Here is a 72089-nt window from a genome sequence, read left to right as displayed (position 1 = left end):
AAATAAAGTTCAATTGAGGAACATACCACATAGCATTTACTTTGCATTTGCCTTTAGCTTACGATTGCTTTCAAATACTAAAGTTGTGCATTTGGTGATATTACTTAATGTATCTTCTCCAACTTAAGTAGCACAGTCGGAAAATTGGTTGCAGACTGTTCTAAATCATAAGGGAAGTAAACTGAAAAGTTTTACATGACGTTAGCAGATAGCACATTTTGAGCATAATTGAAAGGTGCACTCTTTTTGGCCGAGTTCGTTACTTCATGTTCTGAGCAATCTGTGTTAAGGATATGTACACCACAATTTAGGCTGAAGTGCAAATGTATAGAAATTACATGAATACTTCTGAGAACTATGTAATTCTCTAAATAAAGTTGAATTCAGGAACCTACCACATAGCATTTACATTGCAACTGCCTTTAGCTGTCTTCTCCTTTCAAACACTAAAGTTTTATAAGTGGATCTGGTGATATTGAAGTAACTTCTCCAACTTTAACAGCACCCTCATAAATTTCGTTGCAGACAGTTGTAAATGGAATGTGCACTCTTTTTGAATGAGTACGTTACTTCATGTTCTGAGCATTCTGTGTTAAGTATATGTACACCACTACTGAGAACCATGGAGAACTCAAAATTAAGTTCAATTCAGGAACCTAGCACACTCATAAAATTGGTTGCAGACTGTTCTAAAACATCAGGAAAGAAAAGTTGAAAGTTTTCCATGAAGTTAGCAGAAAGTACATTTTGAGTAGATTTGAAAGCTGCATCTTTTTGGCGGAGTACGTTACTTCATGTTCTGAGCAATCTGTGTTAAGTATATGTACACCACAATCCAGGCTGAAGTTGAAATGTATAGAAATTAAATGAAAACTTCTGAGAACTATGTAATACTCTAAATAAATTTCAATTCAGGAACCTACCACATATCATTTACTTTGCATTTGCAATTAGCTTACGATTGCTTTCAAATACTGCAGTTGTGCAATTGGTGATATTAATTAATGTATCTTCTCCAACTTAAGTAGCACAGTCGGAAAATTGGTTGCAGACTGTTCTAAATCATAAGGGAAGTAAACTGAAAAGTTTTACATGACGTTAACAGATAGCGCATTTTGAGCATAATTGAAAGGTGCACTCTTTTTGGCTGTGTACGTTACTTCATGTTCTGTGCAATCTGTGTTAAGGATATGTACACCACAATTTAGGCTGAAGTGCAAATGTATAGAAATTACATGAATACTTCTGAGAACTATGTAATTCTCTAAATAAAGTTGAATTCAGGAACCTACCACATAGCATTTACATTGCAACTGCCTTTAGCTGTCCTCTCCTTTCAAAAACTAAAGTTCTATAAGTGGATCTGGTGATATTGAAGTAACTTCTCCAACTTTAACAGCACCCTCATAAATTTCGTTGCAGACAGTTGTAAATGGAATGTGCACTCTTTTTGGATGAGTACGTTACTTCATGTTCTGAGCATTCTGTGTTAAGTATATGTACACCACTACTGAGAACCATGGAGAACTCAAAATTAAGTTCAATTCAGGAACCCAGCACACTCATAAAATTGGTTGCAGACTGTTCTAAAACATCAGGAAAGAAAAGTTGAAAGTTTTACATGAAGTTAGCAGAAAGTACATTTTGAGTAGATTTGAAAGCTGCATCTTTTTGGCGGAGTACGTTACTTCATGTTGTGAGCAATCTCTGTTAAGTATATGTACACCTCAATCCAGGCTGAAGTTGAAATGTATAGCAATTAAATGAATACCTCTGAGAACTATGTAATACTCTAAATAAGGTTCAATTCAGGAACCTACCACATATCATTTACTTTGCATTTGCCTTTAGCTTAAGATTGCTTTCAAATACTGAAGTTGTGTAATTTGTGATATTTCTTAGTGTATCTACTCCAACCTTAGTAGCACACTCGGAAAACCGGTAGCAGACTGTTCTAAATCATAACGGAAGAAAACTTAAAAGTTTTACATGACGTTAGCAGATAGTACATTTTGAGCATAATTGAAAGGTGCACTCTTTCTGGCTGAGTACGTTATTTCATGTCCTGAGCAATCTGTGTTAAGTATATGTAATCCGCAATTCAGGCTGTAGTTGAAATGTATAGCAATTAAATGAATACCTCTGAGAACTATGTAATACTCTAAATAAGGTTCAATTCAGGAAACTACCACATATCATTTACTTTGCATTTGCCTTTAGCTTAAGATTGTTTTCAAATACTGAAGTTGTGTAATTTGTGATATTTCTTAGTGTATCTACTCCAACCTTAGTAGCACACTCGGAAAACCGGTAGCAGACTGTTCTAAATCATAACGGAAGAAAACTTAAAAGTTTTACATGACGTTAGCAGATAGTACATTTTGAGCATAATTGAAAGGTGCACTCTTTTTGGCTGAGTACGTTATTTCATGTCCTGAGCAATCTGTGTTAAGTATATGTAATCCGCAATTCAGGCTGAAGTGCAAATGTTTAGAAATTACATCAATACTTCTGAGAACTAAGTAATACTCGAAATAAAGTTCAATTCAGGAACATACCACATAGCATTTACTTTGCATTTGCAATTAGCTTACGATTGCTTTCAAATACTGAAGTTGTGTAATTGGTGATATTACTTAATGTATCTACTCCAACCTTAGTAGCACACTCGGAAAAGCGGTTGCAGACTGTTCTAAATCATAAGGGAAGTAAACTGAAAAGTTTTACATGACGTTAGCAGATAGCACATTTTGAGCATAATTGAAAGGTGCACTCTTTTTGGCTGAGTACGTTACTTCATGTTCTGTGCAATCTGTGTTAAGGATATGTACACCCCAATTTAGGCTGAAGTGCAAATGTATAGAAATTACATGAATACTTCTGAGAACTATGTAATTCTCTAAATAAAGTTGAATTCAGGAACCTACCACATAGCATTTACATTGCAACTGCCTTTAGCTGTCCTCTCCTTTCAAAAACTAAAGTTCTATAATTGGATCTGGTGATATTGAAGTAACTTCTCCAACTTTAACAGCACCCTCATAAATTTCGTTGCAGACAGTTGTAAATGGAATGTGCACTCTTTTTGGATGAGTACGTTACTTCATGTTCTGAGCATTCTGTGTTAAGTATATGTACACCACTACTGAGAACCATGGAGAACTCAAAATTAAGTTCAATTCAGGAACCCAGCACACTCATAAAATTGGTTGCAGACTGTTCTAAAACATCAGGAAAGAAAAGTTGAAAGTTTTACATGAAGTTAGCAGAAAGTACATTTTGAGTAGATTTGAAAGCTGCATCTTTTTGGCGGAGTACGTTACTTCATGTTCTGAGCAATCTGTGTTAAGTATATGTACACCACAATCCAGGCTGAAGTTGAAATGTATAGAAATTAAATGAAAACTTCTGAGAACTATGTAATACTCTAAATAAAGTTCAATTCAGGAACCTACCACATATCATTTACTTTGCATTTGCAATTAGCTTACGATTGCTTTCAAATACTGCAGTTGTGCAATTGGTGATATTAATTAATGTATCTTCTCCAACTTAAGTAGCACAGTCGGAAAATTGGTTGCAGACTGTTCTAAATCATAAGGGAAGTAAACTGAAAAGTTTTACATGACGTTAGCAGATAGCGCATTTTGAGCATAATTGAAAGGTGCACTCTTTTTGGCTGAGTACGTTACTTCATGTTCTGTGCAATCTGTGTTAAGGATATGTACACCACAATTTAGGCTGAAGTGCAAATGTATAGAAATTACATGAATACTTCTGAGAACTATGTAATTCTCTAAATAAAGTTGAATTCAGGAACCTACCACATAGCATTTACATTGCAACTGCCTTTAGCTGTCCTCTCCTTTCAAAAACTAAAGTTCTATAAGTGGATCTGGTGATATTGAAGTAACTTCTCCAACTTTAACAGCACCCTCATAAATTTCGTTGCAGACAGTTGTAAATGGAATGTGCACTCTTTTTGGATGAGTACGTTACTTCATGTTCTGAGCATTCTGTGTTAAGTATATGTACACCACTACTGAGAACCATGGAGAACTCAAAATTAAGTTCAATTCAGGAACCCAGCACACTCATAAAATTGGTTGCAGACTGTTCTAAAACATCAGGAAAGAAAAGTTGAAAGTTTTACATGAAGTTAGCAGAAAGTACATTTTGAGTAGATTTGAAAGCTGCATCTTTTTGGCGGAGTACGTTACTTCATGTTCTGAGCAATCTGTGTTAAGTATATGTACACCACAATCCAGGCTGAAGTTGAAATGTATAGAAATTAAATGAAAACTTCTGAGAACTATGTAATACTCTAAATAAAGTTCAATTCAGGAAACTACCACATATCATTTACTTTGCATTTGCAATTAGCTTACGATTGCTTTCAAATACTGCAGTTGTGCAATTGGTGATATTAATTAATGTATCTTCTCCAACTTAAGTAGCACAGTCGGAAAATTGGTTGCAGACTGTTCTAAATCATAAGGGAAGTAAACTGAAAAGTTTTACATGACGTTAGCAGATAGCGCATTTTGAGCATAATTGAAAGGTGCACTCTTTTTGGCTGAGTACGTTACTTCATGTTCTGTGCAATCTGTGTTAAGGATATGTACACCACAATTTAGGCTGAAGTGCAAATGTATAGAAATTACATGAATACTTCTGAGAACTATGTAATTCTCTAAATAAAGTTGAATTCAGGAACCTACCACATAGCATTTACATTGCAACTGCCTTTAGCTGTCCTCTCCTTTCAAAAACTAAAGTTCTATAAGTGGATCTGGTGATATTGAAGTAACTTCTCCAACTTTAACAGCACCCTCATAAATTTCGTTGCAGACAGTTGTAAATGGAATGTGCACTCTTTTTGGATGAGTACGTTACTTCATGTTCTGAGCATTCTGTGTTAAGTATATGTACACCACTACTGAGAACCATGGAGAACTCAAAATTAAGTTCAATTCAGGAACCCAGCACACTCATAAAATTGGTTGCAGACTGTTCTAAAACATCAGGAAAGAAAAGTTGAAAGTTTTACATGAAGTTAGCAGAAAGTACATTTTGAGTAGATTTGAAAGCTGCATCTTTTTGGCGGAGTACGTTACTTCATGTTGTGAGCAATCTCTGTTAAGTATATGTACACCTCAATCCAGGCTGAAGTTGAAATGTATAGCAATTAAATGAATACCTCTGAGAACTATGTAATACTCTAAATAAGGTTCAATTCAGGAACCTACCACATATCATTTACTTTGCATTTGCCTTTAGCTTAAGATTGCTTTCAAATACTGAAGTTGTGTAATTTGTGATATTTCTTAGTGTATCTACTCCAACCTTAGTAGCACACTCGGAAAACCGGTAGCAGACTGTTCTAAATCATAACGGAAGAAAACTTAAAAGTTTTACATGACGTTAGCAGATAGTACATTTTGAGCATAATTGAAAGGTGCACTCTTTCTGGCTGAGTACGTTATTTCATGTCCTGAGCAATCTGTGTTAAGTATATGTAATCCGCAATTCAGGCTGAAGTGCAAATGTTTAGAAATTACATCAATACTTCTGAGAACTAAGTAATACTCGAAATAAAGTTCAATTGAGGAACATACCACATAGCATTTACTTTGCATTTGCCTTTAGCTTACGATTGCTTTCAAATACTAAAGTTGTGCATTTGGTGATATTACTTAATGTATCTTCTCCAACTTAAGTAGCACAGTCGGAAAATTGGTTGCAGACTGTTCTAAATCATAAGGGAAGTAAACTGAAAAGTTTTACATGACGTTAGCAGATAGCACATTTTGAGCATAATTGAAAGGTGCACTCTTTTTGGCCGAGTTCGTTACTTCATGTTCTGAGCAATCTGTGTTAAGGATATGTACACCACAATTTAGGCTGAAGTGCAAATGTATAGAAATTACATGAATACTTCTGAGAACTATGTAATTCTCTAAATAAAGTTGAATTCAGGAACCTACCACATAGCATTTACATTGCAACTGCCTTTAGCTGTCTTCTCCTTTCAAACACTAAAGTTTTATAAGTGGATCTGGTGATATTGAAGTAACTTCTCCAACTTTAACAGCACCCTCATAAATTTCGTTGCAGACAGTTGTAAATGGAATGTGCACTCTTTTTGGATGAGTACGTTACTTCATGTTCTGAGCATTCTGTGTTAAGTATATGTACACCACTACTGAGAACCATGGAGAACTCAAAATTAAGTTCAATTCAGGAACCTAGCACACTCATAAAATTGGTTGCAGACTGTTCTAAAACATCAGGAAAGAAAAGTTGAAAGTTTTCCATGAAGTTAGCAGAAAGTACATTTTGAGTAGATTTGAAAGCTGCATCTTTTTGGCGGAGTACGTTACTTCATGTTCTGAGCAATCTGTGTTAAGTATATGTACACCACAATCCAGGCTGAAGTTGAAATGTATAGAAATTAAATGAAAACTTCTGAGAACTATGTAATACTCTAAATAAAGTTCAATTCAGGAACCTACCACATATCATTTACTTTGCATTTGCAATTAGCTTACGATTGCTTTCAAATACTGCAGTTGTGCAATTGGTGATATTAATTAATGTATCTTCTCCAACTTAAGTAGCACAGTCGGACAATTGGTTGCAGACTGTTCTAAATCATAAGGGAAGTAAACTGAAAAGTTTTACATGACGTTAACAGATAGCGCATTTTGAGCATAATTGAAAGGTGCACTCTTTTTGGCTGAGTACGTTACTTCATGTTCTGTGCAATCTGTGTTAAGGATATGTACACCACAATTTAGGCTGAAGTGCAAATGTATAGAAATTACATGAATACTTCTGAGAACTATGTAATTCTCTAAATAAAGTTGAATTCAGGAACCTACCACATAGCATTTACATTGCAACTGCCTTTAGCTGTCCTCTCCTTTCAAAAACTAAAGTTCTATAAGTGGATCTGGTGATATTGAAGTAACTTCTCCAACTTTAACAGCACCCTCATAAATTTCGTTGCAGACAGTTGTAAATGGAATGTGCACTCTTTTTGGATGAGTACGTTACTTCATGTTCTGAGCATTCTGTGTTAAGTATATGTACACCACTACTGAGAACCATGGAGAACTCAAAATTAAGTTCAATTCAGGAACCCAGCACACTCATAAAATTGGTTGCAGACTGTTCTAAAACATCAGGAAAGAAAAGTTGAAAGTTTTACATGAAGTTAGCAGAAAGTACATTTTGAGTAGATTTGAAAGCTGCATCTTTTTGTCGGAGTACGTTACTTCATGTTGTGTGCAATCTCTGTTAAGTATATGTACACCTCAATCCAGGCTGAAGTTGAAATGTATAGCAATTAAATGAATACCTCTGAGAACTATGTAATACTCTAAATAAGGTTCAATTCAGGAACCTACCACATATCATTTACTTTGCATTTGCCTTTAGCTTAAGATTGCTTTCAAATACTGAAGTTGTGTAATTTGTGATATTTCTTAGTGTATCTACTCCAACCTTAGTAGCACACTCGGAAAACCGGTAGCAGACTGTTCTAAATCATAACGGAAGAAAACTTAAAAGTTTTACATGACGTTAGCAGATAGTACATTTTGAGCATAATTGAAAGGTGCACTCTTTTTGGCTGAGTACGTTATTTCATGTCCTGAGCAATCTGTGTTAAGTATATGTAATCCGCAATTCAGGCTGAAGTGCAAATGTTTAGAAATTACATCAATACTTCTGAGAACTAAGTAATACTCGAAATAAAGTTCAATTCAGGAACATACCACATAGCATTTACTTTGCATTTGCCTTTAGCTTACGATTGCTTTCAAATACTAAAGTTGTGTATTTGGTGATATTACTTAATGTATCTTCTCCAACTTAAGTAGCACAGTCGGAAAATTGGTTGCAGACTGTTCTAAATCATAAGGGAAGTAAACTGAAAAGTTTTACATGACGTTAGCAGATAGCACATTTTGAGCATAATTGAAAGGTGCACTCTTTTTGGCCGAGTTCGTTACTTCATGTTCTGAGCAATCTGTGTTAAGGATATGTACACCACAATTTAGGCTGAAGTGCAAATGTATAGAAATTACATGAATACTTCTGAGAACTATGTAATTCTCTAAATAAAGTTGAATTCAGGAACCTACCACATAGCATTTACATTGCAACTGCCTTTAGCTGTCTTCTCCTTTCAAACACTAAAGTTTTATAAGTGGATCTGGTGATATTGAAGTAACTTCTCCAACTTTAACAGCACCCTCATAAATTTCGTTGCAGACAGTTGTAAATGGAATGTGCACTCTTTTTGGATGAGTACGTTACTTCATGTTCTGAGCATTCTGTGTTAAGTATATGTACACCACTACTGAGAACCATGGAGAACTCAAAATTAAGTTCAATTCAGGAACCTAGCACACTCATAAAATTGGTTGCAGACTGTTCTAAAACATCAGGAAAGAAAAGTTGAAAGTTTTCCATGAAGTTAGCAGAAAGTACATTTTGAGTAGATTTGAAAGCTGCATCTTTTTGGCGGAGTACGTTACTTCATGTTCTGAGCAATCTGTGTTAAGTATATGTACACCACAATCCAGGCTGAAGTTGAAATGTATAGAAATTAAATGAAAACTTCTGAGAACTATGTAATACTCTAAATAAATTTCAATTCAGGAACCTACCACATATCATTTACTTTGCATTTGCAATTAGCTTACGATTGCTTTCAAATACTGCAGTTGTGCAATTGGTGATATTAATTAATGTATCTTCTCCAACTTAAGTAGCACAGTCGGAAAATTGGTTGCAGACTGTTCTAAATCATAAGGGAAGTAAACTGAAAAGTTTTACATGACGTTAACAGATAGCGCATTTTGAGCATAATTGAAAGGTGCACTCTTTTTGGCTGAGTACGTTACTTCATGTTCTGTGCAATCTGTGTTAAGGATATGTACACCACAATTTAGGCTGAAGTGCAAATGTATAGAAATTACATGAATACTTCTGAGAACTATGTAATTCTCTAAATAAAGTTGAATTCAGGAACCTACCACATAGCATTTACATTGCAACTGCCTTTAGCTGTCCTCTCCTTTCAAAAACTAAAGTTCTATAAGTGGATCTGGTGATATTGAAGTAACTTCTCCAACTTTAACAGCACCCTCATAAATTTCGTTGCAGACAGTTGTAAATGGAATGTGCACTCTTTTTGGATGAGTACGTTACTTCATGTTCTGAGCATTCTGTGTTAAGTATATGTACACCACTACTGAGAACCATGGAGAACTCAAAATTAAGTTCAATTCAGGAACCCAGCACACTCATAAAATTGGTTGCAGACTGTTCTAAAACATCAGGAAAGAAAAGTTGAAAGTTTTACATGAAGTTAGCAGAAAGTACATTTTGAGTAGATTTGAAAGCTGCATCTTTTTGGCGGAGTACGTTACTTCATGTTGTGAGCAATCTCTGTTAAGTATATGTACACCTCAATCCAGGCTGAAGTTGAAATGTATAGCAATTAAATGAATACCTCTGAGAACTATGTAATACTCTAAATAAGGTTCAATTCAGGAACCTACCACATATCATTTACTTTGCATTTGCCTTTAGCTTAAGATTGCTTTCAAATACTGAAGTTGTGTAATTTGTGATATTTCTTAGTGTATCTACTCCAACCTTAGTAGCACACTCGGAAAACCGGTAGCAGACTGTTCTAAATCATAACGGAAGAAAACTTAAAAGTTTTACATGACGTTAGCAGATAGTACATTTTGAGCATAATTGAAAGGTGCACTCTTTCTGGCTGAGTACGTTATTTCATGTCCTGAGCAATCTGTGTTAAGTATATGTAATCCGCAATTCAGGCTGTAGTTGAAATGTATAGCAATTAAATGAATACCTCTGAGAACTATGTAATACTCTAAATAAGGTTCAATTCAGGAACCTACCACATATCATTTACTTTGCATTTGCCTTTAGCTTAAGATTGCTTTCAAATACTGAAGTTGTGTAATTTGTGATATTTCTTAGTGTATCTACTCCAACCTTAGTAGCACACTCGGAAAACCGGTAGCAGACTGTTCTAAATCATAACGGAAGAAAACTTAAAAGTTTTACATGACGTTAGCAGATAGTACATTTTGAGCATAATTGAAAGGTGCACTCTTTTTGGCTGAGTACTTTATTTCATGTCCTGAGCAATCTGTGTTAAGTATATGTAATCCGCAATTCAGGCTGAAGTGCAAATGTTTAGAAATTACATCAATACTTCTGAGAACTAAGTAATACTCGAAATAAAGTTCAATTGAGGAACATACCACATAGCATTTACTTTGCATTTGCCTTTAGCTTACGATTGCTTTCAAATACTAAAGTTGTGCATTTGGTGATATTACTTAATGTATCTTCTCCAACTTAAGTAGCACAGTCGGAAAATTGGTTGCAGACTGTTCTAAATCATAAGGGAAGTAAACTGAAAAGTTTTACATGACGTTAGCAGATAGCACATTTTGAGCATAATTGAAAGGTGCACTCTTTTTGGCCGAGTTCGTTACTTCATGTTCTGAGCAATCTGTGTTAAGGATATGTACACCACAATTTAGGCTGAAGTGCAAATGTATAGAAATTACATGAATACTTCTGAGAACTATGTAATTCTCTAAATAAAGTTGAATTCAGGAACCTACCACATAGCATTTACATTGCAACTGCCTTTAGCTGTCTTCTCCTTTCAAACACTAAAGTTTTATAAGTGGATCTGGTGATATTGAAGTAACTTCTCCAACTTTAACAGCACCCTCATAAATTTCGTTGCAGACAGTTGTAAATGGAATGTGCACTCTTTTTGGATGAGTACGTTACTTCATGTTCTGAGCATTCTGTGTTAAGTATATGTACACCACTACTGAGAACCATGGAGAACTCAAAATTAAGTTCAATTCAGGAACCTAGCACACTCATAAAATTGGTTGCAGACTGTTCTAAAACATCAGGAAAGAAAAGTTGAAAGTTTTCCATGAAGTTAGCAGAAAGTACATTTTGAGTAGATTTGAAAGCTGCATCTTTTTGGCGGAGTACGTTACTTCATGTTCTGAGCAATCTGTGTTAAGTATATGTACACCACAATCCAGGCTGAAGTTGAAATGTATAGAAATTAAATGAAAACTTCTGAGAACTATGTAATACTCTAAATAAATTTCAATTCAGGAACCTACCACATATCATTTACTTTGCATTTGCAATTAGCTTACGATTGCTTTCAAATACTGCAGTTGTGCAATTGGTGATATTAATTAATGTATCTTCTCCAACTTAAGTAGCACAGTCGGAAAATTGGTTGCAGACTGTTCTAAATCATAAGGGAAGTAAACTGAAAAGTTTTACATGACGTTAACAGATAGCGCATTTTGAGCATAATGGAAAGGTGCACTCTTTTTGGCTGTGTACGTTACTTCATGTTCTGTGCAATCTGTGTTAAGGATATGTACACCACAATTTAGGCTGAAGTGCAAATGTATAGAAATTACATGAATACTTCTGAGAACTATGTAATTCTCTAAATAAAGTTGAATTCAGGAACCTACCACATAGCATTTACATTGCAACTGCCTTTAGCTGTCCTCTCCTTTCAAAAACTAAAGTTCTATAAGTGGATCTGGTGATATTGAAGTAACTTCTCCAACTTTAACAGCACCCTCATAAATTTCGTTGCAGACAGTTGTAAATGGAATGTGCACTCTTTTTGGATGAGTACGTTACTTCATGTTCTGAGCATTCTGTGTTAAGTATATGTACACCACTACTGAGAACCATGGAGAACTCAAAATTAAGTTCAATTCAGGAACCCAGCACACTCATAAAATTGGTTGCAGACTGTTCTAAAACATCAGGAAAGAAAAGTTGAAAGTTTTACATGAAGTTAGCAGAAAGTACATTTTGAGTAGATTTGAAAGCTGCATCTTTTTGGCGGAGTACGTTACTTCATGTTGTGAGCAATCTCTGTTAAGTATATGTACACCTCAATCCAGGCTGAAGTTGAAATGTATAGCAATTAAATGAATACCTCTGAGAACTATGTAATACTCTAAATAAGGTTCAATTCAGGAACCTACCACATATCATTTACTTTGCATTTGCCTTTAGCTTAAGATTGCTTTCAAATACTGAAGTTGTGTAATTTGTGATATTTCTTAGTGTATCTACTCCAACCTTAGTAGCACACTCGGAAAACCGGTAGCAGACTGTTCTAAATCATAACGGAAGAAAACTTAAAAGTTTTACATGACGTTAGCAGATAGTACATTTTGAGCATAATTGAAAGGTGCACTCTTTCTGGCTGAGTACGTTATTTCATGTCCTGAGCAATCTGTGTTAAGTATATGTAATCCGCAATTCAGGCTGTAGTTGAAATGTATAGCAATTAAATGAATACCTCTGAGAACTATGTAATACTCTAAATAAGGTTCAATTCAGGAAACTACCACATATCATTTACTTTGCATTTGCCTTTAGCTTAAGATTGTTTTCAAATACTGAAGTTGTGTAATTTGTGATATTTCTTAGTGTATCTACTCCAACCTTAGTAGCACACTCGGAAAACCGGTAGCAGACTGTTCTAAATCATAACGGAAGAAAACTTAAAAGTTTTACATGACGTTAGCAGATAGTACATTTTGAGCATAATTGAAAGGTGCACTCTTTTTGGCTGAGTACGTTATTTCATGTCCTGAGCAATCTGTGTTAAGTATATGTAATCCGCAATTCAGGCTGAAGTGCAAATGTTTAGAAATTACATCAATACTTCTGAGAACTAAGTAATACTCGAAATAAAGTTCAATTCAGGAACATACCACATAGCATTTACTTTGCATTTGCAATTAGCTTACGATTGCTTTCAAATACTGAAGTTGTGTAATTGGTGATATTACTTAATGTATCTACTCCAACCTTAGTAGCACACTCGGAAAAGCGGTTGCAGACTGTTCTAAATCATAAGGGAAGTAAACTGAAAAGTTTTACATGACGTTAGCAGATAGCACATTTTGAGCATAATTGAAAGGTGCACTCTTTTTGGCTGAGTACGTTACTTCATGTTCTGTGCAATCTGTGTTAAGGATATGTACACCCCAATTTAGGCTGAAGTGCAAATGTATAGAAATTACATGAATACTTCTGAGAACTATGTAATTCTCTAAATAAAGTTGAATTCAGGAACCTACCACATAGCATTTACATTGCAACTGCCTTTAGCTGTCCTCTCCTTTCAAAAACTAAAGTTCTATAATTGGATCTGGTGATATTGAAGTAACTTCTCCAACTTTAACAGCACCCTCATAAATTTCGTTGCAGACAGTTGTAAATGGAATGTGCACTCTTTTTGGATGAGTACGTTACTTCATGTTCTGAGCATTCTGTGTTAAGTATATGTACACCACTACTGAGAACCATGGAGAACTCAAAATTAAGTTCAATTCAGGAACCCAGCACACTCATAAAATTGGTTGCAGACTGTTCTAAAACATCAGGAAAGAAAAGTTGAAAGTTTTACATGAAGTTAGCAGAAAGTACATTTTGAGTAGATTTGAAAGCTGCATCTTTTTGGCGGAGTACGTTACTTCATGTTCTGAGCAATCTGTGTTAAGTATATGTACACCACAATCCAGGCTGAAGTTGAAATGTATAGAAATTAAATGAAAACTTCTGAGAACTATGTAATACTCTAAATAAAGTTCAATTCAGGAACCTACCACATATCATTTACTTTGCATTTGCAATTAGCTTACGATTGCTTTCAAATACTGCAGTTGTGCAATTGGTGATATTAATTAATGTATCTTCTCCAACTTAAGTAGCACAGTCGGAAAATTGGTTGCAGACTGTTCTAAATCATAAGGGAAGTAAACTGAAAAGTTTTACATGACGTTAGCAGATAGCGCATTTTGAGCATAATTGAAAGGTGCACTCTTTTTGGCTGAGTACGTTACTTCATGTTCTGTGCAATCTGTGTTAAGGATATGTACACCACAATTTAGGCTGAAGTGCAAATGTATAGAAATTACATGAATACTTCTGAGAACTATGTAATTCTCTAAATAAAGTTGAATTCAGGAACCTACCACATAGCATTTACATTGCAACTGCCTTTAGCTGTCCTCTCCTTTCAAAAACTAAAGTTCTATAAGTGGATCTGGTGATATTGAAGTAACTTCTCCAACTTTAACAGCACCCTCATAAATTTCGTTGCAGACAGTTGTAAATGGAATGTGCACTCTTTTTGGATGAGTACGTTACTTCATGTTCTGAGCATTCTGTGTTAAGTATATGTACACCACTACTGAGAACCATGGAGAACTCAAAATTAAGTTCAATTCAGGAACCCAGCACACTCATAAAATTGGTTGCAGACTGTTCTAAAACATCAGGAAAGAAAAGTTGAAAGTTTTACATGAAGTTAGCAGAAAGTACATTTTGAGTAGATTTGAAAGCTGCATCTTTTTGGCGGAGTACGTTACTTCATGTTCTGAGCAATCTGTGTTAAGTATATGTACACCACAATCCAGGCTGAAGTTGAAATGTATAGAAATTAAATGAAAACTTCTGAGAACTATGTAATACTCTAAATAAAGTTCAATTCAGGAAACTACCACATATCATTTACTTTGCATTTGCAATTAGCTTACGATTGCTTTCAAATACTGCAGTTGTGCAATTGGTGATATTAATTAATGTATCTTCTCCAACTTAAGTAGCACAGTCGGAAAATTGGTTGCAGACTGTTCTAAATCATAAGGGAAGTAAACTGAAAAGTTTTACATGACGTTAGCAGATAGCGCATTTTGAGCATAATTGAAAGGTGCACTCTTTTTGGCTGAGTACGTTACTTCATGTTCTGTGCAATCTGTGTTAAGGATATGTACACCACAATTTAGGCTGAAGTGCAAATGTATAGAAATTACATGAATACTTCTGAGAACTATGTAATTCTCTAAATAAAGTTGAATTCAGGAACCTACCACATAGCATTTACATTGCAACTGCCTTTAGCTGTCCTCTCCTTTCAAAAACTAAAGTTCTATAAGTGGATCTGGTGATATTGAAGTAACTTCTCCAACTTTAACAGCACCCTCATAAATTTCGTTGCAGACAGTTGTAAATGGAATGTGCACTCTTTTTGGATGAGTACGTTACTTCATGTTCTGAGCATTCTGTGTTAAGTATATGTACACCACTACTGAGAACCATGGAGAACTCAAAATTAAGTTCAATTCAGGAACCCAGCACACTCATAAAATTGGTTGCAGACTGTTCTAAAACATCAGGAAAGAAAAGTTGAAAGTTTTACATGAAGTTAGCAGAAAGTACATTTTGAGTAGATTTGAAAGCTGCATCTTTTTGGCGGAGTACGTTACTTCATGTTGTGAGCAATCTCTGTTAAGTATATGTACACCTCAATCCAGGCTGAAGTTGAAATGTATAGCAATTAAATGAATACCTCTGAGAACTATGTAATACTCTAAATAAGGTTCAATTCAGGAACCTACCACATATCATTTACTTTGCATTTGCCTTTAGCTTAAGATTGCTTTCAAATACTGAAGTTGTGTAATTTGTGATATTTCTTAGTGTATCTACTCCAACCTTAGTAGCACACTCGGAAAACCGGTAGCAGACTGTTCTAAATCATAACGGAAGAAAACTTAAAAGTTTTACATGACGTTAGCAGATAGTACATTTTGAGCATAATTGAAAGGTGCACTCTTTCTGGCTGAGTACGTTATTTCATGTCCTGAGCAATCTGTGTTAAGTATATGTAATCCGCAATTCAGGCTGAAGTGCAAATGTTTAGAAATTACATCAATACTTCTGAGAACTAAGTAATACTCGAAATAAAGTTCAATTGAGGAACATACCACATAGCATTTACTTTGCATTTGCCTTTAGCTTACGATTGCTTTCAAATACTAAAGTTGTGCATTTGGTGATATTACTTAATGTATCTTCTCCAACTTAAGTAGCACAGTCGGAAAATTGGTTGCAGACTGTTCTAAATCATAAGGGAAGTAAACTGAAAAGTTTTACATGACGTTAGCAGATAGCACATTTTGAGCATAATTGAAAGGTGCACTCTTTTTGGCCGAGTTCGTTACTTCATGTTCTGAGCAATCTGTGTTAAGGATATGTACACCACAATTTAGGCTGAAGTGCAAATGTATAGAAATTACATGAATACTTCTGAGAACTATGTAATTCTCTAAATAAAGTTGAATTCAGGAACCTACCACATAGCATTTACATTGCAACTGCCTTTAGCTGTCTTCTCCTTTCAAACACTAAAGTTTTATAAGTGGATCTGGTGATATTGAAGTAACTTCTCCAACTTTAACAGCACCCTCATAAATTTCGTTGCAGACAGTTGTAAATGGAATGTGCACTCTTTTTGGATGAGTACGTTACTTCATGTTCTGAGCATTCTGTGTTAAGTATATGTACACCACTACTGAGAACCATGGAGAACTCAAAATTAAGTTCAATTCAGGAACCTAGCACACTCATAAAATTGGTTGCAGACTGTTCTAAAACATCAGGAAAGAAAAGTTGAAAGTTTTCCATGAAGTTAGCAGAAAGTACATTTTGAGTAGATTTGAAAGCTGCATCTTTTTGGCGGAGTACGTTACTTCATGTTCTGAGCAATCTGTGTTAAGTATATGTACACCACAATCCAGGCTGAAGTTGAAATGTATAGAAATTAAATGAAAACTTCTGAGAACTATGTAATACTCTAAATAAAGTTCAATTCAGGAACCTACCACATATCATTTACTTTGCATTTGCAATTAGCTTACGATTGCTTTCAAATACTGCAGTTGTGCAATTGGTGATATTAATTAATGTATCTTCTCCAACTTAAGTAGCACAGTCGGACAATTGGTTGCAGACTGTTCTAAATCATAAGGGAAGTAAACTGAAAAGTTTTACATGACGTTAACAGATAGCGCATTTTGAGCATAATTGAAAGGTGCACTCTTTTTGGCTGAGTACGTTACTTCATGTTCTGTGCAATCTGTGTTAAGGATATGTACACCACAATTTAGGCTGAAGTGCAAATGTATAGAAATTACATGAATACTTCTGAGAACTATGTAATTCTCTAAATAAAGTTGAATTCAGGAACCTACCACATAGCATTTACATTGCAACTGCCTTTAGCTGTCCTCTCCTTTCAAAAACTAAAGTTCTATAAGTGGATCTGGTGATATTGAAGTAACTTCTCCAACTTTAACAGCACCCTCATAAATTTCGTTGCAGACAGTTGTAAATGGAATGTGCACTCTTTTTGGATGAGTACGTTACTTCATGTTCTGAGCATTCTGTGTTAAGTATATGTACACCACTACTGAGAACCATGGAGAACTCAAAATTAAGTTCAATTCAGGAACCCAGCACACTCATAAAATTGGTTGCAGACTGTTCTAAAACATCAGGAAAGAAAAGTTGAAAGTTTTACATGAAGTTAGCAGAAAGTACATTTTGAGTAGATTTGAAAGCTGCATCTTTTTGTCGGAGTACGTTACTTCATGTTGTGTGCAATCTCTGTTAAGTATATGTACACCTCAATCCAGGCTGAAGTTGAAATGTATAGCAATTAAATGAATACCTCTGAGAACTATGTAATACTCTAAATAAGGTTCAATTCAGGAACCTACCACATATCATTTACTTTGCATTTGCCTTTAGCTTAAGATTGCTTTCAAATACTGAAGTTGTGTAATTTGTGATATTTCTTAGTGTATCTACTCCAACCTTAGTAGCACACTCGGAAAACCGGTAGCAGACTGTTCTAAATCATAACGGAAGAAAACTTAAAAGTTTTACATGACGTTAGCAGATAGTACATTTTGAGCATAATTGAAAGGTGCACTCTTTTTGGCTGAGTACGTTATTTCATGTCCTGAGCAATCTGTGTTAAGTATATGTAATCCGCAATTCAGGCTGAAGTGCAAATGTTTAGAAATTACATCAATACTTCTGAGAACTAAGTAATACTCGAAATAAAGTTCAATTCAGGAACATACCACATAGCATTTACTTTGCATTTGCCTTTAGCTTACGATTGCTTTCAAATACTAAAGTTGTGTATTTGGTGATATTACTTAATGTATCTTCTCCAACTTAAGTAGCACAGTCGGAAAATTGGTTGCAGACTGTTCTAAATCATAAGGGAAGTAAACTGAAAAGTTTTACATGACGTTAGCAGATAGCACATTTTGAGCATAATTGAAAGGTGCACTCTTTTTGGCCGAGTTCGTTACTTCATGTTCTGAGCAATCTGTGTTAAGGATATGTACACCACAATTTAGGCTGAAGTGCAAATGTATAGAAATTACATGAATACTTCTGAGAACTATGTAATTCTCTAAATAAAGTTGAATTCAGGAACCTACCACATAGCATTTACATTGCAACTGCCTTTAGCTGTCTTCTCCTTTCAAACACTAAAGTTTTATAAGTGGATCTGGTGATATTGAAGTAACTTCTCCAACTTTAACAGCACCCTCATAAATTTCGTTGCAGACAGTTGTAAATGGAATGTGCACTCTTTTTGGATGAGTACGTTACTTCATGTTCTGAGCATTCTGTGTTAAGTATATGTACACCACTACTGAGAACCATGGAGAACTCAAAATTAAGTTCAATTCAGGAACCTAGCACACTCATAAAATTGGTTGCAGACTGTTCTAAAACATCAGGAAAGAAAAGTTGACAGTTTTACATGGTTAGCAGAAAGTACATTTTGAGTAGGTTTGAAAGCTGCATCTTTTTGGCGGAGTACGTTACTTCATGTTCTGAGCAATCTGTGTTAAGTATATGTACACCTCAATCCAGGCTGAAGTTGAAATGTATAGCAATTAAATGAATACCTCTGAGAACTATGTAATACTCTAAATAAGGTTCAATTCAGGAACCTACCACATATCATTTACTTTGCATTTGCCTTTAGCTTAAGATTGATTTCAAATACTGAAGTTGTGTAATTTGTGATATTTCTTAGTGTATCTACTCCAACCTTAGTAGCACACTCGGAAAACCGGTAGCAGACTGTTCTAAATCATAACGGAAGAAAACTTAAAAGTTTTACATGACGTTAGCAGATAGTAAATTTTGAGCATAATTGAAAGGTGCACTCTTTCTGGCTGAGTACGTTATTTCATGTCCTGAGCAATCTGTGTTAAGTATATGTAATCCGCAATTCAGGCTGAAGTGCAAATGTTTAGAAATTACATCAATACTTCTGAGAACTAAGTAATACTCGAAATAAAGTTCAATTCAGGAACATACCACATAGCATTTACTTTCCATTTGCCTTTAGCTTACGATTGCTTTCAAATACTAAAGTTGTGCATTTGGTGATATTACTTAATGTATCTTCTCCAACTTAAGTAGCACAGTCGGAAAATTGGTTGCAGACTGTTCTAAATCATAAGGGAAGTAAACTGAAAAGTTTTACATGACGTTAGCAGATAGCACATTTTGAGCATAATTGAAAGGTGCACTCTTTTTGGCCGAGTACGTTACTTCATGTTCTGAGCAATCTGTGTTAAGGATATGTACACCACAATTTAGGCTGAAGTGCAAATGTATAGAAATTACATGAATACTTCTGAGAACTATGTAATTCTCTAAATAAAGTTGAATTCAGGAACCTACCACATAGCATTTACATTGCAACTGCCTTTAGCTGTCCTCTCCTTTCAAAAACTAAAGTTCTATAAGTGGATCTGGTGATATTGAAGTAACTTCTCCAACTTTAACAGCACCCTCATAAATTTCGTTGCAGACAGTTGTAAATGGAATGTGCACTCTTTTTGGATGAGTACGTTACTTCATGTTCTGAGCATTCTGTGTTAAGTATATGTACACCACTACTGAGAACCATGAAGAACTCAAAATTAAGTTCAATTCAGGAACCCAGCACACTCATAAAATTGGTTGCAGACTGTTCTAAAACATCAGGAAAGAAAAGTTGAAAGTTTTACATGAAGTTAGCAGAAAGTACATTTTGAGTAGATTTGAAAGCTGCATCTTTTTGGCGGAGTACGTTACTTCATGTTCTGAGCAATCTGTGTTAAGTATATGTACACCACAATCCAGGCTGAAGTTGAAATGTATAGAAATTAAATGAAAACTTCTGAGAACTATGTAATACTCTAAATAAAGTTCAATTCAGGAACCTACCACATATCATTTACTTTGCATTTGCAATTAGCTTACGATTGCTTTCAAATACTGCAGTTGTGCAATTGGTGATATTAATTAATGTATCTTCTCCAACTTAAGTAGCACAGTCGGAAAATTGGTTGCAGACTGTTCTAAATCATAAGGGAAGTAAACTGAAAAGTTTTACATGACGTTAGCAGATAGCACATTTTGAGCATAATTGAAAGGTGCACTCTTTTTGGCTGAGTACGTTACTTCATGTTCTGTGCAATCTGTGTTAAGGATATGTACACCACAATTTAGGCTGAAGTGCAAATGTATAGAAATTACATGAATACTTCTGAGAACTATGTAATTCTCTAAATAAAGTTGAATTCAGGAACCTACCACATAGCATTTACATTGCAACTGCCTTTAGCTGTCCTCTCCTTTCAAAAACTAAAGTTCTATAAGTGGATCTGGTGATATTGAAGTAACTTCTCCAACTTTAACAGCACCCTCATAAATTTCGTTGCAGACAGTTGTAAATGGAATGTGCACTCTTTTTGGATGAGTACGTTACTTCATGTTCTGAGCATTCTGTGTTAAGTATATGTACACCACTACTGAGAACCATGGAGAACTCAAAATTAAGTTCAATTCAGGAACCCAGCACACTCATAAAATTGGTTGCAGACTGTTCTAAAACATCAGGAAAGAAAAGTTGACAGTTTTACATGGTTAGCAGAAAGTACATTTTGAGTAGGTTTGAAAGCTGCATCTTTTTGGCGGAGTACGTTACTTCATGTTGTGAGCAATCTCTGTTAAGTATATGTACACCTCAATCCAGGCTGAAGTTGAAATGTATAGCAATTAAATGAATACCTCTGAGAACTATGTAATACTCTAAATAAGGTTCAATTCAGGAACCTACCACATATCATTTACTTTGCATTTGCCTTTAGCTTAAGATTGCTTTCAAATACTGAAGTTGTGTAATTTGTGATATTTCTTAGTGTATCTACTCCAACCTTAGTAGCACACTCGGAAAACCGGTAGCAGACTGTTCTAAATCATAACGGAAGAAAACTTAAAAGTTTTACATGACGTTAGCAGATAGTACATTTTGAGCATAATTGAAAGGTGCACTCTTTTTGGCTGAGTACGTTATTTCATGTCCTGAGCAATCTGTGTTAAGTATATGTAATCCGCAATTCAGGCTGAAGTGCAAATGTTTAGAAATTACATCAATACTTCTGAGAACTAAGTAATACTCGAAATAAAGTTCAATTCAGGAACATACCACATAGCATTTACTTTGCATTTGCCTTTAGCTTACGATTGCTTTCAAATACTAAAGTTGTGCATTTGGTGATATTACTTAATGTATCTTCTCCAACTTAAGTAGCACAGTCGGAAAATTGGTTGCAGACTGTTCTAAATCATAAGGGAAGTAAACTGAAAAGTTTTACATGACGTTAGCAGATAGCACATTTTGAGCATAATTGAAAGGTGCACTCTTTTTGGCCGAGTTCGTTACTTCATGTTCTGAGCAATCTGTGTTAAGGATATGTACACCACAATTTAGGCTGAAGTGCAAATGTATAGAAATTACATGAATACTTCTGAGAACTATATAATTCTCTAAATAAAGTTGAATTCAGGAACCTACCACATAGCATTTACATTGCAACTGCCTTTAGCTGTCTTCTCCTTTCAAACACTAAAGTTCAATAAGTGGATCTGGTGATATTGAAGTAACTTCTCCAACTTTAACAGCACCCTCATAAATTTCGTTGCAGACAGTTGTAAATGGAATGTGCACTCTTTTTGGATGAGTACGTTACTTCATGTTCTGAGCATTCTGTGTTAAGTATATGTACACCACTACTGAGAACCATGGAGAACTCAAAATTAAGTTCAATTCAGGAACCTAGCACACTCATAAAATTGGTTGCAGACTGTTCTAAAACATCAGGAAAGAAAAGTTGAAAGTTTTCCATGAAGTTAGCAGAAAGTACATTTTGAGTAGATTTGAAAGCTGCATCTTTTTGGCGGAGTACGTTACTTCATGTTCTGAGCAATCTGTGTTAAGTATATGTACACCACCATCCAGGCTGAAGTTGAAATGTATAGAAATTAAATGAAAACTTCTGAGAACTATGTAATACTCTAAATAAAGTTCAATTCAGGAACCTACCACATATCATTTACTTTGCATTTGCCTTTAGCTTAAGATTGCTTTCAAATACTGAAGTTGTGTAATTTGTGATATTTCTTAGTGTATCTACTCCAACCTTAGTAGCACACTCGGAAAACCGGTAGCAGACTGTTCTAAATCATAACGGAAGAAAACTTAAAAGTTTTACATGACGTTAGCAGATAGTACATTTTGAGCATAATTGAAAGGTGCACTCTTTTTGGCTGAGTACGTTATTTCATGTCCTGAGCAATCTGTGTTAAGTATATGTAATCCGCAATTCAGGCTGAAGTGCAAATGTTTAGAAATTACATGAATACTTCTGAGAACTATGTAATTCTCTAAATAAAGTTGAATTCAGGAGCCTACCACATAGCATTTACATTGCAACTGCCTTTAGCTGTCCTCTCCTTTCAAAAACTAAAGTTCTATAAGTGGATCTGGTGATATTGAAGTAACTTCTCCAACTTTAACAGCACCCTCATATATTTCGTTGCAGACAGTTGTAAATGGAATGTGCACTCTTTTTGGATGAGTACGTTACTTCATGTTCTGAGCATTCTGTGTTAAGTATATGTACACCACTACTGAGAACCATGGAGAACTCAAAATTAAGTTCAATTCAGGAACCCAGCACACTCATAAAATTGGTTGCAGACTGTTCTAAAACATCAGGAAAGAAAAGTTGAAAGTTTTCCATGAAGTTAGCAGAAAGTACATTTTGAGTAGATTTGAAAGCTGCATCTTTTTGGCGGAGTACGTTACTTCATGTTCTGAGCAATCTGTGTTAAGTATATGTACACCACAATCCAGGCTGAAGTTGAAATGTATAGCAATTAAATGAATACCTCTGAGAACTATGTAATACTCTAAATAAGGTTCAATTCAGGAACCTACCACATATCATTTACTTTGCATTTGCCTTTAGCTTAAGATTGCTTTCAAATACTGAAGTTGTGTAATTTGTGATATTTCTTAGTGTATCTACTCCAACCTTAGTAGCACACTCGGAAAACCGGTAGCAGACTGTTCTAAATCATAACGGAAGAAAACTTAAAAGTTTTACATGACGTTAGCAGATAGTACATTTTGAGCATAATTGAAAGGTGCACTCTTTCTGGCTGAGTACGTTATTTCATGTCCTGAGCAATCTGTGTTAAGTATATGTAATCCGCAATTCAGGCTGAAGTGCAAATGTTTAGAAATTACATCAATACTTCTGAGAACTAAGTAATACTCGAAATAAAGTTCAATTCAGGAACATACCACATAGCATTTACTTTGCATTTGCCTTTAGCTTACGATTGCTTTCAAATACTAAAGTTGTGCATTTGGTGATATTACTTAATGTATCTTCTCCAACTTAAGTAGCACAGTCGGAAAATTGGTTGCAGACTGTTCTAAATCATAAGGGAAGTAAACTGAAAAGTTTTACATGACGTTAGCAGATAGCACATTTTGAGCATAATTGAAAGGTGCACTCTTTTTGGCCGAGTTCGTTACTTCATGTTCTGAGCAATCTGTGTTAAGGATATGTACACCACAATTTAGGCTGAAGTGCAAATGTATAGAAATTACATGAATACTTCTGAGAACTATGTAATTCTCTAAATAAAGTTGAATTCAGGAACCTACCACATAGCATTTACATTGCAACTGCCTTTAGCTGTCTTCTCCTTTCAAACACTAAAGTTTTATAAGTGGATCTGGTGATATTGAAGTAACTTCTCCAACTTTAACAGCACCCTCATAAATTTCGTTGCAGACAGTTGTAAATGGAATGTGCACTCTTTTTGGATGAGTACGTTACTTCATGTTCTGAGCATTCTGTGTTAAGTATATGTACACCACTACTGAGAACCATGGAGAACTCAAAATTAAGTTCAATTCAGGAACCCAGCACACTCATAAAATTGGTTGCAGACTGTTCTAAAACATCAGGAAAGAAAAGTTGAAAGTTTTCCATGAAGTTAGCAGAAAGTACATTTTGAGTAGATTTGAAAGCTGCATCTTTTTGGCGGAGTACGTTACTTCATGTTCTGAGCAATCTGTGTTAAGTATATGTACACCACAATCCAGGCTGAAGTTGAAATGTATAGCAATTAAATGAATACCTCTGAGAACTATGTAATACTCTAAATAAGGTTCAATTCAGGAACCTACCACATATCATTTACTTTGCATTTGCCTTTAGCTTAAGATTGCTTTCAAATACTGAAGTTGTGTAATTTGTGATATTTCTTAGTGTATCTACTCCAACCTTAGTAGCACACTCGGAAAACCGGTAGCAGACTGTTCTAAATCATAACGGAAGAAAACTTAAAAGTTTTACATGACGTTAGCAGATAGTACATTTTGAGCATAATTGAAAGGTGCACTCTTTCTGGCTGAGTACGTTATTTCATGTCCTGAGCAATCTGTGTTAAGTATATGTAATCCGCAATTCAGGCTGAAGTGCAAATGTTTAGAAATTACATCAATACTTCTGAGAACTAAGTAATACTCGAAATAAAGTTCAATTGAGGAACATACCACATAGCATTTACTTTGCATTTGCCTTTAGCTTACGATTGCTTTCAAATACTAAAGTTGTGCATTTGGTGATATTACTTAATGTATCTTCTCCAACTTAAGTAGCACAGTCGGAAAATTGGTTGCAGACTGTTCTAAATCATAAGGGAAGTAAACTGAAAAGTTTTACATGACGTTAGCAGATAGCACATTTTGAGCATAATTGAAAGGTGCACTCTTTTTGGCCGAGTTCGTTACTTCATGTTCTGAGCAATCTGTGTTAAGGATATGTACACCACAATTTAGGCTGAAGTGCAAATGTATAGAAATTACATGAATACTTCTGAGAACTATGTAATTCTCTAAATAAAGTTGAATTCAGGAACCTACCACATAGCATTTACATTGCAACTGCCTTTAGCTGTCTTCTCCTTTCAAACACTAAAGTTTTATAAGTGGATCTGGTGATATTGAAGTAACTTCTCCAACTTTAACAGCACCCTCATAAATTTCGTTGCAGACAGTTGTAAATGGAATGTGCACTCTTTTTGGATGAGTACGTTACTTCATGTTCTGAGCATTCTGTGTTAAGTATATGTACACCACTACTGAGAACCATGGAGAACTCAAAATTAAGTTCAATTCAGGAACCTAGCACACTCATAAAATTGGTTGCAGACTGTTCTAAAACATCAGGAAAGAAAAGTTGAAAGTTTTCCATGAAGTTAGCAGAAAGTACATTTTGAGTAGATTTGAAAGCTGCATCTTTTTGGCGGAGTACGTTACTTCATGTTCTGAGCAATCTGTGTTAAGTATATGTACACCACAATCCAGGCTGAAGTTGAAATGTATAGAAATTAAATGAAAACTTCTGAGAACTATGTAATACTCTAAATAAAGTTCAATTCAGGAACCTACCACATATCATTTACTTTGCATTTGCAATTAGCTTACGATTGCTTTCAAATACTGCAGTTATGCAATTGGTGATATTAATTAATGTATCTTCTCCAACTTAAGTAGCACAGTCGGAAAATTGGTTGCAGACTGTTCTAAATCATAAGGGAAGTAAACTGAAAAGTTTTACATGACGTTAACAGATAGCGCATTTTGAGCATAATTGAAAGGTGCACTCTTTTTGGCTGAGTACGTTACTTCATGTTCTGTGCAATCTGTGTTAAGGATATGTACACCACAATTTAGGCTGAAGTGCAAATGTATAGAAATTACATGAATACTTCTGAGAACTATGTAATTCTCTAAATAAAGTTGAATTCAGGAACCTACCACATAGCATTTACATTGCAACTGCCTTTAGCTGTCCTCTCCTTTCAAAAACTAAAGTTCTATAAGTGGATCTGGTGATATTGAAGTAACTTCTCCAACTTTAACAGCACCCTCATAAATTTCGTTGCAGACAGTTGTAAATGGAATGTGCACTCTTTTTGGATGAGTACGTTACTTCATGTTCTGAGCATTCTGTGTTAAGTATATGTACACCACTACTGAGAACCATGGAGAACTCAAAATTAAGTTCAATTCAGGAACCCAGCACACTCATAAAATTGGTTGCAGACTGTTCTAAAACATCAGGAAAGAAAAGTTGAAAGTTTTCCATGAAGTTAGCAGAAAGTACATTTTGAGTAGATTTGAAAGCTGCATCTTTTTGGCGGAGTACGTTACTTCATGTTGTGAGCAATCTCTGTTAAGTATATGTACACCTCAATCCAGGCTGAAGTTGAAATGTATAGCAATTAAATGAATACCTCTGAGAACTATGTAATACTCTAAATAAGGTTCAATTCAGGAACCTACCACATATCATTTACTTTGCATTTGCCTTTAGCTTAAGATTGCTTTCAAATACTGAAGTTGTGTAATTTGTGATATTTCTTAGTGTATCTACTCCAACCTTAGTAGCACACTCGGAAAACCGGTAGCAGACTGTTCTAAATCATAACGGAAGAAAACTTAAAAGTTTTACATGACGTTAGCAGATAGTACATTTTGAGCATAATTGAAAGGTGCACTCTTTTTGGCTGAGTACGTTATTTCATGTCCTGAGCAATCTGTGTTAAGTATATGTAATCCGCAATTCAGGCTGAAGTGCAAATGTTTAGAAATTACATCAATACTTCTGAGAACTAAGTAATACTCGAAATAAAGTTCAATTGAGGAACATACCACATAGCATTTACTTTGCATTTGCCTTTAGCTTACGATTGCTTTCAAATACTAAAGTTGTGCATTTGGTGATATTACTTAATGTATCTTCTCCAACTTAAGTAGCACAGTCGGAAAATTGGTTGCAGACTGTTCTAAATCATAAGGGAAGTAAACTGAAAAGTTTTACATGACGTTAGCAGATAGCACATTTTGAGCATAATTGAAAGGTGCACTCTTTTTGGCCGAGTTCGTTACTTCATGTTCTGAGCAATCTGTGTTAAGGATATGTACACCACAATTTAGGCTGAAGTGCAAATGTATAGAAATTACATGAATACTTCTGAGAACTATGTAATTCTCTAAATAAAGTTGAATTCAGGAACCTACCACATAGCATTTACATTGCAACTGCCTTTAGCTGTCTTCTCCTTTCAAACACTAAAGTTTTATAAGTGGATCTGGTGATATTGAAGTAACTTCTCCAACTTTAACAGCACCCTCATAAATTTCGTTGCAGACAGTTGTAAATGGAATGTGCACTCTTTTTGGATGAGTACGTTACTTCATGTTCTGAGCATTCTGTGTTAAGTATATGTACACCACTACTGAGAACCATGGAGAACTCAAAATTAAGTTCAATTCAGGAACCTAGCACACTCATAAAATTGGTTGCAGACTGTTCTAAAACATCAGGAAAGAAAAGTTGAAAGTTTTCCATGAAGTTAGCAGAAAGTACATTTTGAGTAGATTTGAAAGCTGCATCTTTTTGGCAGAGTACGTTACTTCATGTTCTGAGCAATCTGTGTTAAGTATATGTACACCACAATCCAGGCTGAAGTTGAAATGTATAGAAATTAAATGAAAACTTCTGAGAACTATGTAATACTCTAAATAAAGTTCAATTCAGGAACCTACCACATATCATTTACTTTGCATTTGCAATTAGCTTACGATTGCTTTCAAATACTGCAGTTGTGCAATTGGTGATATTAATTAATGTATCTTCTCCAACTTAAGTAGCACAGTCGGACAATTGGTTGCAGACTGTTCTAAATCATAAGGGAAGTAAACTGAAAAGTTTTACATGACGTTAACAGATAGCGCATTTTGAGCATAATTGAAAGGTGCACTCTTTTTGGCTGAGTACGTTACTTCATGTTCTGTGCAATCTGTGTTAAGGATATGTACACCACAATTTAGGCTGAAGTGCAAATGTATAGAAATTACATGAATACTTCTGAGAACTATGTAATTCTCTAAATAAAGTTGAATTCAGGAACCTACCACATAGCATTTACATTGCAACTGCCTTTAGCTGTCCTCTCCTTTCAAAAACTAAAGTTCTATAAGTGGATCTGGTGATATTGAAGTAACTTCTCCAACTTTAACAGCACCCTCATAAATTTCGTTGCAGACAGTTGTAAATGGAATGTGCACTCTTTTTGGATGAGTACGTTACTTCATGTTCTGAGCATTCTGTGTTAAGTATATGTACACCACTACTGAGAACCATGGAGAACTCAAAATTAAGTTCAATTCAGGAACCCAGCACACTCATAAAATTGGTTGCAGACTGTTCTAAAACATCAGGAAAGAAAAGTTGACAGTTTTACATGGTTAGCAGAAAGTACATTTTGAGTAGGTTTGAAAGCTGCATCTTTTTGGCGGAGTACGTTACTTCATGTTGTGAGCAATCTGTGTTAAGTATATGTACACCTCAATCCAGGCTGAAGTTGAAATGTATAGCAATTAAATGAATACCTCTGAGAACTATGTAATACTCTAAATAAGGTTCAATTCAGGAACCTACCACATATCATTTACTTTGCATTTGCCTTTAGCTTAAGATTGCTTTCAAATACTGAAGTTGTGTAATTTGTGATATTTCTTAGTGTATCTACTCCAACCTTAGTAGCACACTCGGAAAACCGGTAGCAGACTGTTCTAAATCATAACGGAAGAAAACTTAAAAGTTTTACATGACGTTAGCAGATAGTACATTTTGAGCATAATTGAAAGGTGCACTCTTTCTGGCTGAGTACGTTATTTCATGTCCTGAGCAATCTGTGTTAAGTATATGTAATCCGCAATTCAGGCTGAAGTGCAAATGTTTAGAAATTACATCAATACTTCTGAGAACTAAGTAATACTCGAAATAAAGTTCAATTCAGGAACATACCACATAGCATTTACTTTGCATTTGCCTTTAGCTTACGATTGCTTTCAAATACTAAAGTTGTGCATTTGGTGATATTACTTAATGTATCTTCTCCAACTTAAGTAGCACAGTCGGAAAATTGGTTGCAGACTGTTCTAAATCATAAGGGAAGTAAACTGAAAAGTTTTACATGACGTTAGCAGATAGCACATTTTGAGCATAATTGAAAGGTGCACTCTTTTTGGCCGAGTTCGTTACTTCATGTTCTGAGCAATCTGTGTTAAGGATATGTACACCACAATTTAGGCTGAAGTGCAAATGTATAGAAATTACATGAATACTTCTGAGAACTATATAATTCTCTAAATAAAGTTGAATTCAGGAACCTACCACATAGCATTTACATTGCAACTGCCTTTAGCTGTCTTCTCCTTTCAAACACTAAAGTTCTATAAGTGGATCTGGTGATATTGAAGTAACTTCTCCAACTTTAACAGCACCCTCATAAATTTCGTTGCAGACAGTTGTAAATGGAATGTGCACTCTTTTTGGATGAGTACGTTACTTCATGTTCTGAGCATTCTGTGTTAAGTATATGTACACCACTACTGAGAACCATGGAGAACTCAAAATTAAGTTCAATTCAGGAACCCAGCACACTCATAAAATTGGTTGCAGACTGTTCTAAAACATCAGGAAAGAAAAGTTGAAAGTTTTCCATGAAGTTAGCAGAAAGTACATTTTGAGTAGATTTGAAAGCTGCATCTTTTTGGCGGAGTACGTTACTTCATGTTGTGAGCAATCTCTGTTAAGTATATGTACACCTCAATCCAGGCTGAAGTTGAAATGTATAGCAATTAAATGAATACCTCTGAGAACTATGTAATACTCTAAATAAGGTTCAATTCAGGAACCTACCACATATCATTTACTTTGCATTTGCCTTTAGCTTAAGATTGCTTTCAAATACTGAAGTTGTGTAATTTGTGATATTTCTTAGTGTATCTACTCCAACCTTAGTAGCACACTCGGAAAACCGGTAGCAGACTGTTCTAAATCATAACGGAAGAAAACTTAAAAGTTTTACATGACGTTAGCAGATAGTACATTTTGAGCATAATTGAAAGGTGCACTCTTTTTGGCTGAGTACGTTATTTCATGTCCTGAGCAATCTGTGTTAAGTATATGTAATCCGCAATTCAGGCTGAAGTGCAAATGTTTAGAAATTACATCAATACTTCTGAGAACTAAGTAATACTCGAAATAAAGTTCAATTGAGGAACATACCACATAGCATTTACTTTGCATTTGCCTTTAGCTTACGATTGCTTTCAAATACTAAAGTTGTGCATTTAGTGATATTACTTAATGTATCTTCTCCAACTTAAGTAGCACAGTCGGAAAATTGGTTGCAGACTGTTCTAAATCATAAGGGAAGTAAACTGAAAAGTTTTACATGACGTTAGCAGATAGCACATTTTGAGCATAATTGAAAGGTGCACTCTTTTTGGCCGAGTTCGTTACTTCATGTTCTGAGCAATCTGTGTTAAGGATATGTACACCACAATTTAGGCTGAAGTGCAAATGTATAGAAATTACATGAATACTTCTGAGAACTATGTAATTCTCTAAATAAAGTTGAATTCAGGAACCTACCACATAGCATTTACATTGCAACTGCCTTTAGCTGTCTTCTCCTTTCAAACACTAAAGTTTTATAAGTGGATCTGGTGATATTGAAGTAACTTCTCCAACTTTAACAGCACCCTCATAAATTTCGTTGCAGACAGTTGTAAATGGAATGTGCACTCTTTTTGGATGAGTACGTTACTTCATGTTCTGAGCATTCTGTGTTAAGTATATGTACACCACTACTGAGAACCATGGAGAACTCAAAATTAAGTTCAATTCAGGAACCTAGCACACTCATAAAATTGGTTGCAGACTGTTCTAAAACATCAGGAAAGAAAAGTTGAAAGTTTTCCATGAAGTTAGCAGAAAGTACATTTTGAGTAGATTTGAAAGCTGCATCTTTTTGGCGGAGTACGTTACTTCATGTTCTGAGCAATCTGTGTTAAGTATATGTACACCACAATCCAGGCTGAAGTTGAAATGTATAGAAATTAAATGAAAACTTCTGAGAACTATGTAATACTCTAAATAAAGTTCAATTCAGGAACCTACCACATATCATTTACTTTGCATTTGCAATTAGCTTACGATTGCTTTCAAATACTGCAGTTGTGCAATTGGTGATATTAATTAATGTATCTTCTCCAACTTAAGTAGCACAGTCGGACAATTGGTTGCAGACTGTTCTAAATCATAAGGGAAGTAAACTGAAAAGTTTTACATGACGTTAACAGATAGCGCATTTTGAGCATAATTGAAAGGTGCACTCTTTTTGGCTGAGTACGTTACTTCATGTTCTGTGCAATCTGTGTTAAGGATATGTACACCACAATTTAGGCTGAAGTGCAAATGTATAGAAATTACATGAATACTTCTGAGAACTATGTAATTCTCTAAATAAAGTTGAATTCAGGAACCTACCACATAGCATTTACATTGCAACTGCCTTTAGCTGTCCTCTCCTTTCAAAAACTAAAGTTCTATAAGTGGATCTGGTGATATTGAAGTAACTTCTCCAACTTTAACAGCACCCTCATAAATTTCGTTGCAGACAGTTGTAAATGGAATGTGCACTCTTTTTGGATGAGTACGTTACTTCATGTTCTGAGCATTCTGTGTTAAGTATATGTACACCACTACTGAGAACCATGGAGAACTCAAAATTAAGTTCAATTCAGGAACCCAGCACACTCATAAAATTGGTTGCAGACTGTTCTAAAACATCAGGAAAGAAAAGTTGACAGTTTTACATGGTTAGCAGAAAGTACATTTTGAGTAGGTTTGAAAGCTGCATCTTTTTGGCGGAGTACGTTACTTCATGTTGTGAGCAATCTGTGTTAAGTATATGTACACCTCAATCCAGGCTGAAGTTGAAATGTATAGCAATTAAATGAATACCTCTGAGAACTATGTAATACTCTAAATAAGGTTCAATTCAGGAACCTACCACATATCATTTACTTTGCATTTGCCTTTAGCTTAAGATTGCTTTCAAATACTGAAGTTGTGTAATTTGTGATATTTCTTAGTGTATCTACTCCAACCTTAGTAGCACACTCGGAAAACCGGTAGCAGACTGTTCTAAATCATAACGGAAGAAAACTTAAAAGTTTTACATGACGTTAGCAGATAGTACATTTTGAGCATAATTGAAAGGTGCACTCTTTCTGGCTGAGTACGTTATTTCATGTCCTGAGCAATCTGTGTTAAGTATATGTAATCCGCAATTCAGGCTGAAGTGCAAATGTTTAGAAATTACATCAATACTTCTGAGAACTAAGTAATACTCGAAATAAAGTTCAATTCAGGAACATACCACATAGCATTTACTTTGCATTTGCCTTTAGCTTACGATTGCTTTCAAATACTAAAGTTGTGCATTTGGTGATATTACTTAATGTATCTTCTCCAACTTAAGTAGCACAGTCGGAAAATTGGTTGCAGACTGTTCTAAATCATAAGGGAAGTAAACTGAAAAGTTTTACATGACGTTAGCAGATAGCACATTTTGAGCATAATTGAAAGGTGCACTCTTTTTGGCCGAGTTCGTTACTTCATGTTCTGAGCAATCTGTGTTAAGGATATGTACACCACAATTTAGGCTGAAGTGCAAATGTATAGAAATTACATGAATACTTCTGAGAACTATATAATTCTCTAAATAAAGTTGAATTCAGGAACCTACCACATAGCATTTACATTGCAACTGCCTTTAGCTGTCTTCTCCTTTCAAAAACTAAAGTTCTATAAGTGGATCTGGTGATATTGAAGTAACTTCTCCAACTTTAACAGCACCCTCATATATTTCGTTGCAGACAGTTGTAAATGGAATGTGCACTCTTTTTGGATGAGTACGTTACTTCATGTTCTGAGCATTCTGTGTTAAGTATATGTACACCACTACTGAGAACCATGGAGAACTCAAAATTAAGTTCAATTCAGGAACCCAGCACACTCATAAAATTGGTTGCAGACTGTTCTAAAACATCAGGAAAGAAAAGTTGAAAGTTTTACATGAAGTTAGCAGAAAGTACATTTTGAGTAGATTTGAAAGCTGCATCTTTTTGGCGGAGTACGTTACTTCATGTTCTGAGCAATCTGTGTTAAGTATATGTACACCACAATCCAGGCTGAAGTTGAAATGTATAGCAATTAAATGAATACCTCTGAGAACTATGTAATACTCTAAATAAGGTTCAATTCAGGAACCTACCACATATCATTTACTTTGCATTTGCCTTTAGCTTAAGATTGCTTTCAAATACTGAAGTTGTGTAATTTGTGATATTTCTTAGTGTATCTACTCCAACCTTAGTAGCACACTCGGAAAACCGGTAGCAGACTGTTCTAAATCATAACGGAAGAAAACTTAAAAGTTTTACATGACGTTAGCAGATAGTACATTTTGAGCATAATTGAAAGGTGCACTCTTTCTGGCTGAGTACGTTATTTCATGTCCTGAGCAATCTGTGTTAAGTATATGTAATCCGCAATTCAGGCTGAAGTGCAAATGTTTAGAAATTACATCAATACTTCTGAGAACTAAGTAATACTCGAAATAAAGTTCAATTGAGGAACATACCACATAGCATTTACTTTGCATTTGCCTTTAGCTTACGATTGCTTTCAAATACTAAAGTTGTGCATTTGGTGATATTACTTAATGTATCTTCTCCAACTTAAGTAGCACAGTCGGAAAATTGGTTGCAGACTGTTCTAAATCATAAGGGAAGTAAACTGAAAAGTTTTACATGACGTTAGCAGATAGCACATTTTGAGCATAATTGAAAGGTGCACTCTTTTTGGCCGAGTTCGTTACTTCATGTTCTGAGCAATCTGTGTTAAGGATATGTACACCACAATTTAGGCTGAAGTGCAAATGTATAGAAATTACATGAATACTTCTGAGAACTATGTAATTCTCTAAATAAAGTTGAATTCAGGAACCTACCACATAGCATTTACATTGCAACTGCCTTTAGCTGTCTTCTCCTTTCAAACACTAAAGTTTTATAAGTGGATCTGGTGATATTGAAGTAACTTCTCCAACTTTAACAGCACCCTCATAAATTTCGTTGCAGACAGTTGTAAATGGAATGTGCACTCTTTTTGGATGAGTACGTTACTTCATGTTCTGAGCATTCTGTGTTAAGTATATGTACACCACTACTGAGAACCATGGAGAACTCAAAATTAAGTTCAATTCAGGAACCTAGCACACTCATAAAATTGGTTGCAGACTGTTCTAAAACATCAGGAAAGAAAAGTTGAAAGTTTTCCATGAAGTTAGCAGAAAGTACATTTTGAGTAGATTTGAAAGCTGCATCTTTTTGGCGGAGTACGTTACTTCATGTTCTGAGCAATCTGTGTTAAGTATATGTACACCACAATCCAGGCTGAAGTTGAAATGTATAGAAATTAAATGAAAACTTCTGAGAACTATGTAATACTCTAAATAAAGTTCAATTCAGGAACCTACCACATATCATTTACTTTGCATTTGCAATTAGCTTACGATTGCTTTCAAATACTGCAGTTATGCAATTGGTGATATTAATTAATGTATCTTCTCCAACTTAAGTAGCACAGTCGGAAAATTGGTTGCAGACTGTTCTAAATCATAAGGGAAGTAAACTGAAAAGTTTTACATGACGTTAACAGATAGCGCATTTTGAGCATAATTGAAAGGTGCACTCTTTTTGGCTGAGTACGTTACTTCATGTTCTGTGCAATCTGTGTTAAGGATATGTACACCACAATTTAGGCTGAAGTGCAAATGTATAGAAATTACATGAATACTTCTGAGAACTATGTAATTCTCTAAATAAAGTTGAATTCAGGAACCTACCACATAGCATTTACATTGCAACTGCCTTTAGCTGTCCTCTCCTTTCAAAAACTAAAGTTCTATAAGTGGATCTGGTGATATTGAAGTAACTTCTCCAACTTTAACAGCACCCTCATAAATTTCGTTGCAGACAGTTGTAAATGGAATGTGCACTCTTTTTGGATGAGTACGTTACTTCATGTTCTGAGCATTCTGTGTTAAGTATATGTACACCACTACTGAGAACCATGGAGAACTCAAAATTAAGTTCAATTCAGGAACCCAGCACACTCATAAAATTGGTTGCAGACTGTTCTAAAACATCAGGAAAGAAAAGTTGAAAGTTTTCCATGAAGTTAGCAGAAAGTACATTTTGAGTAGATTTGAAAGCTGCATCTTTTTGGCGGAGTACGTTACTTCATGTTGTGAGCAATCTCTGTTAAGTATATGTACACCTCAATCCAGGCTGAAGTTGAAATGTATAGCAATTAAATGAATACCTCTGAGAACTATGTAATACTCTAAATAAGGTTCAATTCAGGAACCTACCACATATCATTTACTTTGCATTTGCCTTTAGCTTAAGATTGCTTTCAAATACTGAAGTTGTGTAATTTGTGATATTTCTTAGTGTATCTACTCCAACCTTAGTAGCACACTCGGAAAACCGGTAGCAGACTGTTCTAAATCATAACGGAAGAAAACTTAAAAGTTTTACATGACGTTAGCAGATAGTACATTTTGAGCATAATTGAAAGGTGCACTCTTTTTGGCTGAGTACGTTATTTCATGTCCTGAGCAATCTGTGTTAAGTATATGTAATCCGCAATTCAGGCTGAAGTGCAAATGTTTAGAAATTACATCAATACTTCTGAGAACTAAGTAATACTCGAAATAAAGTTCAATTGAGGAACATACCACATAGCATTTACTTTGCATTTGCCTTTAGCTTACGATTGCTTTCAAATACTAAAGTTGTGCATTTGGTGATATTACTTAATGTATCTTCTCCAACTTAAGTAGCACAGTCGGAAAATTGGTTGCAGACTGTTCTAAATCATAAGGGAAGTAAACTGAAAAGTTTTACATGACGTTAGCAGATAGCACATTTTGAGCATAATTGAAAGGTGCACTCTTTTTGGCCGAGTTCGTTACTTCATGTTCTGAGCAATCTGTGTTAAGGATATGTACACCACAATTTAGGCTGAAGTGCAAATGTATAGAAATTACATGAATACTTCTGAGAACTATGTAATTCTCTAAATAAAGTTGAATTCAGGAACCTACCACATAGCATTTACATTGCAACTGCCTTTAGCTGTCTTCTCCTTTCAAACACTAAAGTTTTATAAGTGGATCTGGTGATATTGAAGTAACTTCTCCAACTTTAACAGCACCCTCATAAATTTCGTTGCAGACAGTTGTAAATGGAATGTGCACTCTTTTTGGATGAGTACGTTACTTCATGTTCTGAGCATTCTGTGTTAAGTATATGTACACCACTACTGAGAACCATGGAGAACTCAAAATTAAGTTCAATTCAGGAACCTAGCACACTCATAAAATTGGTTGCAGACTGTTCTAAAACATCAGGAAAGAAAAGTTGAAAGTTTTACATGAAGTTAGCAGAAAGTACATTTTGAGTAGATTTGAAAGCTGCATCTTTTTGGCGGAGTACGTTACTTCATGTTGTGAGCAATCTCTGTTAAGTATATGTACACCTCAATCCAGGCTGAAGTTGAAATGTATAGCAATTAAATGAATACCTCTGAGAACTATGTAATACTCTAAATAAGGTTCAATTCAGGAACCTACCACATATCATTTACTTTGCATTTGCCTTTAGCTTAAGATTGCTTTCAAATACTGAAGTTGTGTAATTTGTGATATTTCTTAGTGTATCTACTCCAACCTTAGTAGCACACTCGGAAAACCGGTAGCAGACTGTTCTAAATCATAACGGAAGAAAACTTAAAAGTTTTACATGACGTTAGCAGATAGTACATTTTGAGCATAATTGAAAGGTGCACTCTTTCTGGCTGAGTACGTTATTTCATGTCCTGAGCAATCTGTGTTAAGTATATGTAATCCGCAATTCAGGCTGTAGTTGAAATGTATAGCAATTAAATGAATACCTCTGAGAACTATGTAATACTCTAAATAAGGTTCAATTCAGGAACCTACCACATATCATTTACTTTGCATTTGCCTTTAGCTTAAGATTGCTTTCAAATACTGAAGTTGTGTAATTTGTGATATTTCTTAGTGTATCTACTCCAACCTTAGTAGCACACTCGGAAAACCGGTAGCAGACTGTTCTAAATCATAACGGAAGAAAACTTAAAAGTTTTACATGACGTTAGCAGATAGTACATTTTGAGCATAATTGAAAGGTGCACTCTTTTTGGCTGAGTACGTTATTTCATGTCCTGAGCAATCTGTGTTAAGTATATGTAATCCGCAATTCAGGCTGAAGTGCAAATGTTTAGAAATTACATAAATACTTCTGAGAACTAAGTAATACTCGAAATAAAGTTCAATTCAGGAACATACCACATAGCATTTACTTTGCATTTGCAATTAGCTTACGATTGCTTTCAAATACTGAAGTTGTGTAATTGGTGATATTACTTAATGTATCTACTCCAACCTTAGTAGCACACTCGGAAAAGCGGTTGCAGACTGTTCTAAATCATAAGGGAAGTAAACTGAAAAGTTTTACATGACGTTAGCAGATAGCACATTTTGAGCATAATTGAAAGGTGCACTCTTTTTGGCTGAGTACGTTACTTCATGTTCTGTGCAATCTGTGTTAAGGATATGTACACCCCAATTTAGGCTGAAGTGCAAATGTATAGAAATTACATGAATACTTCTGAGAACTATGTAATTCTCTAAATAAAGTTGAATTCAGGAACCTACCACATAGCATTTACATTGCAACTGCCTTTAGCTGTCCTCTCCTTTCAAAAACTAAAGTTCTATAAGTGGATCTGGTGATATTGAAGTAACTTCTCCAACTTTAACAGCACCCTCATAAATTTCGTTGCAGACAGTTGTAAATGGAATGTGCACTCTTTTTGGATGAGTACGTTACTTCATGTTCTGAGCATTCTGTGTTAAGTATATGTACACCACTACTGAGAACCATGGAGAACTCAAAATTAAGTTCAATTCAGGAACCCAGCACACTCATAAAATTGGTTGCAGACTGTTCTAAAACATCAGGAAAGAAAAGTTGAAAGTTTTACATGAAGTTAGCAGAAAGTACATTTTGAGTAGATTTGAAAGCTGCATCTTTTTGGCGGAGTACGTTACTTCATGTGCTGAGCAATCTGTGTTAAGTATATGTACACCACAATCCAGGCTGAAGTTGAAATGTATAGAAATTAAATGAAAACTTCTGAGAACTATGTAATACTCTAAATAAAGTTCAATTCAGGAACCTACCACATATCATTTACTTTGCATTTGCAATTAGCTTACGATTGCTTTCAAATACTGCAGTTGTGCAATTGGTGATATTAATTAATGTATCTTCTCCAACTTAAGTAGCACAGTCGGAAAATTGGTTGCAGACTGTTCTAAATCATAAGGGAAGTAAACTGAAAAGTTTTACATGACGTTAGCAGATAGTACATTTTGAGCATAATTGAAAGGTGCACTCTTTTTGGCTGAGTACGTTATTTCATGTCCTGAGCAATCTGTGTTAAGTATATGTAATCCGCAATTCAGGCTGAAGTGCAAATGTTTAGAAATTACATCAATACTTCTGAGAACTAAGTAATACTCGAAATAAAGTTCAATTCAGGAACATACCACATAGCATTTACTTTGCATTTGCCTTTAGCTTACGATTGCTTTCAAATACTAAAGTTGTGCATTTGGTGATATTACTTAATGTATCTTCTCCAACTTAAGTAGCACAGTCGGAAAATTGGTTGCAGACTGTTCTAAATCATAAGGGAAGTAAACTGAAAAGTTTTACATGACGTTAGCAGATAGCACATTTTGAGCATAATTGAAAGGTGCACTCTTTTTGGCCGAGTACGTTACTTCATGTTCTGAGCAATCTGTGTTAAGGATATGTACACCACAATTTAGGCTGAAGTGCAAATGTATAGAAATTACATGAATACTTCTGAGAACTATGTAATTCTCTAAATAAAGTTGAATTCAGGAACCTACCACATAGCATTTACATTGCAACTGCCTTTAGCTGTCCTCTCCTTTCAAAAACTAAAGTTCTATAAGTGGATCTGGTGATATTGAAGTAACTTCTCCAACTTTAACAGCACCCTCATAAATTTCGTTGCAGACAGTTGTAAATGGAATGTGCACTCTTTTTGGATGAGTACGTTACTTCATGTTCTGAGCATTCTGTGTTAAGTATATGTACACCACTACTGAGAACCATGGAGAACTCAAAATTAAGTTCAATTCAGGAACCCAGCACACTCATAAAATTGGTTGCAGACTGTTCTAAAACATCAGGAAAGAAAAGTTGACAGTTTTACATGAAGTTAGCAGAAAGTACATTTTGAGTAGATTTGAAAGCTGCATCTTTTTGGCGGAGTACGTTACTTCATGTTCTGAGCAATCTGTGTTAAGTATATGTACACCTCAATCCAGGCTGAAGTTGAAATGTATAGCAATTAAATGAATACCTCTGAGAACTATGTAATACTCTAAATAAGGTTCAATTCAGGAACCTACCACATATCATTTACTTTGCATTTGCCTTTAGCTTAAGATTGCTTTGAAATACTGAAGTTGTGTAATTTGTGATATTTCTTAGTGTATCTACTCCAACCTTAGTAGCACACTCGGAAAACCGGTAGCAGACTGTTCTAAATCATAACGGAAGAAAACTTAAAAGTTTTACATGACGTTAGCAGATAGCACATTTTGAGCATAATTGAAAGGTGCACTCTTTTTGGCCGAGTACGTTACTTCATCTTCTGAGCAATCTGTGTTAAGTATATGTACACCACAATCCAGGCTGAAGTTGAAATCTATAGAAATTAAATGAAAACTTCTGAGAACTATGTAATACTCTAAATAAAGTTCAATTCAGGAACCTACCACATATCATTTACTTTGCATTTGCCTTTAGCTTACGATTGCTTTCAAATACTAAAGTTGTGCATTTGGTGATATTAATTAATGTATCTTCTCCAACGTAAGTAGCACAGTCGGAAAATTGGTTGCAGAATGTTCTAAATCATAAGGGAAGTAAACTGAAAAGTTTTACATCACGTTAGCAGAACGTACATTTTGAGTAGAATTGAAAGGTGCATCTTTTTGGCGGAGTACGTTACTTCATGTTCTGAGCAATCTGTGTTAGGCATATGTTCACCACAATCCAGGCTGAAGTTGAAATGTATAGAATTTAAATGAATACTTCTGAGAACTATGTAATACTCTAAATAAGGTTCAATTCAGGAACCTATCACATATCATTTACTTTGCATTTGCCTTTAGCTTAAGATTGCTTTCAAATACTAAAGTTGTGCATTTGTTGATATTGCTGTAAGTATCTTCTCCAATTTTAGTAGCACACTCGGAAAATTGGTTGCAGACTGTTCTAAATCATCAGGGAAGTAAATTTAAAAATTTTTACATGACGTTAGCAGATATTACATTTTCAGCATAATTGAAAGGTGCACTCTTTTTGGCTGAGTACGTTACTTCATGTTCTGAGCAGTCTGTGTTAAGTATATGTACACCACTATTCAGGCTGAAGTGCAAATGTATAGAAATTACATGAATACTTCTGAGAACTGTGTAATACTCCAAATAAAGTTCAATTCAGGAACATACCACATAACATTTACTATGCATTTGCCTTTAGCTTACGATTGCTTTCAAATACTAAAGTTGTGCAATTGGTGATATTAATTAATGTATCTTCTCCAACTTAAGTAGCACAGTCGGAAAATTGGTTGCAGAATGTTCTAAATCATAAGGGAAGTAAACTGAAAAGTTTTACATCACGTTAGCAGATATTACATTTTCAGCATAATTGAAAGGTGCACTCTTTTTGGCTGAGTACGTTACTTCATGTTCTGAGCAGTCTGTGTTAAGTATATGTACACCACTATTCAGGCTGAAGTGCAAATGTATAGAAATTACATGAATACTTCTGAGAACTGTGTAATACTCCAAATAAAGTTCAATTCAGGAACATACCACATATCATTTACTTTGCATTTGCCTTTAGCTTACGATTGCTTTCAAATACTGCAGTTGTGCAATTGGTGATATTAATTAATGTATCTTCTCCAACTTAAGTAGCACAGTCGGAAAATTGGTTGCAGACTGTTCTAAATCATAAGGGAAGTAAACTGAAAAGTTTTACATGACGTTAGCAGATAGCACATTTTGAGCATAATTGAAAGGTGCACTCTTTTTGGCCGAGTACGTTACTTCATGTTCTGTGCAATCTGTGTTAAGGATATGTACACCACAATTTAGGCTGAAGTGCAAATGTATAGAAATTACATGAATACTTCTGAGAACTATGTAATTCTCTAAATAAAGTTGAATTCAGGAACCTACCACATAGCATTTACATTGCAACTGCCTTTAGCTGTCCTCTCCTTTCAAAAACTAAAGTTCTATAAGTGGATCTGGTGATATTGAAGTAACTTCTCCAACTTTAACAGCACCCTCATAAATTTCGTTGCAGACAGTTGTAAATGGAATGTGCACTCTTTTTGGATGAGTACGTTACTTCATGTTCTGAGCATTCTGTGTTAAGTATATGTACACCACTACTGAGAACCATGGAGAACTCAAAATTAAGTTCAATTCAGGAACCCAGCACACTCATAAAATTGGTTGCAGACTGTTCTAAAACATCAGGAAAGAAAAGTTGAAAGTTTTACATGAAGTTAGCAGAAAGTACATTTTGAGTAGATTTGAAAGCTGCATCTTTTTGGCGGAGTACGTTACTTCATGTTCTGAGCAATCTGTGTTAGGCATATGTACACCACAATCCAGGCTGAAGTTGAAATGTATAGAATTTAAATGAATACTTCTGAGAACTATGTAATACTCTAAATAAGGTTCAATTCAGGAACCTACCACATATCATTTACTTTGCATTTGCCTTTAGCTTACGATTGCTTTCAAATACTAAAGTTGTGCATTTGGTGATATTGCTGAAAGTATCTTCTCCAATTTTAGTAGCACACTCGGAAAATTGGTTGCAGACTGTACTAAACCATCAGGGAAGTAAGTTTAAAAATTTTTACATTGCGTTAGCAGATATTACATTTTGAGCATAATTGAAAGGTGCACTCTTTTTGGCTGAGTACGTTACTTCATGTTCTGAGCAATCTGTGTTAAGTATATGTACACCACAATTCAGGCTGAAGTGCAAATGTTTAGAAATTACATAAATACTTCTGAGAACTAAGTAATACTCTAAATAAGGTTCAATTCAGGAACATACCACATAGCATTTACTTTGCATTTGCCTTTAGCTTACGATTGCTTTCAAATACTGAAGTTGTGCAATTGGTGATATTAATTAATGTACCTTCTCCAACTTAAGTAGCACAGTCGGAAAATTGGTTGCAGAATGTTCTAAATCATAAGGGAAGTAAACTGAAAAGTTTTACATCACGTTAGCAGATAGTACATTTTGAGCATAATTGAAAGGTGCACTCTTTTTGGCTGAGTACGTTATTTCATGTCCTGAGCAATCTGTGTTAAGTATATGTAATCCGCAATTCAGGCTGAAGTGCAAATGTTTAGAAATTACATCAATACTTCTGAGAACTAAGTAATACTCGAAATAAAGTTCAATTCAGGAACATACCACATAGCATTTACTTTGCATTTGCCTTTAGCTTACGATTGCTTTCAAATACTAAAGTTGTGCATTTGGTGATATTACTTAATGTATCTTCTCCAACTTAAGTAGCACAGTCGGAAAATTGGTTGCAGACTGTTCTAAATCATAAGGGAAGTACACTGAAAAGTTTTACATGACGTTAGCAGATAGCACATTTTGAGCATAAATGAAAGGTGCACTCTTTTTGGCCGAGTACGTTACTTCATGTTCTGAGCAATTGTGTTAAGGATATGTACACCACAATTTAGGCTGAAGTGCAAATGTATAGAAATTACATGAATACTTCTGAGAACTATGTAATTCTCTAAATAAAGTTGAATTCAGGAACCTACCACATAGCATTTACATTGCAACTGCCTTTAGCTGTCCTCTCCTTTCAAAAACTAAAGTTCTATAAGTGGATCTGGTGATATTGAAGTAACTTCTCCAACTTTAACAGCACCCTCATAAATTTCGTTGCAGGCAGTTGTAAATGGAATGTGCACGCTTTTTGGATGAGTACGTTACTTCATGTTCTGAGCATTATGTGTTAAGTATATGTACACCACTACTGAGAACCATGGAGAACTCAAAATTAAGTTCAATTCAGGAACCCAGCACACTCATAAAATTGGTTGCAGACTGTTCTAAAACATCAGGAAAGAAAAGTTGACAGTTTTACATGAAGTTAGCAGAAAGTACATTTTGAGTAGATTTGAAAGCTGCATCTTTTTGGCGGAGTACGTTACTTCATGTTCTGAGCAATCTGTGTTAAGTATATGTACACCTCAATCCAGGCTGAAGTTGAAATGTATAGCAATTAAATGAATACCTCTGAGAACTATGTAATACTCTAAATAAGGTTCAATTCAGGAACCTACCACATATCATTTACTTTGCATTTGCCTTTAGCTTAAGATTGCTTTCAAATACTGAAGTTGTGTAATTTGTGATATTTCTTAGTGTATCTACTCCAACCTTAGTAGCACACTCGGAAAACCGGTAGCAGACTGTTCTAAATAATAACGGAAGAAAACTTAAAAGTTTTACATGACGTTAGCAGATAGCACATTTTGAGCATAATTGAAAGGTGCACTCTTTTTGGCCGAGTACGTTACTTCATCTTCTGAGCAATCTGTGTTAAGTATATGTACACCACAATCCAGGCTGAAGTTGAAATGTATAGAAATTAAATGAAAACTTCTGAGAACTATGTAATACTCTAAATAAAGTTCAATTCAGGAACCTACCACATATCATTTACTTTGCATTTGCAATTAGCTTACGATTGCTTTCAAATACTGAAGTTGTGTAATTTGTGATATTACTTAATGTATCTACTCCAACCTTAGTAGCACACTCGGAAAAGCGTTTGCAGACTGTTCTAAAACATAAGGAAAGAAAAGTTGAAAGTTTTACATGAGGTTAGCAGAAAGTACATTTTGAGCAGAATTGAAAGGTGCACTCTTTTTGGCGGAGTACGTTACTTCATCTTCTGAGCAATCTGTGTTAAGTATATGTACACCACAATTCAGTCTGAGGTGCAAATGTATAGCAATTAAATGAATACTTCTGAGAACTATGTAATACTCTAAATAAAGTTCAATTCAGGAACCTACCACATATCATTTACTTTGCATTTGCCTTTAGCTTACGATTGCTTTCAAATACTAAAGTTGTGCATTTGGTGATATTGCTGAAAGTATCTTCTCCAATTTTAGTAGCACACTCGGAAAATTGGTTGCAGACTGTACTAAACCATCAGGGAAGTAAGTTTAAAAATTTTTACATGGCGTTAGCAGATATTACATTTTGAGCATAATTGAAAGGTGCACTCTTTTTGGCTGAGTACGTTACTTCATGTTCTGAGCAATCTGTGTTAAGTATATGTACACCACAATTCAGGCTGAAGTGCAAATGTTTAGAAATTACATAAATACTTCTGAGAACTAAGTAATACTCTATATAAGGTTCAATTCAGGAACATACCACATAGCATTTACTTTGCATTTCCCTTTAGCTTACGATTGCTTTCAAATACTGAAGTTGTGCAATTGGTGATATTAATTAATGTATCTTCTCCAACTTAAGTAGCACAGTCGGAAAATTGGTTGCAGAATGTTCTAAATCATAAGGGAAGTAAACTGAAAAGTTTTACATCACGTTAGCAGAACGTACATTTTGAGTAGAATTGAAAGGTGCATCTTTTTGGCGGAGTACGTTACTTCATGTTCTGAGCAATCTGTGTTAGGCATATGTACACCACAATCCAGGCTGAAGTTGAAATGTATAGAATTTAAATGAATACTTCTGAGAACTATGTAATACTCTAAATAAGGTTCAATTCAGGAACCTACCACATATCATTTACTTTGCATTTGCCTTTAGCTTAAGATTGCTTTCAAATACTAAAGTTGTGCATTTGTTGATATTGCTGTAAGGATCTTCTCCAATTTTAGTAGCACACTCGGAAAATTGGTTGCAGACTGTTCTAAATCATCAGGGAAGTAAATTTAAAAATTTTTACATGACGTTAGCAGATATTACATTTTCAGCATAATTGAAAGGTGCACTCTTTTTGGCTGAGTACGTTACTTCATGTTCTGAGCAGTCTGTGTTAAGTATATGTACACCACTATTCAGGCTGAAGTGCAAATGTATAGAAATTACATGAATACTTCTGAGAACTGTGTAATACTCCAAATAAAGTTCAATTCAGGAACATACCACATAACATTTACTATGCATTTGCCTTTAGCTTACGATTGCTTTCAAATACTAAAGTTGTGCATTTGGTGATATTGATGAAAGTATCTTTTCCAACTTTAGTAGCACACTCGGAAATTTGGTTTACTGAATACTATAAATTGAATACTATGTAATACTCTAAATAAAGTTCAATTCAGGAACACACCACCTAGCATTTACGTTGCATTTGCCTTTAGCTTACGATTGCTTTCAAATACTGAAGTTGCGCAATTGGTGATATTAATTAATGTATCTTCTCCAATTTTAGTAGCACACTCATTAAATTGGTTGCAGACTGTTCTAAAACATCAGGAAAGAAAAGTTGACAGTTTTACATGATGTTAGCAGATAGTACATTTTGAGTAGAATTGAAAGGTGCATCTTTTTGGCGTACGTTACTTCATGTTCTGAGCAATCTGTGTTAGGTATATGTACACCACAATCCAGGCTGAAGTTGAAATGTATAGAAATTAAATGAATACTTCTGAGAACTATGTAATACTCTAAATAAAATTCAATTCAGGAACATACCACATATCATTTACTTTGCATTTGCCTTTAGCTTACGATTCCTTTCAAATACTAAAGTTGTGCATTTGGTGATATTACTTAATGTATCTTCTCCAACTTAAGTAGCACTGTCGGAAAATTGGTTGCAGACTGTTCTAAATCATAAGGGAAGTAAACTGAAAAGTTTTACATGACGTTAGCAGATATTACATTTTGAGCATAATTGAAAGGTGCACTCTTTTTGGCTGAGTACGTTACTTCATGTTCTGAGCAATCTGTGTTAAGGATATGTACACCACAATTTAGGCTGAAGTGCAAATGTATAGAAATTACATGAATACTTCTGAGAACTATGTAATTCTCTAAATAAAGTTGAATTCAGGAACCTACCACATAGCATTTACATTGCAACTGCCTTTAGCTGTCCTCTCCTTTCAAAAACTAAAGTTCTATAAGTGGATCTGGTGATATTGAAGTAACTTCTCCAACTTTAACAGCACCCTCATAAATTTCGTTGCAGACAGTTGTAAATGGAATGTGCACTCTTTTTGGATGAGTACGTTACTTAATGTTCTGAGCATTCTGTGTTAAGTATATGTACACCACTACTGAGAACCATGGAGAACTCAAAATTAAGTTCAATTCAGGAACCTAGCACACTCATAAAATTGGTTGCAGACTGTTCTAAAACATCAGGAAAGAAAAGTTGAAAGTTTTACATGAAGTTAGCAGAAAGTACATTTTGAGTAGATTTGAAAGCTGCATCTTTTTGGCGGAGTACGTTACTTCATGTTCTGAGCAATCTGTGTTAAGTATATGTACACCTCAATCCAGGCTGAAGTTGAAATGTATAGCAATTAAATGAATACCTCTGAGAACTATGTAATACTCTAAATAAGGTTCAATTCAGGAACCTACCACATATCATTTACTTTGCATTTGCCTTTAGCTTAAGATTGCTTTCAAATACTGAAGTTGTGTAATTTGTGATATTTCTTAGTGTATCTACTCCAACCTTAGTAGCACACTCGGAAAACCGGTAGCAGACTGTTCTAAATCATAACGGAAGAAAACTTAAAAGTTTTACATGACGTTAGCAGATAGCACATTTTGAGCATAATTGAAAGGTGCACTCTTTTTGGCCGAGTACGTTACTTCATCTTCTGAGCAATCTGTGTTAAGTATATGTACACCACAATCCAGGCTGAAGTTGAAATGTATAGAAATTAAATGAAAACTTCTGAGAACTATGTAATACTCTAAATAAAGTTCAATTCAGGAACCTACCACATATCATTTACTTTGCATTTGCAATTAGCTTACGATTGCTTTCAAATACTGAAGTTGTGTAATTTGTGATATTACTTAATGTATCTACTCCAACCTTAGTAGCACACTCGGAAAAGCGTTTGCAGACTGTTCTAAAACATAAGGAAAGAAAAGTTGAAAGTTTTACATGAGGTTAGCAGAAAGTACATTTTGAGCAGAATTGAAAGGTGCACTCTTTTTGGCGGAGTACGTTACTTCATCTTCTGAGCAATCTGTGTTAAGTATATGTACACCACAATTCAGTCTGAGGTGCAAATGTATAGCAATTAAATGAATACTTCTGAGAACTATGTAATACTCTAAATAAAGTTCAATTCAGGAACCTACCACATATCATTTACTTTGCATTTGCCTTTAGCTTACGATTGCTTTCAAATACTAAAGTTGTGCATTTGGTGATATTGCTGAAAGTATCTTCTCCAATTTTAGTAGCACACTCGGAAAATTGGTTGCAGACTGTACTAAACCATCAGGGAAGTAAGTTTAAAAATTTTTACATGGCGTTAGCAGATATTACATTTTGAGCATAATTGAAAGGTGCACTCTTTTTGGCTGAGTACGTTACTTCATGTTCTGAGCAATCTGTGTTAAGTATATGTACACCACAATTCAGGCTGAAGTGCAAATGTTTAGAAATTACATAAATACTTCTGAGAACTAAGTAATACTCTAAATAAGGTTCAATTCAGGAACATACCACATAGCATTTACTTTGCATTTCCCTTTAGCTTACGATTGCTTTCAAATACTGAAGTTGTGCAATTGGTGATATTAATTAATGTATCTTCTCCAACTTAAGTAGCACAGTCGGAAAATTGGTTGCAGAATGTTCTAAATCATAAGGGAAGTAAACTGAAAAGTTTTACATCACGTTAGCAGAAAGTACATTTTGAGTAGAATTGAAAGGTGCATCTTTTTGGCGGAGTACGTTACTTCATGTTCTGAGCAATCTGTGTTAGGCATATGTACACCACAATCCAGGCTGAAGTTGAAATGTATAGAATTTAAATGAATACTTCTGAGAACTATGTAATACTCTAAATAAAGTTCAATTCAGGAACCTACCACATATCATTTACTTTGCATTTGCCTTTAGCTTAAGATTGCTTTCAAATACTAAAGTTGTGCATTTGTTGATATTGCTGTAAGTATCTTCTCCAATTTTAGTAGCACACTCGGAAAATTGGTTGCAGACTGTTCTAAATCATCAGGGAAGTAAATTTAAAAATTTTTACATGACGTTAGCAGATATTACATTTTCAGCATAATTGAAAGGTGCACTCTTTTTGGCTGAGTACGTTACTTCATGTTCTGAGAAGTCTGTGTTAAGTATATGTACACCACTATTCAGGCTGAAGTGCAAATGTATAGAAATTACATGAATACTTCTGAGAACTGTGTAATACTCCAAATAAAGTTCAATTCAGGAACATACCACATAACATTTACTATGCATTTGCCTTTAGCTTACGATTGCTTTCAAATACTAAAGTTGTGCATTTGGTGATATTGATGAAAGTATCTTTTCCAACTTTAGTAGCACACTCGGAAATTTGGTTTACTGAATACTATAAATTGAATACTATGTAATACTCTAAATAAAGTTCAATTCAGGAACACACCACCTAGCATTTACGTTGCATTTGCCTTTAGCTTACGATTGCTTTCAAATACTGAAGTTGCGCAATTGGTGATATTAATTAATGTATCTTCTCCAATTTTAGTAGCACACTCATTAAATTGGTTGCAGACTGTTCTAAAACATCAGGAAAGAAAAGTTGACAGTTTTACATGATGTTAGCAGATAGTACATTTTGAGTAGAATTGAAAGGTGCATCTTTTTGGCGTACGTTACTTCATGTTCTGAGCAATCTGTGTTAGGTATATGTACACCACAATCCAGGCTGAAGTTGAAATGTATAGAAATTAAATGAATACTTCTGAGAACTATGTAATACTCTAAATAAAATTCAATTCAGGAACATACCACATATCATTTACTTTGCATTTGCCTTTAGCTTACGATTGCTTTCAAATACTAAAGTTGTGCATTTGGTGATATTACTTAATGTATCTTCTCCAACTTAAATAGCACAGTCGGAAAATTGGTTGCAGACTGTTCTAAATCATAAGGGAAGTAAACTGAAAAGTTTTACATGACGTTAGCAGATAGCACATTTTGAGCATAATTGAAAGGTGCACTCTTTTTGGCCGAGTACGTTACTTCATGTTCTGAGCAATCTGTGTTAAGGATATGTACACCACAATTTAGGCTGAAGTGCAAATGTATAGAAATTACATGAATACTTCTGAGAACTATGTAATTCTCTAAATAAAGTTGAATTCAGGAACCTACCACATAGCATTTACATTGCAACTGCCTTTAGCTGTCTTCTCCTTTCAAACACTAAAGTTTTATAAGTGGATCTGGTGATATTGAAGTAACTTCTCCAACTTTAACAGCACCCTCATAAATTTCGTTGCAGACAGTTGTAAATGGAATGTGCACTCTTTTTGGATGAGTACGTTACTTCATGTTCTGAGCATTCTGTGTTAAGTATATGTACACCACTACTGAGAACCATGGAGAACTCAAAATTAAGTTCAATTCAGGAACCCAGCACACTCATAAAATTGGTTGCAGACTGTTCTAAAACATCAGGAAAGAAAAGTTGAAAGTTTTACATGAAGTTAGCAGAAAGTACATTTTGAGTAGATTTGAAAGCTGCATCTTTTTGGCGGAGTACGTTACTTCATGTTCTGAGCAATCTTTGTTACGTATATGTACACCACAATCCAGGCTGAAGTTGAAATGTATAGAAATTAAATGAAAACTTCTGAGAACTATGTAATACTTTAAATAAAGTTCAATTCAGGAACCTACCACATATCATTTACTTTGCATTTGCAATTAGCTTACGATTGCTTTCAAATACTGAAGTTGTGTAATTTGTGATATTACTTAATGTATCTACTCCAACCTTAGTAGCACACTCGGAAAAGCGGTTGCAGACTGTTCTAAAACATAAGGAAAGAAAAGTTGAAAGTTTTACATGAGGTTAGCAGAAAGTACATTTTGAGCAGAAATGAAAGGTGCACTCTTTTTGGCGGAGTACGTTACTTCATCTTCTGAGCAATCTGTGTTAAGTATATGTACACCACAATTCAGTCTGAGGTGCAAATGTATAGCAATTAAATGAATACTTCTGAGAACTATGTAATACTCTAAATAAAGTTCAATTCAGGAACCTACCACATATCATTTACTTTGCATTTGCCTTTAGCTTAAGATTGCTTTCAAATACTGAAGTTGTGTAATTTGTGATATTTCTTAGTGTATCTACTCCAACCTTAGTAGCACACTCGGAAAACCGGTAGCAGACTGTTCTAAATCATAACGGAAGAAAACTTAAAAGTTTTACATGACGTTAGCAGATAGTACATTTTGAGCATAATTGAAAGGTGCACTCTTTCTGGCTGAGTACGTTATTTCATGTCCTGAGCAATCTGTGTTAAGTATATGTAATCCGCAATTCAGGCTGTAGTTGAAATGTATAGCAATTAAATGAATACCTCTGAGAACTATGTAATACTCTAAATAAGGTTCAATTCAGGAACCTACCACATATCATTTACTTTGCATTTGCCTTTAGCTTAAGATTGCTTTCAAATACTGAAGTTGTGTAATTTGTGATATTTCTTAGTGTATCTACTCCAACCTTAGTAGCACACTCGGAAAACCGGTAGCAGACTGTTCTAAATCATAACGGAAGAAAACTTAAAAGTTTTACATGACGTTAGCAGATAGTACATTTTGAGCATAATTGAAAGGTGCACTCTTTTTGGCTGAGTACGTTATTTCATGTCCTGAGCAATCTGTGTTAAGTATATGTAATCCGCAATTCAGGCTGAAGTGCAAATGTTTAGAAATTACATAAATACTTCTGAGAACTAAGTAATACTCGAAATAAAGTTCAATTCAGGAACATACCACATAGCATTTACTTTGCATTTGCAATTAGCTTACGATTGCTTTCAAATACTGAAGTTGTGTAATTGGTGATATTACTTAATGTATCTACTCCAACCTTAGTAGCACACTCGGAAAAGCGGTTGCAGACTGTTCTAAATCATAAGGGAAGTAAACTGAAAAGTTTTACATGACGTTAGCAGATAGCACATTTTGAGCATAATTGAAAGGTGCACTCTTTTTGGCTGAGTACGTTACTTCATGTTCTGTGCAATCTGTGTTAAGGATATGTACACCCCAATTTAGGCTGAAGTGCAAATGTATAGAAATTACATGAATACTTCTGAGAACTATGTAATTCTCTAAATAAAGTTGAATTCAGGAACCTACCACATAGCATTTACATTGCAACTGCCTTTAGCTGTCCTCTCCTTTCAAAAACTAAAGTTCTATAAGTGGATCTGGTGATATTGAAGTAACTTCTCCAACTTTAACAGCACCCTCATAAATTTCGTTGCAGACAGTTGTAAATGGAATGTGCACTCTTTTTGGATGAGTACGTTACTTCATGTTCTGAGCATTCTGTGTTAAGTATATGTACACCACTACTGAGAACCATGGAGAACTCAAAATTAAGTTCAATTCAGGAACCCAGCACACTCATAAAATTGGTTGCAGACTGTTCTAAAACATCAGGAAAGAAAAGTTGAAAGTTTTACATGAAGTTAGCAGAAAGTACATTTTGAGTAGATTTGAAAGCTGCATCTTTTTGGCGGAGTACGTTACTTCATGTGCTGAGCAATCTGTGTTAAGTATATGTACACCACAATCCAGGCTGAAGTTGAAATGTATAGAAATTAAATGAAAACTTCTGAGAACTATGTAATACTCTAAATAAAGTTCAATTCAGGAACCTACCACATATCATTTACTTTGCATTTGCAATTAGCTTACGATTGCTTTCAAATACTGCAGTTGTGCAATTGGTGATATTAATTAATGTATCTTCTCCAACTTAAGTAGCACAGTCGGAAAATTGGTTGCAGACTGTTCTAAATCATAAGGGAAGTAAACTGAAAAGTTTTACATGACGTTAGCAGATAGTACATTTTGAGCATAATTGAAAGGTGCACTCTTTTTGGCTGAGTACGTTATTTCATGTCCTGAGCAATCTGTGTTAAGTATATGTAATCCGCAATTCAGGCTGAAGTGCAAATGTTTAGAAATTACATCAATACTTCTGAGAACTAAGTAATACTCGAAATAAAGTTCAATTCAGGAACATACCACATAGCATTTACTTTGCATTTGCCTTTAGCTTACGATTGCTTTCAAATACTAAAGTTGTGCATTTGGTGATATTACTTAATGTATCTTCTCCAACTTAAGTAGCACAGTCGGAAAATTGGTTGCAGACTGTTCTAAATCATAAGGGAAGTAAACTGAAAAGTTTTACATGACGTTAGCAGATAGCACATTTTGAGCATAATTGAAAGGTGCACTCTTTTTGGCCGAGTACGTTACTTCATGTTCTGAGCAATCTGTGTTAAGGATATGTACACCACAATTTAGGCTGAAGTGCAAATGTATAGAAATTACATGAATACTTCTGAGAACTATGTAATTCTCTAAATAAAGTTGAATTCAGGAACCTACCACATAGCATTTACATTGCAACTGCCTTTAGCTGTCCTCTCCTTTCAAAAACTAAAGTTCTATAAGTGGATCTGGTGATATTGAAGTAACTTCTCCAACTTTAACAGCACCCTCATAAATTTCGTTGCAGACAGTTGTAAATGGAATGTGCACTCTTTTTGGATGAGTACGTTACTTCATGTTCTGAGCATTCTGTGTTAAGTATATGTACACCACTACTGAGAACCATGGAGAACTCAAAATTAAGTTCAATTCAGGAACCCAGCACACTCATAAAATTGGTTGCAGACTGTTCTAAAACATCAGGAAAGAAAAGTTGACAGTTTTACATGAAGTTAGCAGAAAGTACATTTTGAGTAGATTTGAAAGCTGCATCTTTTTGGCGGAGTACGTTACTTCATGTTCTGAGCAATCTGTGTTAAGTATATGTACACCTCAATCCAGGCTGAAGTTGAAATGTATAGCAATTAAATGAATACCTCTGAGAACTATGTAATACTCTAAATAAGGTTCAATTCAGGAACCTACCACATATCATTTACTTTGCATTTGCCTTTAGCTTAAGATTGCTTTGAAATACTGAAGTTGTGTAATTTGTGATATTTCTTAGTGTATCTACTCCAACCTTAGTAGCACACTCGGAAAACCGGTAGCAGACTGTTCTAAATCATAACGGAAGAAAACTTAAAAGTTTTACATGACGTTAGCAGATAGCACATTTTGAGCATAATTGAAAGGTGCACTCTTTTTGGCCGAGTACGTTACTTCATCTTCTGAGCAATCTGTGTTAAGTATATGTACACCACAATCCAGGCTGAAGTTGAAATCTATAGAAATTAAATGAAAACTTCTGAGAACTATGTAATACTCTAAATAAAGTTCAATTCAGGAACCTACCACATATCATTTACTTTGCATTTGCCTTTAGCTTACGATTGCTTTCAAATACTAAAGTTGTGCATTTGGTGATATTAATTAATGTATCTTCTCCAACGTAAGTAGCACAGTCGGAAAATTGGTTGCAGAATGTTCTAAATCATAAGGGAAGTAAACTGAAAAGTTTTACATCACGTTAGCAGAACGTACATTTTGAGTAGAATTGAAAGGTGCATCTTTTTGGCGGAGTACGTTACTTCATGTTCTGAGCAATCTGTGTTAGGCATATGTTCACCACAATCCAGGCTGAAGTTGAAATGTATAGAATTTAAATGAATACTTCTGAGAACTATGTAATACTCTAAATAAGGTTCAATTCAGGAACCTATCACATATCATTTACTTTGCATTTGCCTTTAGCTTAAGATTGCTTTCAAATACTAAAGTTGTGCATTTGTTGATATTGCTGTAAGTATCTTCTCCAATTTTAGTAGCACACTCGGAAAATTGGTTGCAGACTGTTCTAAATCATCAGGGAAGTAAATTTAAAAATTTTTACATGACGTTAGCAGATATTACATTTTCAGCATAATTGAAAGGTGCACTCTTTTTGGCTGAGTACGTTACTTCATGTTCTGAGCAGTCTGTGTTAAGTATATGTACACCACTATTCAGGCTGAAGTGCAAATGTATAGAAATTACATGAATACTTCTGAGAACTGTGTAATACTCCAAATAAAGTTCAATTCAGGAACATACCACATAACATTTACTATGCATTTGCCTTTAGCTTACGATTGCTTTCAAATACTAAAGTTGTGCAATTGGTGATATTAATTAATGTATCTTCTCCAACTTAAGTAGCACAGTCGGAAAATTGGTTGCAGAATGTTCTAAATCATAAGGGAAGTAAACTGAAAAGTTTTACATCACGTTAGCAGATATTACATTTTCAGCATAATTGAAAGGTGCACTCTTTTTGGCTGAGTACGTTACTTCATGTTCTGAGCAGTCTGTGTTAAGTATATGTACACCACTATTCAGGCTGAAGTGCAAATGTATAGAAATTACATGAATACTTCTGAGAACTGTGTAATACTCCAAATAAAGTTCAATTCAGGAACATACCACATATCATTTACTTTGCATTTGCCTTTAGCTTACGATTGCTTTCAAATACTGCAGTTGTGCAATTGGTGATATTAATTAATGTATCTTCTCCAACTTAAGTAGCACAGTCGGAAAATTGGTTGCAGACTGTTCTAAATCATAAGGGAAGTAAACTGAAAAGTTTTACATGACGTTAGCAGATAGCACATTTTGAGCATAATTGAAAGGTGCACTCTTTTTGGCCGAGTACGTTACTTCATGTTCTGTGCAATCTGTGTTAAGGATATGTACACCACAATTTAGGCTGAAGTGCAAATGTATAGAAATTACATGAATACTTCTGAGAACTATGTAATTCTCTAAATAAAGTTGAATTCAGGAACCTACCACATAGCATTTACATTGCAACTGCCTTTAGCTGTCCTCTCCTTTCAAAAACTAAAGTTCTATAAGTGGATCTGGTGATATTGAAGTAACTTCTCCAACTTTAACAGCACCCTCATAAATTTCGTTGCAGACAGTTGTAAATGGAATGTGCACTCTTTTTGGATGAGTACGTTACTTCATGTTCTGAGCATTCTGTGTTAAGTATATGTACACCACTACTGAGAACCATGGAGAACTCAAAATTAAGTTCAATTCAGGAACCCAGCACACTCATAAAATTGGTTGCAGACTGTTCTAAAACATCAGGAAAGAAAAGTTGAAAGTTTTACATGAAGTTAGCAGAAAGTACATTTTGAGTAGATTTGAAAGCTGCATCTTTTTGGCGGAGTACGTTACTTCATGTTCTGAGCAATCTGTGTTAGGCATATGTACACCACAATCCAGGCTGAAGTTGAAATGTATAGAATTTAAATGAATACTTCTGAGAACTATGTAATACTCTAAATAAGGTTCAATTCAGGAACCTACCACATATCATTTACTTTGCATTTGCCTTTAGCTTACGATTGCTTTCAAATACTAAAGTTGTGCATTTGGTGATATTGCTGAAAGTATCTTCTCCAATTTTAGTAGCACACTCGGAAAATTGGTTGCAGACTGTACTAAACCATCAGGGAAGTAAGTTTAAAAATTTTTACATTGCGTTAGCAGATATTACATTTTGAGCATAATTGAAAGGTGCACTCTTTTTGGCTGAGTACGTTACTTCATGTTCTGAGCAATCTGTGTTAAGTATATGTACACCACAATTCAGGCTGAAGTGCAAATGTTTAGAAATTACATAAATACTTCTGAGAACTAAGTAATACTCTAAATAAGGTTCAATTCAGGAACATACCACATAGCATTTACTTTGCATTTGCCTTTAGCTTACGATTGCTTTCAAATACTGAAGTTGTGCAATTGGTGATATTAATTAATGTACCTTCTCCAACTTAAGTAGCACAGTCGGAAAATTGGTTGCAGAATGTTCTAAATCATAAGGGAAGTAAACTGAAAAGTTTTACATCACGTTAGCAGATAGTACATTTTGAGCATAATTGAAAGGTGCACTCTTTTTGGCTGAGTACGTTATTTCATGTCCTGAGCAATCTGTGTTAAGTATATGTAATCCGCAATTCAGGCTGAAGTGCAAATGTTTAGAAATTACATCAATACTTCTGAGAACTAAGTAATACTCGAAATAAAGTTCAATTCAGGAACATACCACATAGCATTTACTTTGCATTTGCCTTTAGCTTACGATTGCTTTCAAATACTAAAGTTGTGCATTTGGTGATATTACTTAATGTATCTTCTCCAACTTAAGTAGCACAGTCGGAAAATTGGTTGCAGACTGTTCTAAATCATAAGGGAAGTACACTGAAAAGTTTTACATGACGTTAGCAGATAGCACATTTTGAGCATAAATGAAAGGTGCACTCTTTTTGGCCGAGTACGTTACTTCATGTTCTGAGCAATTGTGTTAAGGATATGTACACCACAATTTAGGCTGAAGTGCAAATGTATAGAAATTACATGAATACTTCTGAGAACTATGTAATTCTCTAAATAAAGTTGAATTCAGGAACCTACCACATAGCATTTACATTGCAACTGCCTTTAGCTGTCCTCTCCTTTCAAAAACTAAAGTTCTATAAGTGGATCTGGTGATATTGAAGTAACTTCTCCAACTTTAACAGCACCCTCATAAATTTCGTTGCAGGCAGTTGTAAATGGAATGTGCACGCTTTTTGGATGAGTACGTTACTTCATGTTCTGAGCATTATGTGTTAAGTATATGTACACCACTACTGAGAACCATGGAGAACTCAAAATTAAGTTCAATTCAGGAACCCAGCACACTCATAAAATTGGTTGCAGACTGTTCTAAAACATCAGGAAAGAAAAGTTGACAGTTTTACATGAAGTTAGCAGAAAGTACATTTTGAGTAGATTTGAAAGCTGCATCTTTTTGGCGGAGTACGTTACTTCATGTTCTGAGCAATCTGTGTTAAGTATATGTACACCTCAATCCAGGCTGAAGTTGAAATGTATAGCAATTAAATGAATACCTCTGAGAACTATGTAATACTCTAAATAAGGTTCAATTCAGGAACCTACCACATATCATTTACTTTGCATTTGCCTTTAGCTTAAGATTGCTTTCAAATACTGAAGTTGTGTAATTTGTGATATTTCTTAGTGTATCTACTCCAACCTTAGTAGCACACTCGGAAAACCGGTAGCAGACTGTTCTAAATAATAACGGAAGAAAACTTAAAAGTTTTACATGACGTTAGCAGATAGCACATTTTGAGCATAATTGAAAGGTGCACTCTTTTTGGCCGAGTACGTTACTTCATCTTCTGAGCAATCTGTGTTAAGTATATGTACACCACAATCCAGGCTGAAGTTGAAATGTATAGAAATTAAATGAAAACTTCTGAGAACTATGTAATACTCTAAATAAAGTTCAATTCAGGAACCTACCACATATCATTTACTTTGCATTTGCAATTAGCTTACGATTGCTTTCAAATACTGAAGTTGTGTAATTTGTGATATTACTTAATGTATCTACTCCAACCTTAGTAGCACACTCGGAAAAGCGTTTGCAGACTGTTCTAAAACATAAGGAAAGAAAAGTTGAAAGTTTTACATGAGGTTAGCAGAAAGTACATTTTGAGCAGAATTGAAAGGTGCACTCTTTTTGGCGGAGTACGTTACTTCATCTTCTGAGCAATCTGTGTTAAGTATATGTACACCACAATTCAGTCTGAGGTGCAAATGTATAGCAATTAAATGAATACTTCTGAGAACTATGTAATACTCTAAATAAAGTTCAATTCAGGAACCTACCACATATCATTTACTTTGCATTTGCCTTTAGCTTACGATTGCTTTCAAATACTAAAGTTGTGCATTTGGTGATATTGCTGAAAGTATCTTCTCCAATTTTAGTAGCACACTCGGAAAATTGGTTGCAGACTGTACTAAACCATCAGGGAAGTAAGTTTAAAAATTTTTACATGGCGTTAGCAGATATTACATTTTGAGCATAATTGAAAGGTGCACTCTTTTTGGCTGAGTACGTTACTTCATGTTCTGAGCAATCTGTGTTAAGTATATGTACACCACAATTCAGGCTGAAGTGCAAATGTTTAGAAATTACATAAATACTTCTGAGAACTAAGTAATACTCTATATAAGGTTCAATTCAGGAACATACCACATAGCATTTACTTTGCATTTCCCTTTAGCTTACGATTGCTTTCAAATACTGAAGTTGTGCAATTGGTGATATTAATTAATGTATCTTCTCCAACTTAAGTAGCACAGTCGGAAAATTGGTTGCAGAATGTTCTAAATCATAAGGGAAGTAAACTGAAAAGTTTTACATCACGTTAGCAGAACGTACATTTTGAGTAGAATTGAAAGGTGCATCTTTTTGGCGGAGTACGTTACTTCATGTTCTGAGCAATCTGTGTTAGGCATATGTACACCACAATCCAGGCTGAAGTTGAAATGTATAGAATTTAAATGAATACTTCTGAGAACTATGTAATACTCTAAATAAGGTTCAATTCAGGAACCTACCACATATCATTTACTTTGCATTTGCCTTTAGCTTAAGATTGCTTTCAAATACTAAAGTTGTGCATTTGTTGATATTGCTGTAAGTATCTTCTCCAATTTTAGTAGCACACTCGGAAAATTGGTTGCAGACTGTTCTAAATCATCAGGGAAGTAAATTTAAAAATTTTTACATGACGTTAGCAGATATTACATTTTCAGCATAATTGAAAGGTGCACTCTTTTTGGCTGAGTACGTTACTTCATGTTCTGAGCAGTCTGTGTTAAGTATATGTACACCACTATTCAGGCTGAAGTGCAAATGTATAGAAATTACATGAATACTTCTGAGAACTGTGTAATACTCCAAATAAAGTTCAATTCAGGAACATACCACATAACATTTACTATGCATTTGCCTTTAGCTTACGATTGCTTTCAAATACTAAAGTTGTGCATTTGGTGATATTGATGAAAGTATCTTTTCCAACTTTAGTAGCACACTCGGAAATTTGGTTTACTGAATACTATAAATTGAATACTATGTAATACTCTAAATAAAGTTCAATTCAGGAACACACCACCTAGCATTTACGTTGCATTTGCCTTTAGCTTACGATTGCTTTCAAATACTGAAGTTGCGCAATTGGTGATATTAATTAATGTATCTTCTCCAATTTTAGTAGCACACTCATTAAATTGGTTGCAGACTGTTCTAAAACATCAGGAAAGAAAAGTTGACAGTTTTACATGATGTTAGCAGATAGTACATTTTGAGTAGAATTGAAAGGTGCATCTTTTTGGCGTACGTTACTTCATGTTCTGAGCAATCTGTGTTAGGTATATGTACACCACAATCCAGGCTGAAGTTGAAATGTATAGAAATTAAATGAATACTTCTGAGAACTATGTAATACTCTAAATAAAATTCAATTCAGGAACATACCACATATCATTTACTTTGCATTTGCCTTTAGCTTACGATTCCTTTCAAATACTAAAGTTGTGCATTTGGTGATATTACTTAATGTATCTTCTCCAACTTAAGTAGCACTGTCGGAAAATTGGTTGCAGACTGTTCTAAATCATAAGGGAAGTAAACTGAAAAGTTTTACATGACGTTAGCAGATATTACATTTTGAGCATAATTGAAAGGTGCACTCTTTTTGGCTGAGTACGTTACTTCATGTTCTGAGCAATCTGTGTTAAGGATATGTACACCACAATTTAGGCTGAAGTGCAAATGTATAGAAATTACATGAATACTTCTGAGAACTATGTAATTCTCTAAATAAAGTTGAATTCAGGAACCTACCACATAGCATTTACATTGCAACTGCCTTTAGCTGTCCTCTCCTTTCAAAAACTAAAGTTCTATAAGTGGATCTGGTGATATTGAAGTAACTTCTCCAACTTTAACAGCACCCTCATAAATTTCGTTGCAGACAGTTGTAAATGGAATGTGCACTCTTTTTGGATGAGTACGTTACTTAATGTTCTGAGCATTCTGTGTTAAGTATATGTACACCACTACTGAGAACCATGGAGAACTCAAAATTAAGTTCAATTCAGGAACCTAGCACACTCATAAAATTGGTTGCAGACTGTTCTAAAACATCAGGAAAGAAAAGTTGAAAGTTTTACATGAAGTTAGCAGAAAGTACATTTTGAGTAGATTTGAAAGCTGCATCTTTTTGGCGGAGTACGTTACTTCATGTTCTGAGCAATCTGTGTTAAGTATATGTACACCTCAATCCAGGCTGAAGTTGAAATGTATAGCAATTAAATGAATACCTCTGAGAACTATGTAATACTCTAAATAAGGTTCAATTCAGGAACCTACCACATATCATTTACTTTGCATTTGCCTTTAGCTTAAGATTGCTTTCAAATACTGAAGTTGTGTAATTTGTGATATTTCTTAGTGTATCTACTCCAACCTTAGTAGCACACTCGGAAAACCGGTAGCAGACTGTTCTAAATCATAACGGAAGAAAACTTAAAAGTTTTACATGACGTTAGCAGATAGCACATTTTGAGCATAATTGAAAGGTGCACTCTTTTTGGCCGAGTACGTTACTTCATCTTCTGAGCAATCTGTGTTAAGTATATGTACACCACAATCCAGGCTGAAGTTGAAATGTATAGAAATTAAATGAAAACTTCTGAGAACTATGTAATACTCTAAATAAAGTTCAATTCAGGAACCTACCACATATCATTTACTTTGCATTTGAAATTAGCTTACGATTGCTTTCAAATACTGAAGTTGTGTAATTTGTGATATTACTTAATGTATCTACTCCAACCTTAGTAGCACACTCGGAAAAGCGTTTGCAGACTGTTCTAAAACATAAGGAAAGAAAAGTTGAAAGTTTTACATGAGGTTAGCAGAAAGTACATTTTGAGCAGAATTGAAAGGTGCACTCTTTTTGGCGGAGTACGTTACTTCATCTTCTGAGCAATCTGTGTTAAGTATATGTACACCACAATTCAGTCTGAGGTGCAAATGTATAGCAATTAAATGAATACTTCTGAGAACTATGTAATACTCTAAATAAAGTTCAATTCAGGAACCTACCACATATCATTTACTTTGCATTTGCCTTTAGCTTACGATTGCTTTCAAATACTAAAGTTGTGCATTTGGTGATATTGCTGAAAGTATCTTCTCCAATTTTAGTAGCACACTCGGAAAATTGGTTGCAGACTGTACTAAACCATCAGGGAAGTAAGTTTAAAAATTTTTACATGGCGTTAGCAGATATTACATTTTGAGCATAATTGAAAGGTGCACTCTTTTTGGCTGAGTACGTTACTTCATGTTCTGAGCAATCTGTGTTAAGTATATGTACACCACAATTCAGGCTGAAGTGCAAATGTTTAGAAATTACATAAATACTTCTGAGAACTAAGTAATACTCTAAATAAGGTTCAATTCAGGAACATACCACATAGCATTTACTTTGCATTTCCCTTTAGCTTACGATTGCTTTCAAATACTGAAGTTGTGCAATTGGTGATATTAATTAATGTATCTTCTCCAACTTAAGTAGCACAGTCGGAAAATTGGTTGCAGAATGTTCTAAATCATAAGGGAAGTAAACTGAAAAGTTTTACATCACGTTAGCAGAAAGTACATTTTGAGTAGAATTGAAAGGTGCATCTTTTTGGCGGAGTACGTTACTTCATGTTCTGAGCAATCTGTGTTAGGCATATGTACACCACAATCCAGGCTGAAGTTGAAATGTATAGAATTTAAATGAATACTTCTGAGAACTATGTAATACTCTAAATAAAGTTCAATTCAGGAACCTACCACATATCATTTACTTTGCATTTGCCTTTAGCTTAAGATTGCTTTCAAATACTAAAGTTGTGCATTTGTTGATATTGCTGTAAGTATCTTCTCCAATTTTAGTAGCACACTCGGAAAATTGGTTGCAGACTGTTCTAAATCATCAGGGAAGTAAATTTAAAAATTTTTACATGACGTTAGCAGATATTACATTTTCAGCATAATTGAAAGGTGCACTCTTTTTGGCTGAGTACGTTACTTCATGTTCTGAGCAGTCTGTGTTAAGTATATGTACACCACTATTCAGGCTGAAGTGCAAATGTATAGAAATTACATGAATACTTCTGAGAACTGTGTAATACTCCAAATAAAGTTCAATTCAGGAACATACCACATAACATTTACTATGCATTTGCCTTTAGCTTACGATTGCTTTCAAATACTAAAGTTGTGCATTTGGTGATATTGATGAAAGTATCTTTTCCAACTTTAGTAGCACACTCGGAAATTTGGTTTACTGAATACTATAAATTGAATACTATGTAATACTCTAAATAAAGTTCAATTCAGGAACACACCACCTAGCATTTACGTTGCATTTGCCTTTAGCTTACGATTGCTTTCAAATACTGAAGTTGCGCAATTGGTGATATTAATTAATGTATCTTCTCCAATTTTAGTAGCACACTCATTAAATTGGTTGCAGACTGTTCTAAAACATCAGGAAAGAAAAGTTGACAGTTTTACATGATGTTAGCAGATAGTACATTTTGAGTAGAATTGAAAGGTGCATCTTTTTGGCGTACGTTACTTCATGTTCTGAGCAATCTGTGTTAGGTATATGTACACCACAATCCAGGCTGAAGTTGAAATGTATAGAAATTAAATGAATACTTCTGAGAACTATGTAATACTCTAAATAAAATTCAATTCAGGAACATACCACATATCATTTACTTTGCATTTGCCTTTAGCTTACGATTGCTTTCAAATACTAAAGTTGTGCATTTGGTGATATTACTTAATGTATCTTCTCCAACTTAAATAGCACAGTCGGAAAATTGGTTGCAGACTGTTCTAAATCATAAGGGAAGTAAACTGAAAAGTTTTACATGACGTTAGCAGATAGCACATTTTGAGCATAATTGAAAGGTGCACTCTTTTTGGCCGAGTACGTTACTTCATGTTCTGAGCAATCTGTGTTAAGGATATGTACACCACAATTTAGGCTGAAGTGCAAATGTATAGAAATTACATGAATACTTCTGAGAACTATGTAATTCTCTAAATAAAGTTGAATTCAGGAACCTACCACATAGCATTTACATTGCAACTGCCTTTAGCTGTCTTCTCCTTTCAAACACTAAAGTTTTATAAGTGGATCTGGTGATATTGAAGTAACTTCTCCAACTTTAACAGCACCCTCATAAATTTCGTTGCAGACAGTTGTAAATGGAATGTGCACTCTTTTTGGATGAGTACGTTACTTCATGTTCTGAGCATTCTGTGTTAAGTATATGTACACCACTACTGAGAACCATGGAGAACTCAAAATTAAGTTCAATTCAGGAACCCAGCACACTCATAAAATTGGTTGCAGACTGTTCTAAAACATCAGGAAAGAAAAGTTGAAAGTTTTACATGAAGTTAGCAGAAAGTACATTTTGAGTAGATTTGAAAGCTGCATCTTTTTGGCGGAGTACGTTACTTCATGTTCTGAGCAATCTTTGTTACGTATATGTACACCACAATCCAGGCTGAAGTTGAAATGTATAGAAATTAAATGAAAACTTCTGAGAACTATGTAATACTTTAAATAAAGTTCAATTCAGGAACCTACCACATATCATTTACTTTGCATTTGCAATTAGCTTACGATTGCTTTCAAATACTGAAGTTGTGTAATTTGTGATATTACTTAATGTATCTACTCCAACCTTAGTAGCACACTCGGAAAAGCGGTTGCAGACTGTTCTAAAACATAAGGAAAGAAAAGTTGAAAGTTTTACATGAGGTTAGCAGAAAGTACATTTTGAGCAGAAATGAAAGGTGCACTCTTTTTGGCGGAGTACGTTACTTCATCTTCTGAGCAATCTGTGTTAAGTATATGTACACCACAATTCAGTCTGAGGTGCAAATGTATAGCAATTAAATGAATACTTCTGAGAACTATGTAATACTCTAAATAAAGTTCAATTCAGGAACCTACCACATATCATTTACTTTGCATTTGCCTTTAGCTTACGATTGCTTTCAAATACTAAAGTTGTGCATTTGGTGATATTGCTGAAAGTATCTTCTCCAATTTTAGTTGCACACTCGGAAAATTGGTTGCAGACTGTACTAAACCGTCAGGGAAGTAAGTTTAAAAATTTTTACATGGCGTTAGCAGATATTACATTTTGAGCATAATTGAAAGGTGCACTCTTTTTGGCTGAGTACGTTACTTCATGTTCTGAGCAATCTGTGTTAAGTATATGTACACCACAATTCAGGCTGAAGTGCAAATGTTTAGAAATTACATAAATACTTCTGAGAACTAAGTAATACTCTAAATAAGGTTCAATTCAGGAACATACCACATAGCATTTACTTTGCATTTGCCTTTAGCTTACGATTGCTTTCAAATACTGAAGTTGTGCAATTGGTGATATTAATTAATGTATCTTCTCCAACTTAAGTAGCACAGTCGGAAAATTGGTTGCAGAATGTTCTAAATCATAAGGGAAGTAAACTGAAAAGTTTTACATCACGTTAGCAGAAAGTACATTTTGAGTAGAATTGAAAGGTGCATCTTTTTGGCGGAGTACGTTACTTCATGTTCTGAGCAATCTGTGTTAAGGATATGTACACCACAATTTAGGCTGAAGTGCAAATGTATAGAAATTACATGAATACTTCTGAGAACTATGTAATTCTCTAAATAAAGTTGAATTCAGGAACCTACCACATAGCATTTACATTGCAACTGCCTTTAGCTGTCCTCTCCTTTCAAAAACTAAAGTTCTATAAGTGGATCTGGTGATATTGAAGTAACTTCTCCAACTTTAACAGCACCCTCATAAATTTCGTTGCAGACAGTTGTAAATGGAATGTGCACTCTTTTTGGATGAGTACGTTACTTCATGTTCTGAGCATTCTGTGTTAAGTATATGTACACCACTACTGAGAACCATGGAGAACTCAAAATTAAGTTCAATTCAGGAACCCAGCACACTCATAAAATTGGTTGCAGACTGTTCTAAAACATCAGGAAAGAAAAGTTGAAAGTTTTACATGAAGTTAGCAGAAAGTACATTTTGAGTAGATTTGAAAGCTGCATCTTTTTGGCGGAGTACGTTACTTCATGTTCTGAGCAATCTGTGTTAAGTATATGTACACCACAATCCAGGCTGAAGTTGAAATGTATAGAAATTAAATGAAAACTTCTGAGAACTATGTAATACTCTAAATAAAGTTCAATTCAGGAACCTACCACATATCATTTACTTTGCATTTGCAATTAGCTTACGATTGCTTTCAAATACTGAAGTTGTGTAATTTGTGATATTACTTAATGTATCTACTCCAACCTTAGTAGCACACTCGGAAAAACGGTTGCAGACTGTTCTAAAACATAACGAAAGAAAAGTTGAAAGTTTTACATGAGGTTAGCAGAAAGTACATTTTGAGCAGAATTGAAAGGTGCACTCTTTTTGGCGGAGTACGTTACTTCATTTTCTGAGCAATCTGTGTTAAGTATATGTACACCACAATTCAGTCTGAGGTGCAAATGTATAGAAATTAAATGAATTCTTCTGAGAACTATGTAATACTCTAAATAAAGTTCAATTCAGGAACCTACCACATATCATTTACTTTGCATTTGCCTTTAGCTTACGATTGCTTTCAAATACTAAAGTTGTGCATTTGGTGATATTGCTGAAAGTATCTTCTCCAATTTTAGTAGCACACTCCGAAAATTGGTTGCAGACTGTACTAAACCATCAGGGAAGTAAGTTTAAAAATTTTTACATGACGTTAGCAGATATTACATTTTGAGCATAATTGAAAGGTGCACTCTTTTTGGCTGAGTACGTTACTTCATGTTCTGAGCAATCTGTGTTAAGTATATGTACACCACAATTCAGGCTGAAGTGCAAATGTTTAGAAATTACATAAATACTTCTGAGAACTAAGTAATACTCTAAATAAGGTTCAATTCAGGAACATACCACATAGTATTTACTTTGCTTTTGCCTTTAGCTTACGATTGCTTTCAAATACTGAAGTTGTGCAATTGGTGATATTAATTAATGTATGTTCTCCAACTTTAGTAGCATACTCATACAATTGGTTGCAGACTGTTCTAAAACATAAGGAAAGAAAAGTTGAAAGTTTTACATGAAGTTAGCAGAAAGTACATTTTGAGTAGAATTGAAAGGTGCATCTTTTTGGCGGAGTACGTTACTTCATGTTCTGAGCAATCTGTGTTAGGCATATGTACACCACAATCCAGGCTGAAGTTGAAATTTATAGAATTTAAATGAATACTTCTGAGAACTATGTAATACTCTAAATAAGGTTCAATTCAGGAACCTACCACATATCATTTACTTTGCATTTGCCTTTAGCTTAAGATTGCTTTCAAATACTAAAGTTGTGCATTTGTTGATATTGCTGTAAGTATCTTCTCCAATTTTAGTAGCACACTCGGAAAATTGGTTGCAGACTGTTCTAAATCATCAGGGAAGTAAATTTAAAAATTTTTACATGACGTTAGCAGATATTACATTTTCAGCATAATTGAAAGGTGCACTCTTTTTGGCTGAGTACGTTACTTCATGTTCTGAGCAGTCTGTGTTAAGTATATGTACACCACTATTCAGGCTGAAGTGCAAATGTATAGAAATTACATGAATACTTCTGAGAACTGTGTAATACTCCAAATAAAGTTCAATTCAGGAACATACCACATAGCATTTACTTTGCATTTGCCTTTAGCTTACGATTGCTTTCAAATACTGCAGTTGTGCAATTGGTGATATTAATTAATGTATCTTCTCCAACTTAAGTAGCACAGTCGGAAAATTGGTTGCAGACTGTTCTAAATCATAAGGCAAGTAAACTGAAAAGTTTTACATGACGTTAGCAGATAGCACATTTTGAGCATAATTGAAAGGTGCACTCTTTTTGGCTGAGTACGTTACTTCATGTTCTGTGCAATCTGTGTTAAGGATATGTACACCACAATTTAGGCTGAAGTGCAAATGTATAGAAATTACATGAATACTTCTGAGAACTATGTAATTCTCTAAATAAAGTTGAATTCAGGAACCTACCACATAGCATTTACATTGCAACTGCCTTTAGCTGTCCTCTCCTTTCAAAAACTAAAGTTCTATAATTGGATCTGGTGATATTGAAGTAACTTCTCCAACTTTAACAGCACCCTCATAAATTTCGTTGCAGACAGTTGTAAATGGAATGTGCACTCTTTTTGGATGAGTACGTTACTTCATGTTCTGAGCATTCTGTGTTAAGTATATGTACACCACTACTGAGAACCATGGAGAACTCAAAATTAAGTTCAATTCAGGAACCCAGCACACTCATAAAATTGGTTGCAGACTGTTCTAAAACATCAGGAAAGAAAAGTTGAAAGTTTTACATGAAGTTAGCAGAAAGTACATTTTGAGTAGATTTGAAAGCTGCATCTTTTTGGCGGAGTACGTTACTTCATGTTCTGAGCAATCTGTGTTAAGTATATGTACACCACAATCCAGGCTGAAGTGCAAATGTTTAGAAATTACATAAATACTTCTGAGAACTAAGTAATACTCTAAATAAGGTTCAATTCAGGAACATACCACATAGCATTTACTTTGCATTTGCCTTTAGCTTACGATTGCTTTCAAATACTGAAGTTGTGCAATTGGTGATATTAATTAGTGTATCTTCTCCAACTTAAGTAGCACAGTCGGAAAATTGGTTGCAGAATGTTCTAAATCATAAGGGAAGTAAACTGAAAAGTTTTACATCACGTTAGCAGATAGTACATTTTGAGCATAATTGAAAGCTGCACTCTTTTTGGCTGAGTACGTTACATCATGTTCTGAGCAATCTGTGTTAAGTATATGTACACCACAATTCAGGCTGAAGTGCAAATGTATAGATTACATAAATACTTCTGAGAACTATGTAATACTCTAAATAAAGTTCAATTCAGGAACATACCACATAGTATTTACTTTGCTTTTGCCTTTAGCTTACGATTGCTTTCAAATACTGAAGTTGTGCAATTGGTGATATTAATTAATGTATGTTCTCCAACTTTAGTAGCATACTCATACAATTGGTTGCAGACTGTTCTAAAACATAAGGAAAGAAAAGTTGAAAGTTTTACATGAAGTTAGCAGAAAGTACATTTTGAGTAGAATTGAAAGGTGCATCTTTTTGGCGGAGTACGTTACTTCATGTTCTGAGCAATCTGTGTTAGGCATATGTACACCACAATCCAGGCTGAAGTTGAAATGTATAGAATTTAAATGAATACTTCTGAGAACTATGTAATACTCTAAATAAGGTTCAATTCAGGAACCTACCACATATCATTTACTTTGCATTTGCCTTTAGCTTAAGATTGCTTTCAAATACTAAAGTTGTGCATTTGTTGATATTGCTGTAAGTATCTTCTCCAATTTTAGTAGCACACTCGGAAAATTGGTTGCAGACTGTTCTAAATCATCAGGGAAGTAAATTTAAAAATTTTTACATGACGTTAGCAGATATTACATTTTCAGCATAATTGAAAGGTGCACTCTTTTTGGCTGAGTACGTTACTTCATGTTCTGAGCAGTCTGTGTTAAGTATATGTACACCACTATTCAGGCTGAAGTGCAAATGTATAGAAATTACATGAATACTTCTGAGAACTGTGTAATACTCCAAATAAAGTTCAATTCAGGAACATACCACATAACATTTACTATGCATTTGCCGTTAGCTTTCGATTGCTTTCAAATACTAAAGTTGTGCATTTGGTGATATTGATGAAAGTATCTTTTCCAACTTTAGTAGCACACTCGGAAATTTGGTTTACTGAATACTATAAATTGAATACTATGTAATACTCTAAATAAAGTTCAATTCAGGAACACACCACCTAGCATTTACGTTGCATTTGCCTTTAGCTTACGATTGCTTTCAAATACTGAAGTTGCGCAATTGGTGATATTAATTAATGTATCTTCTCCAATTTTAGTAGCACACTCATTAAATTGGTTGCAGACTGTTCTAAAACATCAGGAAAGAAAAGTTGACAGTTTTACATGATGTTAGCAGATAGTACATTTTGAGTAGAATTGAAAGGTGCATCTTTTTGGCGTACGTTACTTCATGTTCTGAGCAATCTGTGTTAGGTATATGTACACCACAATCCAGGCTGAAGTTGAAATGTATAGAAATTAAATGAATACTTCTGAGAACTATGTAATACTCTAAATAAAATTCAATTCAGGAACATACCACATATCATTTACTTTGCATTTGCCTTTAGCTTACGATTGCTTTCAAATACTAAAGTTGTGCATTTGGTGATATTACTTAATGTATCTTCTCCAACTTAAATAGCACAGTCGGAAAATTGGTTGCAGACTGTTCTAAATCATAAGGGAAGTAAACTGAAAAGTTTTACATGACGTTAGCAGATAGCACATTTTGAGCATAATTGAAAGGTGCACTCTTTTTGGCCGAGTACGTTACTTCATGTTCTGAGCAATCTGTGTTAAGGATATGTACACCACAATTTAGGCTGAAGTGCAAATGTATAGAAATTACATGAATACTTCTGAGAACTATGTAATTCTCTAAATAAAGTTGAATTCAGGAACCTACCACATAGCATTTACATTGCAACTGCCTTTAGCTGTCTTCTCCTTTCAAACACTAAAGTTTTATAAGTGGATCTGGTGATATTGAAGTAACTTCTCCAACTTTAACAGCACCCTCATAAATTTCGTTGCAGACAGTTGTAAATGGAATGTGCACTCTTTTTGGATGAGTACGTTACTTCATGTTCTGAGCATTCTGTGTTAAGTATATGTACACCACTACTGAGAACCATGGAGAACTCAAAATTAAGTTCAATTCAGGAACCCAGCACACTCATAAAATTGGTTGCAGACTGTTCTAAAACATCAGGAAAGAAAAGTTGAAAGTTTTACATGAAGTTAGCAGAAAGTACATTTTGAGTAGATTTGAAAGCTGCATCTTTTTGGCGGAGTACGTTACTTCATGTTCTGAGCAATCTGTGTTACGTATATGTACACCACAATCCAGGCTGAAGTTGAAATGTATAGAAATTAAATGAAAACTTCTGAGAACTATGTAATACTTTAAATAAAGTTCAATTCAGGAACCTACCACATATCATTTACTTTGCATTTGCAATTAGCTTACGATTGCTTTCAAATACTGAAGTTGTGTAATTTGTGATATTACTTAATGTATCTACTCCAACCTTAGTAGCACACTCGGAAAAGCGGTTGCAGACTGTTCTAAAACATAAGGAAAGAAAAGTTGAAAGTTTTACATGAGGTTAGCAGAAAGTACATTTTGAGCAGAATTGAAAGGTGCACTCTTTTTGGCGGAGTACGTTACTTCATCTTCTGAGCAATCTGTGTTAATTATATGTACACCACAATTCAGTCTGAGGTGCAAATGTATAGCAATTAAATGAATACTTCTGAGAACTATGTAATACTCTAAATAAAGTTCAATTCAGGAACCTACCACATATCATTTACTTTGCATTTGCCTTTAGCTTACGATTGCTTTCAAATACTAAAGTTGTGCATTTGGTGATATTGCTGAAAGTATCTTCTCCAATTTTAGTAGCACACTCGGAAAATTGGTTGCAGACTGTACTAAACCGTCAGGGAAGTAAGTTTAAAAATTTTTACATGGCGTTAGCAGATATTACATTTTGAGCATAATTGAAAGGTGCACTCTTTTTGGCTGAGTACGTTACTTCATGTTCTGAGCAATCTGTGTTAAGTATATGTACACCACAATTCAGGCTGAAGTGCAAATGTTTAGAAATTACATAAATACTTCTGAGAACTAAGTAATACTCTAAATAAGGTTCAATTCAGGAACATACCACATAGCATTTACTTTGCATTTGCCTTTAGCTTACGATTGCTTTCAAATACTGAAGTTGTGCAATTGGTGATATTAATTAATGTATCTTCTCCAACTTAAGTAGCACAGTCGGAAAATTGGTTGCAGAATGTTCTAAATCATAAGGGAAGTAAACTGAAAAGTTTTACATCACGTTAGCAGAAAGTACATTTTGAGTAGAATTGAAAGGTGCATCTTTTTGGCGGAGTACGTTACTTCATGTTCTGAGCAATCTGTGTTAGGCATATGTACACCACAATCCAGGCTGAAGTTGAAATGTATAGAATTTAAATGAATACTTCTGAGAACTATGTAATACTCTAAATAAAATTCAATTCAGGAACCTACCACATATCATTTACTTTGCATTTGCCTTTAGCTTACGATTGCTTTCAAATACA

The sequence above is a fragment of the Hemitrygon akajei genome, chromosome 14 (assembly GCF_048418815.1).
Source record: "Hemitrygon akajei chromosome 14, sHemAka1.3, whole genome shotgun sequence".
Taxonomy (NCBI): Eukaryota; Metazoa; Chordata; class Chondrichthyes; order Myliobatiformes; family Dasyatidae; genus Hemitrygon; species Hemitrygon akajei.
Note: the sequence above shows the minus strand (reverse complement) of the source record.